Raw genomic sequence first — 72,089 nt, 5'->3', positions numbered from 1 at the left:
AGGCCCTTCCCAGCTGAGATCTAAAATAAGACTGGATATTGACTAGGCAAAGAGAGGAGAAAAGAGCCTTCTAGACAGAAGAAACAGCTCCATCAAAGTCAGAGAGCGATGGGAGGGAGGTGGGTGCAAGATTGGTGAGGTGGCATAGACCTATGCAGAAATGTGTAAGCTACACAGAAGGATTCTGTCTTTATCCTAAGGTAATGGGGAGCCATAAATCCTTTGTAAGAGTTCTATGTAGGAAGTGCTATGGGCACAGGGAGGATGTAATTAATTCTTCCTGGGGATGGGGAAGTCTGAAAAAGCTACTGAGAAGCTGCCACATTTGATGAGTAGGTATTTTTCTAGGTGGTAAAACTGAGCAAAGCCATCCCAGACAATGCCAATGGTATGAGGAAAGAAAAAGGGAAGTGGGTTAGCTGGGTGACTTGGGACAGGATACATGAGACACATGACAAGTGGACACAAGGACACATGACAAGTCGGGCTGGGGCGGGGATGGGTACTGAAGGAAGAGTTAGAAGTGATGCCAAGAAGCCAATCTTGGCAGTTGAGGCACATGCCAGAAATATGGAGAAGAGAAGAGGAACAGGTCTGCAGGGAAAGACCAAGCCAGCGGGCCCAAAGAGACGTTGAACTGGAGTCTTAGTTTTCTTTTTCCTGCCAAGAATTGCCTTGTCTCCACTTCTGGAAAGCTAGGTAGACAAAATTGCCTCCACCATCAGACTTAGTGCTTGCCCTCTGAGAAAGTGTCTCTGGCTCTCGGCAGGGGGTCCTCAGAATGCCGAGTCCCCAGCCAGCTACATCCTCATTTCTGCGCCCCATGGCTCTTTTCTCAGGCCCTTCGCCTGGGCCCCGATGTTCGGCCGCCCAAGTTCTTTATCTGGGGTTCTCTGGATCCTGTCGTGTGCTTCTCCAGCTTACTTTCACTTTCAAGTTTCCTGTTCTGAGTTTTTGATCCTCCAGCTTGACTTCCTAAAATCCTTGCCTGTTACTTTCTCACTGCCAAATCTGACCCCTTTAGACTCTTGGGAGCCATCAGTCCCCTATGGATCCTTTCAACACCCTTTCCTCTACTTCCCTGCCAATTTCCCAGTTTATTTCTTCCTAGTCAACTTTTCTTTTTTTTCCCACAGCCCCTGCCGCGTGGTGCCACGCTAGAACCCACCTAAAATAAGAGCCACTGCTGATTCTTACTACTTTCCAGGACCCCACCCTGTCCTATGTTGACTCAGTCGCCTCTGCATTTTAGACAGCCCAAGGGAATGGAGCTCCCAAAACGTTTCAGACATGAGTTGCCGCCACCCACCAGTCTCCCCAGCACCCAGTTAATGACTTACTCAAACAAACAGAAAGCTGATGCTGACATACACTTCTCCACATCAGCTCTGTGATTCTGGGAAACCAGGTTAAGTTGAATACTTTCTTTTTCAATATAAAATGGAGCCCTGTTAGGCTTTCATGAGATCACACAAGCAGTGTGCTTAGCTCCACGGCTAACACACGGCAAGTGTTCATTGAGAGATGGCTACGATTAGATATTTTGGCAGTGAAAATAGATTTTCACATTACTCTTATTCACATTTTCCTGGAAGTAAATTGTATGGCAACTGGCTAATAAGCCCAACAAGAAGTAAATGACTTAGATCAGAGGTCAGCAAACTTTTCCCATAAAGGTCCAGATAGTATTTCGGGTTTTGCAGGCAACGTGCTCTCTGTCACAACTACTCCACGCTGCCTTTATAAACTCAGCCATAGAAAACAGTAAACAAGTGGGTGTGGCCATATTCCAATAAAACATTATTTACAAAAACAGGTGGCAGGCCAGTGGGCCATAGTGTGCTGACCTCTGATGTACATGGTTGCCTGTGATGGAATAGTGATTGATGAATTCATGAATTTATTAATTTAACAACTGGTCATTGAGAGCTTGGTGCTGGGCATTCAATGGTAAGACGAAGAAATACAGTTCCCGCTCCATGGAGATGACAGCTAAGTGGAGGAGATGGATGTTAATCAAATATGCACACAGATAAATAGAAAGGCCAAATGTGATTAGATAAATAGAAAGGTCAAATGTGATTAGAGCTATGAAGAAAAGATATATGGTGCTATTAGACCATTTGACAAAGAGGCGTTTGTTTGTTTACTTGTCTGTTTGGTGGGGGTGGTTAGAAAAGTTTCTCTAAGGAAGTGTTGCTTGAGCTGAAATCTGAAGGATGAGAATAAATTAACTCGATTGAGGAAGTTGTGGAAGAGTTTCCCAGGCAAAGGACCCAACGTGTGAAAGTCCTGTGATGGGAGGAAGAATGGAGTGTCCAAAGAATTGAGATAAAACTGGTGTGGCCAAGCACAAGTAATGGGAACCTTGATGAGGATTGTGGTCTTCAGCCTGGAAGCAGAGGCAAGCCAATAACCAACTAAAGCATGATCAGATTTGCATATTGAAAAAAATATCGCTTCAGCTAAGGTATTGAAAATGGAGTGGATGGGGACCTACAACATTGCAATGAGAGAAATTTCCAGTTATGGCTAGATCATTCTTTTGAAAGAGGGAGGTTGGGTGGTTTAATGATTTGCAAGTAAAAATTTCTTTTCTGCATCATGGAAAAGTCATTTAACTCCTTCTGGTCTACGGAAAATAAAGTAAAAAATCAAGATTTGTATTTCATCAGTGCCAACCTTTTTATCTTCTCAGTGTTTTTCTTTCAGCAGCAAAATGCAGATGAATTTGCATAAAAGTTTACTCACACACAGTTCTGGCAACCTACTGACTCAACCTGTTTTTCAACTTGACTTATTTTTCACGCATGAAACATTGTGGCTCAGATAGATCGTAATAAAACATCTCTCTTGTTGTTTAAACTAAAATCCCATTAATCAAAGTAAACTTGGAAGTAAGTTAAGTATTTTCAAAGATTAAAAACTGATAAACCTAACTGTTGGTTCAGTTATCCATAAAATGGAGTTTAAAAAAACAAGGAAAAATTTCTTTAGGTTTCTTAAATTATCCACATTCCTTCTAATGGCACGAAAGGTGTACAAGGGCTAGAAAAGTAGTTCTCAACCAGGGGTGGTTTTGCCCCCCAGGGGACATTTGGCAATGTCTAGACACATTTTTGGTCGTCACAGCTAGGAACAGGGGGAGGTTGCTACTAGCATGTAGTGTGGAGAGCCAGGGGTAGTGTTATACACCCTACAATACACACAGCAGACCTCCCACAACAAAGAGTTACACAAGCCAAAATGTTAACGGTGTTAGTAGGGTGGAGAAAGCCTGGTCTAGAATAAGGTTAATCCACCAACTTCCTTCAACTCTGTTTGTTCCACATTATGCTATGAAGTCTTCTTTCTTCCTTCCTTCCTTTCCTTTCTTCCTTCTTTCCCACCTTCCATCCTTTCTTCCTCTCCTCCTCCTCTTCCTTCTCCTTCTTGTTCATCTTCGCCTTTGCTGGCCCACCAATTTTCCATAATCTGAAATGAGATTCCTCCACTTTTGCAGAAGTCATAAAATATCTCATGGACACAGGCCACTTCCATCCCAGTATATCCTGAAATCCATATGTGATTGACTCAGCTCCTATCACAGTGACTTGTGTCCTCAGTATGTCAATCATTATCTCTCACTAGGATTCACTCATCTCCCTGCACCCATTTCTGTCCCCTCTCTACCACCAAGCAGCCTTTTAAACATGCAATTTCTTGTCAAGCTCCTATTTATAAAAAAGCTTCAATGACTTCTCAAGAGGAAGGTCAAATCTTCATTGGCCCAGGAGCCCCTGCACCAGCTCTCTCTGCCGCACGGCCGCCCACTTTTCAGTTTCATCTTGCACCACTCCCTCTTCTCACACCAGCCATGCTGGACCTCTTAGTTTTGAGTATGCCATGTTCTGGTCTGTCTCGCAGGCTCTTCCCTCTGCCTGAAGTGCTGTTCCCTTTATTTACTCACCTGACTCCTACTTACTCTTCAAGTCACAACTTAATCATAATTTCTCAAGGAAAACTTCTCTGACTCCCAGACTAGGCACATAGGTCAGAACACTCGAGAATATTTAATTATTCATGTTTTAGCTTTTGTTTAATGTTAATGTTGGCCTTCTCCCCCAGACTATAAAGCAAACCATGAGTGGGTGTTCAAAAAGAACCTTGCATTTCAGGCTGCTCCAGAGATTTTTGATCTTTTACTTGTAACCATATGTGACGGACCTAATGTTCCCTCTAAGAAAATAGCAGACTTGGGCAAAATTTGCAAATAATCCTGGCATCTCACTGTAGCATTGCACAACAAGCCACATTTATGAATCTTAATACAGAGTCACTCTGCCTCTGATATGAGCCTGGCTGGCTATACAAGACATCTTTTATGCTCCATCTTTTGTTCTTCTGGATCACTCTTTACTCTAGCCACTGTGGCAGCCACCAGTTGATGTAACCTCCCCTTCACTGCCACATATCTCTAGCTTCCAGCCCTGGGACTGATGTGTCATGGGACACCTGAGGACAGCTGCTTGGACTCATGCATGTGCAGCTTAGAAGCGCAAGGGCTTCAGTCCCCTACAGGGCAACTCTTGGACAGTGGTTGATGGAGCTGGTGTTCTCCCACAAGTCCTACCGTCTTGGGCAGACTATTCTGGAATATATTCTGAGTCTTCTTCAGAAGGTCCTGGCTGGACCAAGACCTAGCTGCCTACAGTGATGGTCAAGCCAATAATGCGTCCTTGCATTGGCTTTCCTTCATTCCGTCTTTCCTCAGTCTGTTACTCATGCTCTCTGGGACCACTTCCAAAATAAACTACCTGCACAAAAACCCTTGTCGTGGCCTCTCATTTTGTGGGGAACACAGTCTAAGACAATGACATTGGATGTTGTGTGAGTCATGTGGGAGCAGACATTTAATCACACAACAAGGGAATTCCTCTTAGCTCCAGAAATCCTGGATCCATCTGTAGTAAGCTAAATAATGCCAAATAAAGCCAAATCTATCCATGTTCTAATCTCCAGAATTTGTGAATATGTTACCTTAACATAACAAAAGGGACTTTGCAGATGTGATTAAGATAAGGATCTTGAAGTAGGGAGCCTATTTTAGATTATCCATGTGGTCCCTAAAGGTAATTCCAAGTCCTTATAAGACAGAGGTGGGAGGGTCAGAGTCAGAGAGAAGGTGACATGGTGCTGGAGGCAGAGATTGGAGTGATGCGCTTTGAGATGGAGGAAGGGGCCACAGGCCAAGGAATGCTGGCAGCCACCAGAAGCTGGGAAAGGCAAGGAAATGGATTGTCCTCTGAGACTTGTAAAAGGAAATTTGATTTTAACTTAATAAAACCGGCTTTGAACTTCTGACCTCTATAACTCTAAGAGAGTAAATTTGTATTTTTTCAAGCCCCTAAGTTTGCGGTAATTGTTATAGTTATAATAGGAAACTAACATTCTACCTCTTTGAAAGTGATACGATTGAATGCCTCTGTTAATAAAAGTAATAGTAGCTGCTAATATTTATTAAGCCAAGTGCTCACTGTGAGTCAGATTCTGTGCTAACCACTTATTTGCTATTCTTCCCTTATTTTCCCAACAACCCTATAAGGTCGGTACCTCTACTGTCCATCATGGTGGATACCATCCTACGACACTCCAGGTCCATCTCCCCACTTCTCTGCCCCAGGAGATAGGTCCATATAGATTGCCTCCACTGGCCCCCTTGATCTCTGGCTTCCAGTTGGGTTTGACCAGTTGGAGGCAACAGCAGGAGATGTGGAGGGTGGGTAGGCAGTGTGGCCTCCAGCTCTCTCCCGCCCAGGTTATTACAGGTTGACTGTATCCCCTCCTGAGGTCACAAATCATGCCAGCTAACTTCTACATAAAGCTTGCTTGTAGGGTCCTTGCTCCTGCTGCCTCTGGGAATTTCTCCATCACTTGTTTCTTCTCCTGAATCCTGCTCACACTTCTGTAAATAGCCTTTGATTAAACAGTCCTTAATTCACCCCATTTGTGTGTGCCATCTGATTTCTGCCAGGACATTGCCCAATACTCTCTTTTTTCTAGCTAAGGAAAATAAGGCTCAGAGAGGTTTAGTATCTCAACACATTTCATGCAAGTATAAAATAATGAAAGAATGAGATGAGCAGAAGTTTCCTCTGCTTTCGCTGTGATAGGGAACACTGTTGATGTTCTCCCAAACAAAAGAAACAAATTCGTTGTTGTCGGTGTTGGGTCTATCGATCACATGCACACTGAATCTGCCTGTATTTTTATCGGGCCGTCTCCCTTAAATGTTGCATTCTCATTTATTAGGTGCACCATCGGGTATTTTTTAATAATATATGCAAATTTTTAAAAATATATCATTTTCTATCTTGTTTTGATCATCTTGACACCACACTTTCCTGTTACACAAACACTTGAGAATGTGGTTTGTCCTCAAAGACCATGCCAAATGAGAGGAAATGTTTCTGTGAATTGTCTGAGTTATATGCGGCCATTTTTGATGAAGTCTGCAATTCTAACAGCTGTGTCCTAAATTAAGAGGAAGATGGGCATTTCTCCAGAGATGAACCAATTCATCAAGAACCCATCTTGCACAAAATATAAAACTTTAATAATTCAACCCTACTGGGGGGCTGGCCAGGCGGAAACACGTTGTTTAAAGAAATGTGGTTTGATGGCTTTGAAATACAAACAAGAACTTGAACTAGGTAAATAGAATGGGGCCTAGCACGGCTCTTAGGAAATTTGCTTGAATGAAAAGCTAAGAAAGATTTATAATTGGTATATCAATTATTTCTATGGGAGTGGATGTTTTTATGATGCTTGAGGGTACTTAAAAAGTTTGCTCTCATAAGTAATTTAAACATTCCTCTTGAATTACTGTTTGCACTATTAATTTATTTAACAAATTAATCATGGAACCATATCATTTTAGAGCTGAAAGGGGCCTCAGAGAAAATCCAGTGCAACTCTCTTTTTGCAAACAGTTTCTTGGATCCTTCTTGGCTCCATGCTCGCAGTATAGGGACCAGCCTGAGCACACCTCTTCAGTCCAGCTCCGATCCCTGAGCACTGGCCCACAGCCGGAGGTCCGCATAGCTGGTTCTTTCTTGCCTGCAAAAGGAGATTAGGACATGTCGCAAGTGAGCTTCTGCACTGCTCCTCTCCCTGGTCCCCCAAACAGAGACTTTGTTCTGCTCTACTCTTTCCTGCCTTTTTTGCCAGAACTCAGTGCCCTCACGTCTGGTACCCCTTCCATTCCCAGTCGCTTACACTGAGGAGGCTCAGAGGAAGGCCAACTTCTCAGCGTCTTGCCTTGCCACTCTTCCAATCTGCACGCCCTCTCTGCACCTCTGAAATCACATCCTCCAAAATGGCTTTTGTCAAGGTCTCTCACAACAGAGCTCAAGACTCATACGACTTGACCATTCCTTGGTAGCATTGGGAATGGCTGATGACTCCTTTCTTGAACTCTTTCCTCCCTTGCCTTCTATTACAGAGGATCCCTCCTGCTTCACCTTCACCGCTCTGACCATTCTTTCCCAGTCCCTTTTGCTGGAGTTGTTGTTTGTTGTCATCTTCTCTTCTCATTCTACAGTTCTTCACAGGAAATCTCAGTCATCCTACCACTTTCTCAACCGCCTGCAAGCTGTTTACTATCAAGTTTAAGTCCCTGGCCCAGGTCTTTCTCTTGACCTCCCAGTTGCCTACTGAACACCTTTTGAAGTTCCACAGGGCATAACAAAATCATTCACATAGGTGCCCAAGGCAGAAATATAGGAGTTACTAGATCAGTCCACCAATGGTTCCCCATTGCTCCCAAGATAAAATGCAAACTTCTTAGTATAAGCAAAAAGGAGGCCAGTGAGGTCCGGTTACTCTGACTGAAACAGCTTCATCTCGTACAGCTCCCTGTCAGTCCTCACATCCACCCCAGCTAAACGGTCCTTCCTGTAACCTTCAGACAAACATTGACCCCTATTCCAAGAGTCAGTTCAAGAATTATGTCCTCCATGAATCTTTGTCTCACCAATTTCCCCCTCTCTGGAAGATTCGGTCATTGGGAATAGGAAGAAAGAGAAAGTTCCAAGTAATAAAGAAGTCACAGTGTTGAGGAGATTAAAGTTGTCTCAGTTCAGGTGAACTAAGTAACCAGCTTTAAAAATAGGAGATGTTCAGAACTATTCACTCCCTGATCTTCTCGCCGAGGGATGCTTTCTGGAAAGTGAAATGGCTCTGTCTGTTTACGTAACAACTTCTCTGTGTTTTTTCCCCCTTAGGCTGCTGGATTCTGGAGACAGACATCTTTGCATGCTGCTAATCACGACCCTGTTATTAGGAAGTCAAAAGGGGTAGGATGTAGATAGGGGAAGAGCAAAGATGCTTGTTTTCCTATCTGATGTCCTCCCTCCTGTCTAGCAAGAGATCCAGAAAAAACAAAATCTCCAGAGATTCTGCAAGTCACACGAGTCTTGGCTTGCTTTTTTTCAAATTAGCTCTAAGATCTTAAATGACCCCAGCTACTGAGATCAGTATTCTGGCAGCAATAACAAATAAGCGTTGAGGTGGCAGTCAGTCCCCACACCCAGCCACGTGTACATGTTTATTTTATATTCTATCCTTGTATATTTAAATATGTCAGGTTTTTATCTAACTTGTCTGAACTCCCATGTAAAAATGTGTGAAAGTAGGTCTCTCGCATCTAAAGGTATTTAATACGTGGTTTCTGGGTTAGAAATATAAATTTAAGAAAATTTTGAAGTCTAAACTGGAGAAGCGAAAGTCATAACTATCATGTCTCCGGATGAAGTCTTTTGTAGATTTCTTCCGTTGAGCGACAGGATGAGTGTTCTACAATCAGATCAATGAAAGCTGGTGGCTTCTTCGGGATTTTACTGAGGACAAAGGAGGAGGTTCTGCACATGATTAACTTTGTCTGATTGAATTGAGAGTTTCTGAATGATTAAGAAACTAGAGTTTGACTAAGTCAGAAACCATGCGGTCTATAACAGAAAACTTCTAAAGAAAAACAACATAAATTTCCAGTAGAAGCAAGCAGATGATTTCTGTAACTTCATAACCAGGACAAGAACTCCGTTCACTTCCTGTTCTGGATAAAGTCCCTGAACTGAGGCCACTCCAGCACAAGGGGGTGAAACATCTTTTCAGTGACTTCTCGGAAAAAGAAAAATTCTCTCTTGAAACTGAGGCCTCTGATTTGTTTTAATAATGTCTCCATTTTAGCCAAGTGGATGGAGGGGAGGGGAATGAGTTTTGAATTACCTGCTTTATTAGTATAAATGGTTTTTACTTGTTATATTTTTCTAATGAAAAGGAAAAGAACACAATTCTCACTAGGAGAAAGGGTTCTAGGATTTTATTGAGTTTGCCATGGGCTAGACACTGAGAGAGAGGTTCTTCCATACTCATTCTTATCTTTAGACATGGTACGGATAATGATAGAGCTCCCTTGGTGTGGCCACCACCAACTGAGAACTTCCTGTGTGCCGGTGAGTGTTAAGTGTCTTACACAGATCACTTCATCTTTAAAGTTTTCAAGATTCATCCACGTTAGATCACATACCACTATTTCATTCTTTTTCATATTATCTTAAGATAGTTATAAGATATATATCTTATATATAATATACATACTAAGCTATTTAGAGATTTATATATCTAAATATCTAAGATATCTAAATATAACTGCTGTGGTCATTGAAAATCCTCTTCTATTGCAGTCCTATTAGCTCCTCTGTAGGTAATGCTTTCCACAATCTCTATAGATCAATGTAAAGACAACCAATACTGTAATTTTTAGGAGACATATAGCATTAGTGCATCCTCCATTACCTTCTTTGTGGGCTCTCAGGCCATTTGGCTTGGGAATATAACATTCATTTATAAATCAAAGGGAAAAGGACCCAGAGATCTCAGGCCTGTCCCAACCCACCTGGGATTGGGCCAAATTAGGAGAAATTTCTTTAAAGTCTGCTGGTCTTTGTGTGTTTATCACCATGCTAATTATCTGGTTTTCTGCTTTATAATTTGGGCTTCCCACATAAATCCCTCTTTTGATTCCTTTGCGCCCATTATCTGATCTACAAAAATGGGGGTGGGGTGACCAATTTGGGATTGGTCACAGCACTTCTACCTAGCATTTGGATTTTTTCCCATTCCTTCATTAGATAATATAATGAGAGAGGGACTCACAGTGTTGGAAGCAACTTTGGTGGGCATCCTCTTTCTAAGAGGTCTACCAAGGTCACACAGCAGTTAGTAACAGAGCTGGGGCTAGAGCCTAGGGGAAGGGTCTTTTTCTTCGTGAACAGAAAATAACATGGACGTGCATCAGAATAGAAGGCCCAGCCATGAACTTCCTTTCTGCCACTTCTTAGCTGTGGGAACCCTCAAGCCATTTCCTCCTCAAATGTGACCATGAAATGAGATAACATGAGTAAAGTACCAAGCATTGCCCTTGTGCATGGTCTGTCTTCTTGATACCTGTCAGTTGCCATGCTGTCCAGGTGAGGGCTCTTTGGTTTGGGCTTTGAGAGCTCCCTCCAAGGTAGTTGACCAAAACCCATAGTTCTCCACTGCCCCTCCGCTTCCAGAGCAGGGAGGCTGTTTGGGCATCTGGCTGCCTAGGGGAGTTCCTTTTTGTGAGCTGTAACCTGAGAGGCAGTTATCACAAAGCCAGAACAGAGCAGCGGCCTTTGATGGCCACAGGGCTTCCTTCAGTCCAAGAGAAGCTTCATTGGAGTCCTGAAGCCAGTCGTCATCTCAGTCTCTGTGTGGTTGTCCCACCCTGAGAAGTTCTGGTAGACTCCTGGGAAGTGTTTTTGATAGATAGTAGAAGTTTATTGTTCCCACTTTATGGTTCCCAAGGGTGAGTGTGAACCCAGAACATAGTCTGAACTCCCTCTTCGGCCCTAAACACATTATACCATCAAATAAAATCCGCTACTTGTAATTGAATCATATTACTTGCATCATAGTTTTCCCACTGCAAAATATTGTCTTAATTTTCACTAGCATGCTTACTCCTCAAAATCTGAAAACTCTCCATACCACCCAAGTGTCCCCGCCGAACAAGCATGGAGGCTCTGTCTCGCGCTAATGCTAGTTCCAAATGTCCTCCTTTTTCATAGGCTATTGACCCAGGATATTTTTAAATTTTGGACTGTCCCAGACATGGGTCTAACTGATTCTGAACCCTATTCTCCTCGTGTTACAATCTCTTACCCTTCACTGGTAGGCCTACTGTTCTGAGACTAGCCCCAGCTGAATATCCTCAGGCTGTTCCAGAGCCCAGCCCCAAACTATCACCTTCTCAACACCTTGGCTTCAGCCACCTGGAGGGAAAAAACCAAGACATGTCCCTTGACAATTAATTACTCAACTTTTGCAAGTGCCTATTATATGTAAATCTGAATTAAATTCTGTCACTTTATAGGCTACCTAATGCAAACTAGTTAACATTTCTAAGCTTCAGTTTCCCCATCTGAAGAATGGAGATAGTAATAGCACCCATTACCTGGGGTGGTTCTGAGTAATAAGAGAGAGAATGAATCTAAAGGGCTTGGTGTGGTGTCTAGCACACATAAGTAAACAACTAATGTCAGCTATCATTGCCGTTGTTGCCATTGTTGTCACTGGACAACAGTGAATACAAAGATACATAATACATACTCCCCACCCTCAGGGAGCTTACAAGATACTTGGGATGACAAGTCGTAAGCATATGACAAGAAGATGGCAATAGAGATATCCTAATAAAGTATGTGATGCTGTTATTTGTCAGAGGAGTGAGGCACAGGACACTGGAAGCTAGAATATGACTTGGAAAGGCTTCAGGTTGATGGAGGAATGACAAGCTGGGCCTTGATGGATGAAGTGCGCTTAGACATAGTGAGGGCAGGGAGGAGAAACAGCAAGACGCAGCGAGCAGAGAGAGGAATGCGCAAGGGTTTGGAAGACCATGAGTGACAGGGTAAGTGGAGAATTCATGCCAAGTAGGTGGGAGCCAGATTATGACAAGCATTGAGTGTAAATGTGAACGGGCAGGCATCTGAGATTTCAAGACGCCAAGCTGTGGGAACCTAACACGGTGGTGGTATATGGGGTGGGTTTGGGTGCGAGAGACAACAACGGAATACACTGTTACAATCATCGAAATTTAAGGTGAAGTGCAGAGGCCAGGTGACTGTCTGGAGGTGGAAAGGGCAACCAGAGTTGAAAGACACTTACAGAGAAGAAATGTGTCCGGATTTAAGAGGCGAGGGCAAAATGGAGTGGAGTGTTTGCAAGGAGAAGGGAGGCACAGAGCACCCCAAACTTCCAATCCCAAGAGGCAGGGAGAATGGGGCAGCGTAGTATCATTAATGATATATGACAGTCATTCACTCAGTCTCTTGTTCATAATATTAATTCTGCACTCTCTATGTCAGACCCTGTCCCAGGTCATTCGGTTTCAGACATGAACACAGCAGTTCCTGCCTTCCAGGAATTAACAGTCTAGTCAGAAGGAAAAATTAGATTGGGGAAGAAAGGTTTTTTTATTTACTCATAAAGGTTTATTTATATTTACCCATAAGTTGATAGATCTGAAAAAATTCAAATGTCACCTAGAGGACTCCTTACTGTGCTCCACTGAAAAAAACTGTAAAGATGAGAAGACTGACATCCAAAGAGAGTAAAATTCACACCTCTAGTTACTGTCAGAGCTGGCCCAGGATGACGAGAGCCCGGAATTCTTTTTTTCAGAGGGGAAGTGGTTGGGGAAAGGAAGTGTGAGGGTGGGGCCAGCAGGTGACCTTCATGCTAGTGTGATTGATTCCAAAGGAGAGCTGGGCCTCAATCTGGACTTGAGCTTGACCTGTGGAAGGGTCAGACTTTGAATGAGGGGGTCTCACTGGGATATACTGGGGGTATCCAGGATGCTCTTTTCCAGTTCCATTCTCCCAGAGCCTTCCTTTGAACAAGTTTGGCTCTGGAGAAGGAAGGAGGTTGCCAGAGGAGTATGAGGCTTCCCTAGGGGCCACCTCTAGAATTCTCACCCTGGGAAGCTGAGGGAGCTGGAGGAGGGGTGCAGGGGAGTGTTACACAGGCCATCTGAGGAGTAGACAGCCAATTTAGATGGACCACTGGTGGCAAAGAAGAATCTGTCTGGAAAAGAATGCAAGTGAGTAGATGACTGAGCCCGGAGAAATGAAAGACCCCAACAGATTACCTGCCCCTCTCATTCTGGAGAACCAGGACCGGGTGCCCTTAACCAGCCCTAAGCCCAGAGTGAGACCCACCCAGCAAGGGGCAATGCAGGCCCCTGCAGGCAGCTTTAAGCCTGCTGAGAGCACACTTCAAACGTGAAGTCAGAAAAAGTGGGCTTCTGCCTTGGCCCCATCACCCACCAGCCCCGTGTGTGCAGACCACCAGCCTCACCAACTGGACCTCAGCCCACCCTCTGTAGAATGACATCTCCAATATCTGCCCCTTCTGTTCATTTCCTAACAGTCCTTGGAACCAGAAGGAGGCCCACAGGCCTTTGATTTGACCCCTGCAATAAGTGTCCTGGGGCTTAGGCCTGCAGAAGCAGGAAAGAGAGGCAGGATTTCCTTCTTTTTATGGCTGAATAACATTCCATTGTGAGTGTATATATATGCGCACACATTTTCTATATCCATTCACTTATCACTGATGGACGTTTAGGTTGTCTCTATGTCTCGGCTGTTGTAAATAGTGCTGCAGTGAACGTGGGAGTGCAGAGATCTTTTCAAGTTAGTGTTTTCATTTCCTTTGGATAAATACTCAACATCCAGGAGTGGAATTGCTGGACCATTTGGTAGTTCTATTTTAATTTTTTGAGGAACATTCATACTGTTTACCACAGGGGCTGCACAAGTTAAGTTCCCACCAACAGTGCACAAGGGTTCCCTTTTCTCCACATCCTCTCCAAGACTTGTTATTTGTTGTCTTTTTGATAATAGCCATTCTAAGAGTTGCGCGGTGATATCTCATTGTAGTTTTGATTTGCATTTCTCTGATGATTAGTGAGGTTGAGCACATCTTCATGTTCCTGTTGGCCATCTGTATGTCTTTCTTGGAAAAATGCCTATTCAGATCCTCTGCTCATTTTTTATCAGATTGTTTTTTGGCTATTCAGTTGTTGGAGTTCCTCATATATTTTTGACATTAACCTCTAATCAGACAAATGATTTGTAAACATTTTCTCTCATTCTATAAATTGCCTTTTCATTTGGTTGATGGTTTCCTTTGCTGTGAAGAAGCTTTTTAGTTTGATGTAGTCCCACTTGTTTATTTTTGCTTTTGTTACCTTTGCTTTTGGTATCAATTCCAAAAAAACCGTTCCCAAGGCCAATATCAAGTAGCTTACTTTCTACATTTTTTTCTAGGAGTTTTATGGCTTCAGGTCTTACATTCAAGTCTTTAATCAATTTTGAGTTAATTTTTGTGGCATTGGTTGTAACACCTCCTCTTTCATTTCTGATTTTGTTTATTTGACTCCTCTCTTGTTTTCTTAGTGAGTCTAGCTGGAAGTTTGTCTATTTTATTTATCTTTTCAAAAATCCAGCTCTTTGTTTCATTGATCTTTTCTTTTGTCTTTTGAGTCTCTATTTCATTTATTTTCACTCTGATCTTTGTTATTTCCTTCCTTCTACCAACTTTAGGCTTAGTTCGTTCTTCTTTTTCTAGTCCTTTGCGGTGTAAAGTTAGGCAGTTTATTCAAGATCTTTCCAGTTTTTTAATGTAGGCATTTATCACTATGAACTTCCCTCTTAGAACTACTTTTGCTGCATCCTGTAAGTGTTGTATGTTGTACTTCCATTTGTGTTTTCTCAAGATATTTTTTTATTTCTATTTTGATTTCTTCTTTGCTCCATTGGTTGTTCAGTAGCATGTTGTTTAATCTCTACATATTTGTGGATTTTCCAGTTTTCTTCTTGTAATTGATTTCTAATTTTATACCGTTGTAGTCAAAAGAGGTGCTTAATAAAATTTCAAACTTCTTAAATTTATTAATACTTGTTTAGTGGACTAATGTATGGTCTATCCTGGAGAAAGTTTCATGTGCACTTGAGAAGAATGTGTATGCTGCTGCTTTTGGATGGAATGCTCTGTAAACAGCTATTAAGTCCATCTGGTCGAATGTGTCATACAAGTCCAGTGATCCTTTATTGATTTTCTGTTTGGATAATCTATCCACTGATGAAAGGGGGATATTGAGGTCCCCTACTATTATGGTATTGCTATCTTTCTCCTTTTAGGTCTGTTAGTATTTGCTTTATATATTTAGGTGTTCTTATATTGGGAGCATAAATATTTACAAATGTTACATCTCATTGTTGGATAGCCCAGAATTTTTCATGTCATACCATGACACCCTCTCTCCACACATAGCCCTCACTGTTGGGACCACATGATTGACACTCGATCATGCATTGCCTTGTGATGTTATTCACAGGGTATCAAGCAAGGGAATGGAAACCCATGGCAAACTGCAAACTGTGAGGGAGGGTAAACTAACACAGTTCTCATGTGCTGGTGACTTTTTGCTTCCAAAAGATTCTAAGTTACTTTCAAGGACCATGTATTTAATGTCTATGGGCATGAGGACAGCATCCACCATCCAGATGAAAGCCTGCCTCTTCCCTCTCTGCCACTGGCTGTACCCAAACATCCTTGAAGCCCTGTCGCTCTGATTCTTCAGTACTGCTCAAATTGGTCATTTCATTTATACCACTACCACTATGGTCTTAGTCCAGGCCCTTACTGCAGTTACCTTGTAATTTTTTGCTTCCCTGACTCCAACCCATCTTTTTCACTCTGCCATCCCAGAGCCAAACATGTCACTCCTCTCTGTAAAAACCACCAATGTTTCTTCAGTAACTAAAGAAAAGGTCCCATCTCCTTAGTATGACCAGGAGTTCTTTTCCTTCCAAAAGTTCTTTTCCACTCTTTCCAGGTACTCCATGCCCCCACAAAAACCACCGACCGTTACCTGAACACCTCAACATTTTTATCTCCCCATGATTTTGCATATACTTTATATTTTGCCTCTTTTTCTCCTTCTTACTACCTTAACTCTGTCTTTCAAGGCCCACCTCAAAAACCACCTTCCCTGAATATAGACTTCTATTAATTTTATTTATTTACAACACAAACCATGACAAAAAATGAGAGGATACAATGTCACATAGAGACATGCATACTATATAGCAAAGTGAAATACATTCCAAAATTTAGCAAATGATAGGAAAGTAAGATAAAGACAGGAGTGATGTTAGGCCATGAAATGCTTCTCAAACATTCCTACACATTCGCTAGCCCTTCACAGCTGTTCACTTCTATCTCTGAGGCCCGTTTGTGTGTCTTACCCCTCCCCTTGAGAACAACAAATTCATCTCAATCACTTCTTTATTTCTGGAATCCCAAACAATGTCTACACGTGTTGAGCACTCGATGAATGGTTAATGGATAAATGAGTAAATGAAGGTTTAAATGGATATTATACTCATCTATATACTCCCCTCCCAGTACTGAATAATTTATATGTAATGGGTGAAGTGATGGAGAGAAATTCAGAGAGAAATATCCAAGTACCTGGAAATATGGTCATTCTCTTCAGGGAAAATAGATTAATCTTTGGGAATACATTGGCTATCAAGAAAGAAAACTTGGAAAGAAAAGAACTGGAAAAAAGAACCAGTGAAAGAGAAAAAAGGGGTATGACATAGGAAGGAGCAGCAAGGAGGTGGGTAGAGAAGAAGAGTGATGAGTCAGTGCTGTGAATGCTCCAGAGACGCCGCTCTTCTTGAGTATGATATGTTTTGCATTTCCTGCCTCCTTCATAATACCTGCTAAATAAATGTTGTCAAGTCAGAAGTCGGACACACATACTGTAAAGTCCCAAGTCAGGAACACAGCAGAGCAAGTGACTTCCTTGTCCTGAGATTTAGTTTGTGCCTCCATGTGAACACATCTTCATATCGTTTGCTATTTTGATGCTTACATCAGCTTTAACCCATTTCTGGCTTCCTGTTCCTCTGGACCCCAGAGCTCTCAGAAGAAACCCCTTTATCTACATTTACCCACACTGTTTGGTAACTCTTTGGGGAATAGACATTCCTTCCAGATCCTGTAGGATTTCTGCTTCTGCCTAGGCCTTCCTGACTTTCTCATGCCCTAGGGTGTAGTTTCTGGGTCCACCTGCATTGTCCTGGGTGCCTCGCCTTACCCTCAGACAAGCTATGCCAACTGTGCACCTACGAGCTCGCGGCTCCCCTTTCCTTCCCACTCCCAGCCCAAGCACTCTTGCCTCCGACAACTCAGAGATTAAAATGCTCTGTCTCCTAGACGAAGTTTTTTAATTTCCTCAAAAGGGAGACTATGTTGCTTTGTTTTTTTTCCAACGTAGCTTAACGTAAAATCACTATAAATTCTTAAAAGACAGACAGCTGGTGACAAAAGACAGTAATTACACTGAAATACTCTATAAAATCTCTACCATGTTTTGCAAGGAATTTCATCCAAATGTTTCTGATTTTGGAATTGCTCACTTGTAATTGCTATTTAAGTCCAGGAAGCGTTTCGACTGCCATCCATAACATTTTAAAAGGGTTTTTTTTTCTTTTGAAATCACATAAAAGAAGCTTGTGTCACATATATTCTTATTCTGTAAACCTAAAAGTTAGATGTGGCCAATTCAAGCACACTGGTCCTGTTGGGGTGCCACAGATAAGACCATGTGTTTTTGTTTGCAAAGTCATTCCTTTCTGCCCATTCTCTCAGGGGCAAGCCCCTTCTCTCCAACTTACTTTCATGGGACAAAAAAGGAAAAGCCATAATATAAAAATACTGAAAAATGGGACAATTGGAATTCCCAAATTGAAGTAAAATCTAAATGGATCACCTCTTTCCTGAGCAAGTTGTTGAAGGGTAGAAAATGGAAAATGGAAAATGGAAAATGGGGGCAGGAACTACTGTGTGGCTAGGTGACTCCCACAGTGACCTTAGGAGTTTTAGAAGCTCCCCAGAAATTAGAGAGTAAATTGTGAAATGCCTGACTGTATAAGTACGTGACCTTATCAAAAAATTTTTAAAAAAATACGAGTTCATCTTGCGAATGTAATTTATGGTACTTTGCACGCAAGGACCATCCTCTCATCCACCTGAGCAAAATAAAGAGCTGAGCACAAGCTCTCAGCAGCCAACTAAACAACACAGACTCCGAAAACCTCCGAAATTATCACCAGGAAAGAGTTAAAGAAATGCTAAAATTCAAGAATTGGGGATGGAGTTAAAGATCTGAACATGCTCGAATAATAAAACTGTAGAGATAGAAGAGACTTCAGAAACTATTTTCTAAATGAGGAAAATGAGCCCCGGCGTGTGTGTGACTGGCAGTGAGGGCACTGAGTGTGTGAAGAGAAGTGCACAGACGAAGGCAGTGAAATGGGACTGGGCATCACGGGGGGCTGGAGGATGTCACGGCCTCCACTGCGAGAGCCCAGCTCCGGTCCAGGCTCCCCCGAGCGCTCTCCTCGCTCCCTCTCCCCGAAGGCAAAGAAGTTGCAGACTACGTAGGTGGTGATACAAAGAAACTGAAAAATTCAAAGCTAGTGATAACTGTGGGAAAATGAAGAGGTGTGAAGCGCGAAAGCTGAAAAGCTCACGATAATTTTGAGAACAGAAAATTGACTAATTTTAGACAAATTATTAGTGAAAATTGTATAACCACTTTATAAACTTTCTTTCAAGCATGCAAGTAAAAAACATGCCCCAACCTATTTTCTTTTTTTTAAAGAAAGTGTCTTTTTTGAATTCAGGTTTGTCTTTTTTCAAAGATTCATATGTTAATTTGATCTACAGCAACACTAAATACCACTCTTCAGAAAAGCAAATTATACTATGGAAAAAAAGAGCTTGGCAAGAGCCTCTGCTCTGCTCTTTGTGGAGGCGGTAGAGTTTCTAGATTATAGACATCACGCCACAGTGTCAGCCTCTCTCTCAGCACTGCGTCCTGCCTTTGCTATGCCTGTAAGTAAAAATGGCTCCCAGATGGCCCCCACAGCCAGTGTGGTTCAAGGTGTTCTTCACGAGCAAAGCAGGAGAGTTTGAGTTGGGTGGGATGCTTGAAATTGTCATGTTTAGTGACACCAGGCACCAGAGTTTGCTGTTGATAATGAAGATAATCAAAGGAGGGGAAAACCCAAAGGACTTCAAATAAGCCCAAACTTCAAAAGTTTCAAAAACTCAAAGGCTGGCGATTTGAGTTAAAGATCTTTTGTGGGCTGAACTTGACTTAATTAATGCCCCACCCCTGCCTTTACCAATAATGCCTTCAAAAAAGAGCAATTGAAACTGTCTTTCGGAAATCAGATAAAGGAAAAAATTAGGTCCATTTGGCCTGAAGAAGAGAAGGTGAAGAGGTTCACGAACCAACCATCTTCAAGGATAAAACACAACATCAGGAGAGGGTTGGTGGACTTGTCCCAGCAGCATTCAGTGGCAAGTGGTGTGAGCTACTTCATTAACAGCAGGAAGATATCGGTGTAAATTTCAACACGTAAGAAACACATTCTAGTGAGAATTGCTGAAAAATAACTATATAGGAAATGTCCATCTCTGAATACTTTAAGAATGAAGTGGAAGGCGGGAGAATAGATTAGACTTCTTCTCCAGGTCATATCACATTGGGGCACATCAAAGTTCATCTCATACACAATTGCTCTCGTGTCATCTCTAGGATTATTTGGAAGGGAATTATTGTATTTGTCTATGTGTTCTCAAATTCCCACTAATATTATTTTAGGCAAGGAAGAGGGAAAAGCCTTCTGTGGCTACAAACTTCTCTTGCTTAACCTTGGAGCAGCCGAGGAAGGAGGAGGTGGAATGAGAAGCCTAGGAGAATGGAGGAAAAGAGAGATGAGAGTGTTCAGAATCAAAGAAACACCTGGCCACTGAGTCAAGTGGGTGTCAGGGACTCATCTTCCACCATAGCCCAGGCTGCTTCATCAGAGGAATAAGGACTTCTGGGAACACCAATTACAAGGTGCAGATAGCAGCTATCGACCGTGACTGTCCTATTCCATGTCATCTGTGCCCAAGCTGGTAGAACTCCTGCCATCCCTGTACCCCAAGGAGATCACTCTTCCTTGCAAAATCCCGAGTCAAGACAGAAATGTGGTTTCTAGAGTTGATTCCTCATGACATTGACCAAAATATATTTTCCAAACTTTCCCTCTTTCCCTGAAGCTAGCAGGCTTTCTAAACCTGGGAAGAATCATGATATCTGATGGAAATTCTCAACTATTGATTCTCTAGAAGACCACCAGAAAAACCTGTGAATCAAGTAAAACTAAGTTTATTAAACTTATTAAAGTAAGGGAGGACACCACCTTGACAGCATGAAAGTAGAAAATTGAGCCGGGTTATCCACAGAGTTTTAGGGGGTCTAAGCTGGATGACTTTAAGGCAGGGCTTGAAGGCAGGAGCTGGTTGGGATTGGGCTGAGTTTATGACAAAATAAACTGATTTGGAGGGTACATTGAGGCATAGATGTTAAAGTGAGTCTTGATGGGCAAGCTGTTAGAAGTAAGCTGTTGAGCTGGCATCACAGGTTGTGCTGTCCGTGAAGCAGACTCTGGAGCAAGTTTAGAATTCAGGATGATTGTTAGGGAGTACCCTTGAGATCATCACCTGTGTGATGAAGGGGGAGGAAGCCGGATTGGCCAAGGAGAGAGGTCAAGCTGGGATGTCAATCCCCATAGGGAGCTCTATGTCTTTAAAATGACTCATCTGAAATGTCCCACATTGGTCCACATCATACAGCATGGGCTAGCCCTGGAAGGAAGTAACTGGCAAGGCAGCTTTCTGCATTTGACGCAATCTCTGAAGGGAATGACAGCTAAAGGCTTTCTTCCAACAGCATTCCCCAGCAGCTAGAGTGGAAGTTTTTCCTTGAAGAGGGGTCTAGACAGAGTGGTCCACAGTCTCATCATCCATGAGCATGTACTCCCTGAATAGCAGCCGTTGTTATTATTGCTTGGTTTCAGCACTGTTTAGCATAGACATGGGAAAATACATCTGGTCCCATCATTGTTTAACTCAGGAACAAGGAATTAGGATGGTTTCAGTTTTCAAAACAAATCCAGCTTCTCTCCTCCTCACATGAAATTTACCTGGATCGCAGATAAAGAGGTGCCCTTCCTTTACATCAGTGGGGTTCTCTAGCCCACCCACCCTCACCCACCTTTCTCCATCCCTGGATTACGAGTGTCATTCCCTTATCCTCTGTGTGTTCCATTGTCCCTCACCAAGGATAACTTCTCTACATAAAAACTTCCTCAAGGTTTCCTTAGTAACATAAATAAATACATAAAAATTGATTTATTTAGACTTGTAGATCTCCGTATAATTTTCATCTTCCTTTCACCATCAAATGTCTTCACTTAAAAAAAAAGAAAAGACAGTTTTTACTGGCCTCGTTTCTCTTACCAAATCTTCCAATTCTAATTTTGTTGTTCTATTAAAACTACCCTTTGGGAAGTCACCAGTAATCTCCCTTGATATTTATAGGATTCGCCCACTCTGACCTCCTTCTTCTTAAAACTCATTCTTTTCTTTGCTTCTTATAATCTGCAGGTTTTCCTTCTGCCCCTAAAAAAATTATTTCTTTGTCATGTTCATTGTCTTTCCTTTTTCCTCATCATTTCTCTCAAAATTGAAGGTGTTTCCCATTTCTACTTTCCATTCTAGCTAGACTTTCCTAGTTGTTGATCTCTACTCATATAAAGAGCACCTTTATGTAAGTGATACATCGCTGACTTTTTCTAATATTCAATTGCCAGCTAGAAATCTAGAAGTGATTAATTTTTCAGGACTTCAAACTCACCGTTTCTAAAAGTAGACTCACCACGTATCCCTCTAAGACTGTACTTGTTGTATTTCCTGTCTATATCCCTACATAGACCCCTATTCTATGCAGAATATAGTTCTGTATTCATCAGAGTTCAGTTAGAGAAACAGAAACCACACCAGTCATTCTAATAGAATTTAACACAGGAAATAGGTTAAATAGGCATCAGAGAGTTGAAAAGACACAGCAAAAGGGAATTCTAAGGTAACACAAAGACAGTTACTGCGGGAGGCTGCTACCGCTCATAGGGCTGTTGGAACAGCAGGAAGAATTTAGGATTATTAAGACTTGGAATCCTGCATCTGGGGAGAGGGCTCTATTTGAGCTACTTCTGGGCAAATGGGAAGAAACTGGAAATCAGAACCGACTGCAGCTTCCAGGTGAAGAACCATTGTTGTGATGATCCTGACAGGAATAGCAAGCCATTCAGGAAGGCTGCGTCCCTCCTCCCTGCTCCAGACCTCACAGGGAGCAGCAGGCAAAACAGAAATGTGGTTTGCAGAGTCCCAACCCCAGCATCTCAGGGAATGGAACGAAAGGGTGTGCTTAGAGCTCAGAGATGACAGTTGAATACCAGCGCTGGTGTCATAGCCCTCTAAACCAGGGATCAGCAAACCATGGTCTGTCGGATGGAGCTTTTAGTAAATAAAGTTTTATTGGAACACAGCCTTGTTCGTTCATTCATGTATTGTCAATGGATGTTTTCATGCTACAATAGCAGAGTTGAATAGTTACCATGGAGACTGGATGGCCCACAAAGCCTATTACATACTGCCACTAGATTAGTTTTTGGAAAACTCCCATCTCTGGAAATATGTCTGCCCTGCTCAAATACTTCCCTCATTTGCTAAAAAAATTAAATCTAAAGCCATTAACTACGTTTGGCCCCAAACTACATTTCCTGGCTTATTTCCCACCACTTTCACGCATACTCAGATCACTGGCTTGTCTCCAACACAGCCTACTCTCCATACTCTTTGCGATTTTGTCTTGATGCCTCTGGTTTGAGAGAGTTAAAAAAAAAAAAAAAAACCCGCACCTCTACTCCCCATCCAAGTTAAAAACTGATTGGGAAATAGACTCTCGATTGGAGTCAGGAAAATGGAGATCAAAATGATCAAAATGTTAGATTTCTTACTATGAAGGCAAAGGTGGAGCATGTGGTTAACTTATGCAATAAGTTAACTGTTAATTACTGTTAACTAACCACTGTCTACCATACTACCTGCATTCATAGTCTGGTTAGACCTTAGGAAATCCCACTCAAGGGAAAAACTTGGATCTGAAAATAAAACACTATCCAGAATCTTTGCCTCACACTGACCCAGGATGGAGAGAAAATAATACAAATTAGCATCCTAGTGCTTGGAACTTTGTAATAGATCAGCTCCACCAAATGGATCAACATGGACCAATGCAATCTCCTATCATCAGAAGGGGTGGAGTAAGAAGGAAGATGGATAAAAGACAAGGATGTTATTTAAGGACCCTCATATTTAAAAAAACGAGATTGAGGAATGAGGGGTTCCCTCAATCATTTCCTGTGTTTTTTCTCTTATCCTTTGGGATTCACCATGAATTATATCAACCGAGGGAGTGATACTCCTCTGAATGGGAGGATGTCACTTGTTCATCCGGGCAGTCTAGTTCCACCTTCATGGGCTGTTTCCTCAGTACCACTGACTGCTCCTGTGGCAGCCTCCTGTGGAAGCATAAAAATGCCCTCAGACAGCGCACTCGTTAGATTAACTCCAAATCTACATAGCGTCCAGGACTGAGAATTTGCTCCCTCTTCTATGTCTCATCCCAAATTATGCCCAACTACACTGCCTGATATAGCTCACCAGAGGTTAGGCAAGATGATTAAGTGACAACGCTAACATATTCCACTAATAAATTTCCAACAACATAAAAGTGCCCGAAATTTGCATATAAACTCCCTCCTGTTGTGAAATTCCCAGAAGAAATTGAAGTCCAAAGATTAAATTCTCTTACAAGTTAATGTCCAAATAATTTAATGTGCCAAAGAATTAACGACCTTAATTCTCCCTCCCCGAGTTCCGTCCTACTCAGCTCAGCTGAAGGATAAAGGCTCAGACACCTGGTGGAGTCTGGGTTCTTTCAACGAGCGCTGCCCGAGATTTTCGTCACTGAAATGAGCATAATTTCTTGTGGTCTCCAACATTTAAAGAATCCAGAGAGACATCCAGGTTAACACAGCAGCAGCACTACACTCACAAAACTCCAAACAAACAAAACCACGCCCCTAGAAAGCTCATCTCAGGCAAAACTATTTCCTGAACATGATAGTTAGTCTAGAGCCACATTAATGTGGCCAAAGACCATGGCAGGGAGTCAGTGGTCCTGAGGGAGGAAGGTGAGCAGAGAAGAGAAGCTCTGAATTCTAGTCTTGCCAGGATGCCAATCAGCTGATGGTCCATTATCTAAAGTCCGTGGCTATGAGCTTAAAGCCAATTGGGAGAAAATTTCTCCTAAAGGTTAATTTCTCCTAAGAGGTTACTATCACCTCTGTGGGAAAATCCAAGAGCTCACTATCTCTCTCCCCTGAGACAGGTGTTAAAGACACCGCAGCCTTCTCAGAAAGAGTAGATCTTTGTAGAACGTGGTTACTGTACCAGTCACAAGATCTTATTTTCATTTCCCTTCAAGTCTGTATTTCAGGTGCTCTGATGCCATACCTAGTGTGGTATCTATTTAGACCATCATTTCCATGCCAATTTCCTGGCAAGCATTTCAGTCCTATGACACAGTGGCTGCTCCCTTGGCCTCTTGAAGTAGAATTGCTTGGGCCTATGGAGCCAGTTTCCTAGAAAAGATATTACCTGACTCCCCACATTTTTTTCTGCTAGAGTCTCGCCCTCAGTAGCTCTCTAAACTGAAGCTCCTACGAGTGTTGCAGGATGTTTTCTTCCTGGGGGTCCTAGTGAAAGCTGATTTCTCTGCCCGGGATCCTCAAACCTCTGCTGTTTTCCCTTAGCTTTTGGATGTTCCAGGATTTGAGTAGAATTTCATTCTGCTCCATCTTTTTCTTCAATCATAGAATCTGTGTCTGGGGGTTCGTTTTTCTCTTTTGTCGTCTGTAAATTCTTTCTGAAAGGCTCAGCTGAGATTCTAACAATTAAACTTAGTGCTTAAATGAGTTATTTCTGTATTTATCACAAGGCAGGCCAGCATGATTTTTGGACCTGAGTATCATCAGTTAATGGACATTTTGGTTGTTTTTGGTTTTCCATTATTATGAATAATGTTGCCATGAATATTTGCATACAGGTTTTTGTGAAGACATGTATTTTCATTTTGTTGGGAAGATTCCTACTGGTAGAATTGCTAGGTCATATGGTAAGGGGGTGTTTAACTTTATAAGAAATTGCCAATCTGTTTTCTAAAGTGGCTTCACCATTTGGCACTCCCACTAAAAATGAATGAAAGTTCCAGTTGCTCCATATCTGGCCATGCTTTAATCTTAGCCTTACCAGTGGGGAGTGAGTGCTGTCTTGTTGTGGTTTTAATTGCATTGCCCTGATAAATAGTGATGCCAGAGGTCTTTTTCATTGTGCTTATTATATATATTAAATATATCCAAACCAGTGACAAAGCCTAAAGATAAGCCATCTTATGGACTGGTAGTTAGGTAAGCGGATTACACCGGCTGAAGTTGTGGTACTAGATGAAAAGATAGATTCTGATAAGATTGTCGCAGGGCTCTGACGCTTTAGTGACTGACAAGAACAATTCTCTTACTCAGAGTGCTTCCCAGAAGAAACCTAGACACAAAAGTGTACTGGTAAGCTTTTTCTTGCTGGAGTAATGATGAGGTAATGGCATAAATCTCAGGTTTTAGAGAAGGTGATTAGGAGAGCTGCAAATAAACTGGAAGGAGTTAGTGGGAGTGGAAGGATAGAGTCTGAGTCCCAGAACTCAGGAATCTAGCTCTCATTTCCTCCGACCCCTTCATTCAAAAACAGTTTTGAGTAGAGCTTCTCATGTGTGCTTAGAACTTGGATGGGGAAGGGTTGTTGGGACAACCTTGGCCCTGAGGGCAGGCAGGGCTTGGGGTGGCGACAAGGCTTGGTGAAGAGAGAGGCTCCTTCTCCCACGGTTGGCTCACCTCCACTTGCTGCCTGCTCCCTCCTCCTTCTTTAGCCTCTTCAGTCTCCCTCTGTGGGTGGAAGAAGGTGGGAGATAAGAGGGGAGAATGACTGTTTAGGGAGAGGCTATAGGGTATGTCAAGTTGGGTTGGGTAAAATAAAGCAAGTGGAAAAAGAGATAAGCCATGATGTCAGAAATAAGAGGTACAGTTTCCCCTCTGCTTCTGATACCAGGAATGTAACCACGGGAAGTCGTTTTACTTCTCTGCACCAACTGAAAGTTGGACTGTGGATCCTTGGAGATGCTGTGGTTGTTCTGCTGAGCTTTATGAACACTTATCCTTGGGATCAGATTTGATAGCTCAGGACTTGCCTTCACTGATCTCATAAAACTGATCATTCTAGACATTTGAAAATCTGGACAGCTGAATTTCTGTAATATTTTGCTTGAAATCCAGAGCTCAACATAAAGTAATTGTTCCTTTACGGTGGGAGAGTGGAACTAGGCAGGGATGGGAAGGATGGAGAGGCATTTCAATTGTTTTAAATCACTCCTTTGCTCCTCGCATACCAATAGGACTTACTCTCAAAGCCCTGTTTGGGAAATGCTAGGCTGGATCCAAGCTTCAACTGGAAGACAGTCAATGGTTCCCATATTTCTCGTGTTCATTCACTTGAGTTTCTTTTTGTTAAAAGAGAAGTGCTTCCGAGAAATAGCTATTTTTCTCGACTGTTGCTAGGAAATAAATTCAGACCCCGCAGCATTTACTATATACTGTGGATGAAGGAAAACAGAAGATCCCCACCCTGATTTCCATTAGAGGGAAACTCTGACCCAAAATAATGGAATTAAGTCTTGCCCACTTCCCACATTTATGAAGTGAAGAGCCAGTAAAAGCTAATGTCAGCTTCTTTTAGGATTCTGGCAGGCCCTGTCAGATGAAGCAAGAGGAAAACTTTATTTCACAGTGATGGGCACCCAATGACACAAAGGACAGGGCAGGTTCCTGGCTAAGTGAGGCAACTCAGTCTTTTCTTAACATGAGTTCAAACTGTACTGACTCCCAAGTGTAGTTTGTTCTTCAGGAATGTGCCTCCTATAATGGACCAACTAGCAAACAACTCAATGGGTCTGCAGCTCCCTTTGGTGGATATAATGAAAAGGAGACTGGACGTTGAGTTCACCATTGCCCATGGGACTGAAGCCCTTATTGACCCACCCTCCCTCCACTCCAGCGCCTGCTCTGCTAAGAGTCATGAGTGTCAGCCATCCAGTGGGCCGAAGTCTAAGACTAATCATGACTGTAGGACTCAGACTTGGAACCTGGCCCACTGGATAGGGAAAGAGTCTAAAGAATCTATAACTGCAGCTTTGTCCAGGAAGGGTGCGGAGTTTCAGAAAGAGAGAATTACGGAAGGAGGTGGGGAGTCCTAAGCATAGGGACCCAGGTTGGGAGTGGGGAAAGGTTTGTAGGGGATTTGCCACTCCAAAAACCCCGGGTGGTTAGCAGAGTGTGGTAGGCTGAATAACGGTCATGAAAGATCTCCCCGTCCTAACCCCTGGGACCTGCGGGTCACCTTATGCGGCAAAAGGGGCTTTGCAGATGGGATTAGTTAAGGATCTTGAGATGGGGAATAAACCCAGATTATCCAGATGGGCCCCAAATGTAATCATAAGTGTCCTTTTAAGAGAAAGGCAGAGGGAGATTCCACAACAGAAATGGAGAAGGCAGTGTAACTACAGAAGCAGAGGCTAGAGTGATGACAAGCCTAAGAAGGCTGGCAGACACCAGAAACTTTGGAAAAGCGAGAAAATGGATTCCTGCTGGAGCCTCCAGAGGGACCAGCCCTGCCCACGCCTTGACTTTAGCCCCTTGAAATTTATTTCAGACTTCCGGCCTCCAGGACGGTAAGAGAATAAATTTGCATTTTTTTAAGCCACCAAGTTTGTGATGATTTGTTAAAACAGCCATAGGAAACCAATACAGGGACAATGTGAATTAGCAAGAAAGAGAAAACTATTTTATCAAGTGCTTTGAATGCAAAAATATGGGGAAGAGATGGAAGAGATGTGCGGCCTGCTTAGGGAAGGCTCTAGCAGAAGAAAAAGAGGGCGGAGCTGCTTCAAGAGCTGCCTCTAAGCATGAAAGAGGCAGTGATGATGAGGAAAAGGGTTTTTTTAGTGAAGTTTTACTGCGCTTTGTGAATTACACCCATACCCATTTTGGCATGCTCTCAAAAGACTGGGAAAAGGTAGCTTTTCAGTTAAAATGTATTTCTGAGGGAATGGCATTTCTTTTGATGTTAATGAGTCGGTTCAGAGGTATCTGGATTTTATCCTGGGGACTTTAGAGGAACTTTTGGATAAGGTATTTGGCTGCGTTTGGAATTCAAATCATCTTCCTAGCCTAGCTCAAGAGAGCATTTCACCACGACTTCCAAATTATTGGAATAATGACAGAAAAGAGTGCCACATCCATTAGACAGGCTGCAGTCATTTGGGGCTGTCTCCTTAAAGCCAAGAGGATGGAGTGGAGGGGACCACACCAAGGAGAAGTCACCTATGGGATTCAGTATTTTTGTCAAAGAACCATACATCTTACTCTTCATTTACATGAAGACTAGAAACTCTCCCATAAGAAACAAGAGATTGGTTTTTAACCTGCCTCAGTGGAGACTCTTCCTAAAGAGAGGTCAGGGGTAGGTGTCCGCAGTCTAGTTGGAGGCATCTGACCAGTTCTACCTGCAGAGACCAGCTTCCCGGTGAATCTGCCTAACCATTGCTATTTGCTTCCTGAAAATGAAAAAAATTGTAGGACGCGCTATGCTAAGGAGACGAAGGGAGAAAGGATGATTTTTAGTCATGGTTAGAGTGTGTCCCTGAAATGACAAGAGGATGAATAGACTTGGAAGATTGAGAAGTGAGAGTCCACAACGGCTGGTATTAGAGGTTATTTCTAGATTTGATGACAGACAGTCTCACTGCCTTAGGCGGACAATACGGCAAGGTGGAGGATAGCTCAGATTCATAACTTGAGTTCCCAAACACTAACCAACAAGACAGACAGAAGTAAAAGGCAGCCTAGAGTGAAAGCCGAAGGTCAGCTCGGCTTTAGGTAGGAAAGACTCAGTGAATTCACCACCTTCCTCTTGACACTGAGAACACAGACCTGGGGGGTGGGGGGTTAAAAGTTGATACTGATGCGTTTACCCACCTGGAAAATTTCAAATTCCCTAGCTCCTCATTTTCATAGACCAAAGCTTGGCTAGCATGTAGGCTGAACATAGCCTGTCTTCCATGGCAGCAAGAGAAATCTTATCTACTTAGTGCAAAGGAAAAACAAAAAGTGGAAGGAGTTACGTGTGGGAAGAGGACTTGGGTCCCACAGAGAAAAAGTGATCTCCTCTTGTGAAGAGTGTGAATTTAACAAAGAAAAACGTATAACAAGGTAGAGAATTCTATCCATCAGAATTCAAGCTAATACTCCTAATCGAAGAGATCAGACCCCAGGAGGACTCTGCGTCCCAGGGCACTGGACACAGAAGGGGATGGAGTAGAAGGAGCAAGCCACTTTGAGGTGTGATTCAGTCAGAGTGTCTGAAGAAATAGGTGACAGATAGGTGACAGTCTAAGGGTTAAGTGGAGAGGGTAATGAAGGGGTTGTTTGCAAAGGCGTAGCTGGAGTCCAGAAACAAGGGAGGACGAAGCATCAGCAGCCAGCAGCAGTGGAAAACCACCGTTTCACCTTGGCCTGGAGGGGCAATGGGGGTCTGAACTGGAGTTTCCCCAGAAGCAGAGGATGCTACAGGATTCCCGCGTAAGCAGTTAATGTGAGAAGTGACGGAAACACCAGAGGGAAGTGAGGACGTGAGACCGGGAAGGAAGGAACGACTGTCGATAAAAGGCAGCAAACTGGAACCACTGGTGGCAACTAGAAATGAACGTGATGGACAGACTCTGGGTGGCGGGGTCAGAGAGACGCGAGGTTAGCCACCTCATGGTGCAGGCCAGCGGAGCCACTGCAGCCCCAACTGCGGATGGAGGATCCACCCAGCCTGGGGAGTTAGAGCCCAAACAGGGTAGAAGGACATCCATGGGGTGGGAGAGGTCAGCCGGAGGCACCAGAGCCCAAGCTGGCCAATTCCAGGCCTGGGCAGCCGGGAACGAGGAGTCAGAGCCCAGGCTGGGAGAGGAACCACCACGTGGGGAGGGCACGCAACCAAGATGGGAGAGGGTTCACACCGGGGGATCCATCAAATAAGTAAACATAGTCAGGATAAGAAGTCGAGTTTCTCACTGTCATAAGAGGAACAAATAGTAGAAAGGAAAAAATCTAGAATGAACCGTGTGGTGTTGTATTTGAATTAAAGGCACAAGTGTAAACTCGTGGATTTCAACATATATATGTAGGTGCAGAAATAAAATAGATGTAAATATGTGTATGTATGCACATATATGTATATATGTTCATGCATATATATATACACATTTCCATCTATAATTATACATATAGGTATGCATACATATATGCACACATTTACATCTATATTTAAATATACAACATATTATTTATGTATATATATTTGTATACACACATATATGCACACACATTTACATCTGTATCCCAGTGCTGCCCCCTGAGGGGCCTAGGAATAGGGAAATCCCAATAGAAATGAGCATTTACTAATGCCTGCATCTTGGCTTCTAAAAACCATTGCCCACTCAAAGAAACCAGGGCTCCGTGGAGAAATGACTGATTCCAGCACAGGGCAGGGAAAACAGGAGTTGAGCCTGGAATATCTTGTTCTGCCAGAAAGCGGGGACATGCTGAAAGAATGCTGGGGATGAAGTGGAAGGACATCAGAGCCAGTTTGAATAGGCTCCCGCTGGCCAAGGATGGGACAATTTAAACATCAAAATACAGCAATGATAGCAACAAGCGTTTACCCATTGAACAAAATAGGAAACCATAGAAATATAAATGAACAAAAGAATAAATTGAAATTTTCATAAGGAACAGAAGGTGTCCAAAATTTCAAATTTCCTCCACAGAAACTATTTATTAACCATAACGAGGAAAGAGTATTTCACAGTTGGGAAGTTTGACAGACACTGCCTTAGTTAAGTGATCAAAATGAACATTATCAGCAATGTAACAAACCGAGATTATGAGTCACTTGATTAGATGCAATTAAAAGAATGAAGCAGGGCCAGCCCGGTGGGCAGCGGTTAAGTGCACATGTTCCACTTTGGTAGCACCGGGTTCAGCGGTTCAGATTCCGGGTGAGGACATGGCGCCACTTGGCAAGCCATGCTGTGGTAGGCGTCCCATATATAAAGTAGAGGAAGATGGGCACGGATGTGAGCTCAGGGCCAGTCTTCCCCAGCAAAAAGAGGAGGATTGGTGGCAGATGTTAGTTCAGGGCTAATCTTCCTCAAAGAAAAAAAATAGAATGTCGCATGACTTCTGTGCTATTTTTGCTGAAGATCAATAGCCTGATTTTAATTATGAAGACACATCAGACTTGACTCAAACCGAAAGACATTCTACAAAATAACTGCTTATAATCTTCAGAAGAGCCAAGGCCGTAAAAGTCTGGCCTGAGGAACTGTCCAGACTGAAGTACACAACAAAGATGTGACAACGAAACGCAAAGGGAGATTCTGGATAGATTCTTTGCTATAAAATACATTATGAGGACACCTTGCAAAACTGGAATGCGGTCTGAGGATTAGTCAGCAGCAACATATTGACATTAATTTTGTGATGTTGATGGTTTATTGTGGCTGTGGAGGAGAGTTCTCTTGTGAATAGGAAATACATACTATTCAGAGGTGACAGAGCATTAGGTCAGAAACTTACTCAGGAAAAGAACAGTCCTTTTGCCGTACTTCCAACTTTTTTATAAGTTTGCGGTTGTTTCAAAATATTTTTAAAAAATGAAAAGACCAACTGTGCCAAGCAACCCAACCACGTTCAAGAACAAGGTCAAATTTACAAGTGCTGCTACAGTAATCTTTTCCCTCCCCCAAGAAAACAGTCAGGTGTATTTCAGTTGCCAAATATCAAATGTTTATTCTTTAGTTTCCTACTATTGCTAAAATCTATTTCATAATTAGCTCCTCTTAAGACCAGTTTTCATTTAACAGAAATTGTACCCTTTAATAATTCTCTGTGAAATATCCAGTACTGAGGGTGAGGATTCTTTAGGGCACAACTCTGACAACCAGGCCACCCGGCCACAAGGAGGGTCTCCTGCCCACCCGCCCCCACCCTCCCCAGAAAACTGCAAACGACTCAGGAACACCTCCGCAAAGCCAGCTGGGCATCCACATGAGCTGGAAACAGAGAACACCATACTTGATTCAAATTACAGTTTCAGTACTGTACTGTACACATCCAGCACTACACACGCTTAAAACAATATAAGCGTGCGTAATGACACGTTAGGTCTCACTTTTAAAGTAAAGTATAAGCAGGCCACTACAAATTTTAAAACTAGTAAATCATCTCATTTTACCTAAAGTTAAAAATATTGTTGCATACACACTGGCTGCTTCAGAAGCCTTGGTTGGTCATGCAGACACAAAGTGGAGAAAATATTTCAGCTAAGAATAACCACATTACATGTGTTTAAGAATCTTTCCAATCAAATCATATTCAAAGGAAGACTATCTCGAAGGGCCAGGGCCAGTTTCCAGGCTGAATGGTTTCTAGGAGAATGGATCATGCTGAGGTCCCCTGGCACATCTATGCTTCTTTGTAGATCCTGGAGGTACAAGTGCAGGCAGACCCACTGTGGTCCCCAGGGTGACTTCAGCCTCTGGGGGCAAGAGCACCTGGTTGTCCCTGGCTCAAGAGAGTCTCTCAGGCCTTGGAATGCCACCCAGGTCTGGACGGCTGCTCCGGGCCCATGGGGGCCATTCCAGCCTGTCAAGCCCAGAGGCAGCGCGGCTGCAGTTTGCCGGTAGCCCAGGGAGCTGCTGCTCTCGGCTGAACGGATCATTGGCTCTCACCCCAGGACAGTGCTGGACTGTGGAAGGTGGATCTGTCGGTTTGTTTGCGATTTTAATATGATCTACAAAAAAGGCCTAACTTGCAATTAATAGCACCATGAAAAAATATATAATGGTAGAAAACAGTATCATAAAATGAAGTCGCTTTTGATTCTGGGCAATGTTTCCTACCACTAATGTCAACAAGTCAACAAAGTAAACCATTTTAACTAAATTTGGGAAAAGAAGATAAATAAGATGTCTTTCCGGAGCAAAAATATGCTTTTAGGGAAAATATAGGCAAGATGTGTTCATTAGGCTGCAACTGTATATCTATGTAATTGAGCAGCAGAGGGAAAAATGTAGACATAGCTCCCTACTCAGAGTGTCTGTCAAGTAGGCATGTAGAAGCATTTTTAAAAAAGAAAACTGAGGGCAGAAGAGGCATCTAAACTCTTGGTGGAGTGGTCACTGGGGGTTCGGAAGATGCAGAAGAGCGCTGTGCACTAACGCATCAGCATGCTGCAGTTACACATCTACGCTTGAGAAATCAAATAACTACTGTCTGATTGAAAAAGGAATGCCCATCTCTACAGGAAGAAGAGGTAGTCTGTTAGTGAAACATGGACAGATGCTGGCCCTGGGCTGCCCTTTTGCTTTGCACATTCTTTAAAAAATTTTTGTAGATGTGTCTGTTTTACTAGCTGGCGCATTGCTAGAAGCAGATGTGCAGACAGGCATTCGCCCCAGTGAGGTCTATTTGTTGAGCACACATGAGCCGGGCTTTCTATAAAGCTAGTTGCGAGAGGGTGTTTGTCTTGAGAGAACTCAACAGGACTGAGGCAGTCTGTTAAGACCCCTATTGACTGATAGAGTCACTGGGCCAGATTGAACCAAACATGAGCAGAAGATGTATGTAGTCAAATCAAGTCAGATTCTCTGTGGTCCAGGAAATGAGGGAATCTTGCACTTCAAGTTGGAGGGAGCTGGCCAACGGGTTTCACGCCTGGGTGCCAGAGAGTTCCAAATGACGGCTCACATCTGTAACAGAAATTTAATAAGAATAGCAAGCTCTCCATGTGCCAATAGCCTTCAACAAACTTTCTCCTTTCCTCTGCCTCTTGTGAACACACACACACACACACACACACGTATGCACATACACACGCACACCCCATCCAAACTCTTCTTTATGCTTCAAGACCCAGGAGCAGTTCCACATTTTCCATGAAGTTTTACCCCAGCCCCCTCTCGACTCCTATAACACACATCATGTGAACTCTACACTTTGCAATTGAGTACTTCTGACACTATCACGTGACTCCACCTTCCATGCAAACACACCACCTCTCCCAATGGCATTACAAACTGAAGACAAGGACTGTCTTGGGTCTCCTCTTCCTCTGCCCAACACACGTTACTCAGCACAGCGCTATTCATGGAATAATCATACAATAAATATTTGACTTAGATGAAATATTCATTTATTTATTTAATAAACAACTCTTGAGCACCTGTTGTGTGCTAAGCCTGTAGAGTCAACTCTCTGGGGACCCATCCTCCAGAAATTGCATGAAGCCTATTTTGCGGAAGTGCTGAGTCGTGCTCTGCTTGGAATTGTGTGTGCATAATGCTTCCAGAATACAGATGGAAGACCCTGCCTATCCTCGAGAAGTTTGTGCTCTGGCCATTTTCACAGCTATTGTTTGTTCACCTCTCATTGCAAGGCATGTGCTAGGCTTGGTAGGTGGCTATGAAACTGCCGAACTTTGATTCCAGCTGCAGCTGGGGCGGACACTTCTGCACTCGCTGACCGTTCTAGCAAAACAGCCCTCCCATGCGTTTCTCTGCTTTTCTGCCTTAGGGCTTTCTCTGAAGACTTGAAAGCAGACTCATCCGGAGAACCTGGTGCAGCTCAAGGACGAGGGGGAATTAATGCCCCCTGCAGGCAATCCCAAGCCGGTGGGGATGGGAGCCGCTGGATAAATGCCCCACTTCCTATTCTTCTGAAGAACACTTCTGGGAGACCTCTGCACACGTCTCAGAGCTCCTGCGGCCTCTGCGAGACGTTGGTACTGCAACCTTCATTGCTTTCCCTCCCTGTCTGGCTCCCTCTCCCTGCTCCCTCACCGCTTCTTCCTGGGGTCACCATCCAAGTAAACTACTTGCACCCAGATCTCTGTCTCAGGGTCTGCCTCCAGGGGCCCAAACTAGGACAGAATACATTATTGTGAGCACGGAGATTGAGAGAAAAGATTTTTTTTCGATAGCAAAGTAATGAAACACAAGTTCTTCTCTAGGGTCAAAGCCACCGTCTTCACTCTCTGGGTCACCAAAGGAGTCACTGAACACCCTGGAGAGTCAGTTTCTCTCATCTGAAAGATAAGGAGGTGGACTACAGGAACACTTAGCTCCCTTCCCGTGCTACAATTTCATGACAACTGGATGCTGTGGGCATCTCTTTTGTACAGTCCTTCACCACTGAGTGCTGACAGAAGGGCAGTGGTGTCTGTCTCACTATCTGCCTCACGTCATTGCAACCTCAAAGGCAGAAGGCATACAAATTTTCCACAATCGATGCTTCAGACTTTCTGGATGTTCCTCAACATGACAGCACTCAAGTTGACAAAACTCACTCTCAATGGAAAATGTCCAAGTCCCACCTAACTGGCCTTCTGCGGCCACTCAGGCCCCCTAAACCTGCACATTCCTTACATCGAAATAACTGCATATCTTCACCGATTTCTCCTTCTTGCCTTTGGTGGCACCAGCCCAGATCTCTCTTCCACATCTCAGTCTAAAATCGGCATATGTCTGTGGAGCCTCACAGTGCCTCACTCAGTAATTTGCTTTTTTTTTTTTTTTTTGAGGAAGATTAGCCCTGAGCTAACATCTGCCGCCAATCCTCCTCTTTTTGCTGAGGAAGACTGGCCCTGAGCCAACATCCATGCCCATCTTCCTCTACTTTATATGTGGGACGCCTACCACAGCATGGCTTGCCAAGTGGTGCCATGTCCACACCCAGGATCCAAACCAGTGAACCCCGGGCCACCAAAGCAGAACGTGCGAACTTAACCACTGCACCACCAGGCCGGCCCCAGTAATTTGCATTTTTGACAAGGAAGACTTAGAATCATCCCAATTTTTGAAATATTAATTGGAAAACTGCCTTGATACAATAGTGGCTTATGAACTTTTGTCTGTTTATTTTTATTAGTGCTTTTACAAACTTACTGTTTGTTTGCTTTCAATGTACTTCAGAAAGCATAAATTCAGCGAAAGTGAAAATTCAGATTTTCACAAAAAAATACTAAAATTAGGCTTGAGAGACAGTTTCCCTTTCTTTAAAATTAAAATTCCAGGCTTAATGTGAAGCGCCCTTCCCTTCCCCAAAGCCCCAGTGGAGCTGTACCTGCGAGTCTAGGCTTCTTAGCCGTGTTCACCGCAGCCATGAACATGTATTCACTATTAGGGTCGTGCACACTGGGGCGAGGCTTCTGGAAGAAAAAGGCAGAAACATGGTTTGTCCGCTGCTCTTCCCCATCTCCAGCCCTGGTTTGCTGTTGCTGCTGCTGTTTGTTTTGGCTGTTCTCTGTTCTCTGATGAAGTCGTATGTAACAGCAGTGCTATAATGTGACCTAGGCTCCTGACTTCAGGCTAAGTAGGAAAAGGGCTTTAAATAAAAAGAGCTTTCTGCTGAACTTCCTTCCTCAATTTTGCCTTTATTTTTCCTTCCTCCCTAGACTGAGATCGTGGGCCCTACCCCACTCTCTTCCTTCTTGGTCTCTCTCGTCAAGTCCCATTCTGCACAGACAGCACCCCCTCCTCAGTGATGACCCTGTGGACATGCTGGAGCATCAGCAGACTTGCAGAATATGCACAAAGGTCTAAGTGTTTTCACTAAGAACCCACATCGTGAAAGACTAACCAGCATGCCCCCCAGCACAGAGAGATTTTTGTTGTCGTGACGGTTGGTGTTGTTTTATCTTTCTGCTTACTTTTCAGTGGTTTTCTTTAAAAGCAGGAAGTCCTAATAACTTACCAGGAAAAGTAGCTGGCCATTTCCTTCTTAGCTGCTCCTGGCACCTTATAGGACTTTCTCACTCATTGTTTTTCAATTGACCAGTTGAGTGAAACTTATAACTAATTCTTTCCTCTTTGCCCTGACCTCTTAGGAAGCTTAGAATCAAATTTGCAGCCCACGTTTAATAATTTTTAGAAGCCAGAAGCATCTATTTTTATGTTTTAACCTTCCCCCTGACTTCTTGTCTTCCTTGGACCCAATTTCCTTATCTCTTTTGAAGAATAATAATAATACATCTCTCTGTAAGCCATTGAATCTTTTTTGGAATAAAGTGGCTATAAAACAAATAAACCTTTGTTCCAAGTTAGTAATATAATTAGTAGATATATCTTGAGGAAAAGAAATGGTCTACCTATTGATCAAATTAATCTGGCAAGAGCAACACGTACTTTGATGAGTAAATAACCACTGGTATTCCTCAGTAAAACAGATGCAAGAAAAGGTAGAAATTGCTCACCTTTTTTACAAGGCAACATATAAGGACACAGGCAAAAATGTAGACCACCAGAAAAGCCGCACATCCTATGGGCAACCAGAGCTTCAGCTGGCAACAGAGCTGTGATTCTGGGTCGGGAAAAAGACACGTTAAGGAAAAACTCTGAGAATCAAATCTCCTCTTTCCGTGCTGAATCTCAAGTTCTTTTACCAAACTTAAAAGAGCTGTTTAATCAAATGACGCTTTTCTTCATCACAATCATGAAATCCACTAAATGGTAAATAACATCATTTTGGTATTACAGCAAGGATCCAAAACTAAAACCTAAAAGACTCTGTGTACATATATGTTTACAAATGTGGGTAACAAAGGGCTTATCTGTCTCTATTTTGCAAAAGTGTAAGTAGGGAAAGTAAAACTATTATATTCTAAGCAAGCCTTGTTGGGTTTTTTTGGTGTGGAAGATTGACCCTGAGCTAACATCTGTTGCCAATCTTTCTCTCGTTCTTTTTTCTCCCCAAAGCCTCAGGACATAGTTGTATATTCTAGTTGTAGGTCCTTCTAGTTCTTCTATGTGGGATGCTGCCACAGCATGGCTTGATCAGCGGTGCATAGGTTCCTGCCCAGGATCTGAACTTGTGAACCTGGGCTGCTGAAGTGGAGCACGTGAACTTAACCACTCAGCCATGGGGCTGGCCCCCTACAACTGTTATTTTCAATCATCTCTCACTTCAAATCCAGCACAAAACCCAAACCTTAAACATTAGGTAAATAGAGGTAATAGCCATTAAGACATGGGTTTGAGTATTTGTCTTAAATTCTTTTCCCTGATTTTAATGGCATATGTGTTTTAAAGACAACATGACCTATTTCTAACTCAGCAGTCTACGTGATTAAATTGCTTATTACTGATTAATGCTAATTATATTATTATTAATAAATCATCTCTAGCATATTTTCATCATAAATGATTGCCATCAAAGCACCTAAATGAACTCCAACACAAAATATATTTATTTGTTTCATTATTTTCATTGGTGAGGAAATTGTCAAAATGCGTATGTACTGTTAAGTCTGGCAAATGCAAACAACATCTTACCATAAATATGCAAATATTCTGTGCTAACAATCTCTTGAAAAGGAGGAGGATCAAAAATGAGGAGTTTGCAGGAGTAGTAGCTGGCATGAGAACGGTCCAGGTTATACAGGAAGAAAGAGACGCTGCTGTTGGACAGCTGAGACTGGCAGAGCTGCAGGTTCTTGACGGACACCGTGTTTCCACTCTCCTCCATCCTCGTGAGGTTGCAAAGTGGTTGCATCCCCTTCAGCAACTGCATTTTAAACTGCCGGACGGTCTCAGGATATTTGCATAAAATTTGGACACCCCCGTCATGAGCTATAAACATGTCCGACTTGGCAGAATCACCAATTTTCCCTGGATAAAAAGAAAGAAAACCGAGGAAACATAACGCTCTGTGAATATGTTGTGCTCATCATCATATTTGAACACAGAAGTCATCTCTTCATAAAGTCCCCTCTCGTGCCCCAAAATGAAAGAACTTCACAGCCAAAGGGAAAACTGTGCCCCAGAGAAACCTAACCAGATCTGTGCATGTCATATGTGAGCATATAATCTATAACACATTGAATGATACACAGGCACGGTAGGAATCACACAGATTGGTTCCTGCCCTCCGGCAGCTTTGATTATTGGAGACAGATGGTAAGCAAATAAATAGGCAGTAACGCCCCATCGCTCGTGCAAGGAGTGGAGTGCTACTGGAATAAAGCTGCTGGCTTGGGGTCTAATTTTGAGCGGAGAATCAGAAGATGCCACTTTAGCAGTGACTTTTAAAATTGAAATTGAGAAGGATTAACACTTAAACAAGGAAAGGTTTGAGGAAAGATGTGGTTTAGGACAAAAACTCTGAAAAGTACGAAACAGCTTAAGCTAAAAATGAATGACGGTATACATTTAGACTGTACCCTCCCACTAGAGAGCGAAAGAACGGATGAAGCATTTTCAAATGACAGAAATGTGTCTTCTCTGAACCTCGTCCATCAAAACTGAATCGAGGTCCGATAACAAAGGGAAACCCCAGGGGGCTGTTTAGTTTTTCATTTCTAAAATAAATTTTGAGCTTTTAGGAAGCCAAGGTTGTTTTTGTGAGCTGCGGAGGGATCACAGAGGGGAGACCAGAAATGGTTTTGGCCTGGTTGCAGATTCCGAGTTATTGGGTTTTAAGTGCAAAGTGTTCTTTGCCTTCCTTTTTCCTTTTTCTCTCCTCTTTTTCTTTTTTTAATATGAGAAAGTTTCATGCAGAAATTGGGAAAAATTATTAGCACAACAGTACTTTACTTAAGTTTGGAAATCTCTGTCTTTCTTCTTGAGAAAAGTATGCAACAAGTCTAAACAACATTTTTTAAGTCTTTGGTATTTCTTTTCCCTGGCAATGTAGTCATTTTTGTTGTTGTTTTTATTGTTGTTGTTGTTTTTGCAGGGGAAGATTCGCCCTGAGCCAATCTGTTGCCAATCTTCCTCCTTTTTCCCCCCCTCAAAGCCCCAGTACATAGGTGTATATAGCTGTAAGCCCTTCTGGTTCTTCTATGTGAGCTGCCAACACAGCATGGCTCCTGACAGACGAGTGGTGTGGTTCCATGCCTGGAAGTGAACCCAGGCTGCCAAAGCGGAGCATGCCAAACTCTAACCGTTAGGCCATCAAGGGAGGCTCATAAAGAATTTTTAAGAAAAAACAATTACCTAGTCCTCCAGTGAAATAGAAATATCATTTGTGTATTTTTGCTCTTTATACTTGTTTTATGTAATGGACATACTATTTTGTGTTCCGCTATTGTCAGTGAATGTTATATCATAAATATTCCATTTTTTACATAGTCATCATAATTACTCTTCTTAGTGACTATATAACAGGCCATGATGCTAATCTATCATAATTTATTAAAGCATTCCACTAATGGTGGATATCGGGGTTATTTTTAGCATTTTGGTTTTATGTAAATATTATGACATTTGGTCAAAATGTTTAAACATCATTATAACACTACGTATTGCCATACTGCTGTCCAGAAGAACTGCTCCAATTTATAAGAGAACTAGCCTTACGCCACAAGTCTGCTCGCACTGGCTGCCGTAAGCTTATTGAAGATTCACCACCGTTACTCATTTTCCCTAACACCTCTAGGCTTTCATTGATATCTCTCATATTACTAGGGAAGAGATTTTTGACTCAGGGAATTTGATTGTGAAAATACATGTGTCCTACTTTTCAGTTATGTCCAGATTATTCAACTGATTCCCACATCAAAACAACCAAAAATGCTGAAAAAAGTGTCTAAAAATATTATTAAAAGGATTAAAGAAATGACAAAAGGAAGAAAAATTACTAGGTTAAATTTGAAGAACCAGAGCCCAGAGAGATGAACAGAGCTGGAAAGCTGCTTTTACTCTAGGAGCATTTGCTGTTTCCCAGATTCAGACTTTTGTTTTTCTCTCTCAGCTCCCAGAGTCTACACAGTGAGAAATCCAGTAGAAGACCCTCCCTTTAACAATCTGGGATTCCGAAGAGTTTCATCCTTGGAGTACAGGTAAGCCAGAAGAAAACCAGCACTCATGCGGACTGAAGCCCAGCTTCAAATCACTTCAATGGTCCAGAAAACTTCAATCCTTGAACTTTGTTTAAGATGATTTTGGACTATTATTACCCCTAGGTTTTTGAAAGTAAAAATGCAAACTATTTCAGAGAGAAAAAATTTACATCCTAGGCCTCAAGTCCTTTCTACAAATAATATTTAAATACAATAAGTACACCATAAAAATAATCAGACATGCAAGGAAACACGATAACAAAAGCAGCAGACTACAGAAACAAACCCACAAGTAATTGCATATTTGAATTATCAGATCTCCAAAATAGAAGTAAAAGATAAAGGTGTAATAATATCTGCACAGCATAGGAAATTTCAAAAAAAAAGTCAACTAATTTGAAGAAGAATCGATTAGACAGGCAAAAAAACCCCCACACTAACTGAGATTAAAACTCAATGGATAGGTTAAGATCATATAGACAAGCTAAAGGGAGAGCTGATGAACTGGAAAATAGGTTAGAAAAATTATTCAGAATTAGCCGTAATTCACAGATTCAAGAATCCCAACAAATCACAAGCAGATTTTTTTTTCCTTTTTCTTTTTTTTTGAGGAAGATTAGCCCTGAGCTAACATCTGCTGCCAATCCTCCTCTTTTTTTTTTTGCTGAGGAAGACTGGCCCTGAGCTAACATCTGTGTCCATCTTCTTCCACTTTATATGTGGGACGCCTACACTGGATGGCTTGCCAAGCTGTGCCATGTCCACACGTGGGATCCAAAGTGGCAAACCCCGGGCCACCAAAGCGGAATGTGCACACTTAACCACTGCACCACTGGGCCAGCCCCACAAGTAGATTTTTTTTAACATGCACGTCTAGATATACCATAGTGAAAATCCTAAAAGCAGCCAGAGAAAAGAGATTGAGTACCTTCAAAGAAGCAGCTATTCGACTGACAGGTGATGTCTCAACATCAACAATAAAAGCCATGATACAGTAGAATTGGGTCTTATATCTTCAATGTGCTGAAAGAAATGACCTGTCAACCCAGAATATACTGTCGAGGAGAATAGTGAAGGTATTTGTAACTTGAAAATTTGATAAGCAAAGCACACATATTGCGATTTCTTGCTTAATGACTGAAAGAATAGGAACAGAAGATATAATCTAAGTGAATATCACACAATTCCATCTCATAGTGTGTATAAAGGAGGAGAAGAGCTGGGATCAGGAAGGAAAGCGCAAGAGTGGAAAGGCTTCTGTGTGCTGACAATGTTTCATCTCTTGACCTGTAGTGACTGTGGGAGTGCGGTGGTGCGCTTTATAATTATTCATTAAATTGTACATTGACATTTGTTCACTTTTCTGTATAGTGGTTTTGTCCTAGAATTAAAATCTTTAAAAGTATATAGAAGGAAAATAATGCTTGTTTCATTTTAAAAACAGAAGGAACAAGGTAAGCAAAAGCCAAAGGGGAAGGAAGCAACGCCCTGAGAAGAGGAGCAGTCCCCAGGCCATGAGAACGAAAGGGGTGTTGCCTGCGGACATGCTTGTCTGAAAGTAGATTCTGTTGCACTACTGTTGTTTTGACACTTATGTCTCTACCATCTGCTGCAGACATTAAAATCAGGGGGCTGGTTCTCAGTTCCTTTAGAAACGTTCAGAGCAAATTTCCCAAGGACTTGAGAATGGCAGCCAGTAAACCACAAAGAGATCTTGGAGCAAAAGTGTCTGCGGCCGCCGTGTGCACACACAGTGGTAGACGCAGTGTCTTCTGTTTCTCAAGATGGTTTGTCAGCAGCTTTTTCCCCTCTTGTGCCCATGCTGTGACTTATAACCAAACGCCAAGATAAAATGTAATCGTCGGTGGAAGTCCAATGCAGCGGTTCCCAAGGAAACCAGAGGCAAATTCTGGCTTTGCCATTAGCAAGCCTCTGTGACTAGGGAACCCCTCTGGACTTCAGTCTCTTCATCTGTGAAAAAGGAAATGAGACCAAAATCTCTTAAAGTTCTTTCCAACACTTATTCCCTCTGGATCCAGGATCAGAACATATTCAGATGAGATCACAAACAACTGAGAGAGCCATTGCTTTGCTGTTGGGTCCTCCAGAGGAGAAGTCATGTTCCCATAATCCTGTCTCTGCCCCAGCATAATACTGGGCTGTTCCAGGGAGCCAGGAGAAATGAAAACTAATGAGACTACCTTCCTTGCCCATAAAAGTATTCAGCTGTGGCTAGGAAGACTCCCACAGTTTTGCCCCAGTGGCAGCGCCAAGGGTGCATGCCACTGACGTCAGAGAAGTCACTGGGGGTTCCAAAGTGTCATTTCTACTGGACAGGCTGAATTTTTCATTTTCTCATTTTTAGTCTAAAAACTGCCTGAGTCGCCTTTTTATTATTCACTGTGTTGATAGGAAGTTTTTGTATCCCTAGTGCTTACTCCTTTTAGCTGGAAAGCCATTTGGCAACTCGAAATCTGCGGTTTAACTGTTTTCAATCAAAGGAACCAGATACGGCATCTGACCAATTGCTCCCTAGTTACCTTGGCACCTATAGAACAGGTGTGCTCCAACGCCTGATCACAAATTCCCCTTAGCCTTGGTGACATTTGAAGAGCAGTGTCAAAGCAGATCACTACTACAACCATGACTAAAACATTTCATGAATAGACAGACAAGTTAAGGAAAATCTGAACACACAAGTTTCTTATAACTGAAGAAGCAGCTAGAATCTTTTCTCCACCTTCCCTGGGGTTCTCATCTCCAAGTCTAATATTCAACCAGGAGTACTAGTATGATAGCACCAGTTTTTATAGCCAGTGTCTGTTTTGATTGGTTGGGTATCAAATTTGGTCAGTCGCTCTACTGTAGCAGTAGTTAAAAATTGCGTTTCCCCCCTCACCAATCTCTTCCTTCCTTTGTCTCACGCTTAAATTTTCTTCATCTACCATCTCTTAATATAAAATAATCCTCCAAAATATCCTCTCTCACACTATCTTTGACACGTTCCTCACTCTCCCTAACATCCCATCTCCATCTCCAACATCCATAAATCCTCATATACCCTGTCTGCCCATGTTTCAGACACCCTGTAAACACCCTCACCTTCACACCCGTGCTCCTGTAATATGGTTCAACCTCTGCCCAGCATCACACACGCTCAGACCTGGTAAACTTAGAAATCATCCAGCAAGCCTGATTCTTCCATGTACAGTCAACCAACGGCCCAGACAGGTTAGATTATCTGTCTGAGGTCACACCACTTTTTGGATGCATGAAGATTTGGGGTTCAATCTAAGGTTGAAGTGACACTAGCAACAGTCAAGAGAAGTGTAACGAAAGCAGCAGCCATGTAAAGCTGGCCCCTGGTCACTCCAGACTAAGTCCTACAGGATCGCTGTCCAGATCTGCCTACAGGAAGAAGGTCTAACTTCCTGTGCCTCTGTTTCATGTCTGGTAGAATCTATCTACTTCTCCTCCATCTAAACTGCAACTCACGCAAACCAGCCTCATCTCTATCTGGGACTCCAGAACTGCCTAACTTTCTGCTCTCACTCTTGCACCATCTATTCTCCTCAGGGCAGCCAGAACATTCTTTGAACATACATAATCAGATAACATCATTGCCCTGCTTATCAACATCCAGGGCCTTCCCATCTCACTTAGAATAAAGTCCAACTCCTGCCCTGGTTTCCACAACCTGCATGACCAACCCTAGCTGTCCAACACCATTTTATACCCACCATTCACTACACTGCAGTCACACTACTCTTCTTTCTATTCCCCAGACAGACACAGCTGGTTCCCAGGGCTTTGAATTTGTTGTTTCCTTGCCTGGAATGTTCTTTCTGATCTTCCTATAGCTGCCTCTTACTCCTCCAGCAACCATTGGTCAATCCAAAGTGCATCCCTATCACTTTATAGAATATTACCTGAGATAAAGTATTTATCATTGCCTGAAAATGTCTGATTTATTTCTTCACTTGTTTGTTGTCTGGCCACCCCACTCTAATTCAAGTTGGAAAGTCAGGGACCTTGTTGATTTTTTTCACCAATCCATCCCGGGTATCTACAATAGCACCTGGTATGCAGTTAGTCACAATAAATATTGATTGGATGGATGTATGGATGGATGTATGGATGGATGGATGAACAAATGAATATGTAGATTTCATTGATGTTATAAATCTGGGGAGATGAAGTCTTGAATATAGAATGTAAGAATTAGAAGGGCTCTTAGAAATGGCCCAATTCAGCCTTTCGTTTTACATTTTACATTTACATTTATCAAGCTAATCTGGGGCCAGAAAAGTGAGTATCCTGCCCAGGATTACACAGCTTATAGCTGGGACATGATCCCAGGGTTAGCTACACCATGTTGCCTTTCTTCTGGAAACAAGTGCACACAAATATACAATCAAGCATAAAAGACACCTCCTCAAGTAGGATGTCAGATTCTAATGCAAATTATATGTCTGAGCTTTAAAGAAACAGGTTCTTTACCTATAAATGTCCACTAGGTTCATAAAACTTGTTAAGATGGTTGATGATTCTCTGGAGAGGGGAGGACAGGTTTAAACCTGATTGATTATCTGGATCCTCCAGAGTGAGCAGTCGCTAAGATTGCCCAACAGAGGGCCAGGACAGGGGCCGCTGGGCCAACAATTGTTCTAACACACCGAGACGTCTCATAACCACAGCATGTTAGAGATTTGTGATATAAACACCATGCTATATCCTCTAGCATTTAATGCACTCCTAAAAACACAAATAAGAAAATGTTCTCTTGACTCCTGGGGTGATTAGTTTTAAAATCTGATTATTAAGTCTTAGTTTTTGTCTTGCTGCCGTATCCATTTACTCCTTGCTGGTACTCCTAGATTCCGAGTCCTCGAGAGAACAGGTGCTGGATCCTCTTCGTCGCACGACTACCGTGTCTACAGGCTGCAGTCTTCCCAACAAAGGCTCAAACCTGTGAACTGCTGCTATGATTTTTATAACATAACTGTTGGTATCAATAGGCTAATGTTTTCAAGAGTAAAACCAGAGTCTTAGTGCTGGGTGACTTTTTCAGGTTTTCACATTTTTTAAATGATAAGAGCATTTGCATCTTCTTCTTAAAAGGCTGTTAAGAAAATCTCTGAAGAAAAGGTCATTCACCTGAGAATTACGCTATGGTTCAGAACTTTATTTGCAAGTTGATTCTTTGAATATCTAAACTATTTCATTTCTTCAGTATGAGATGGTCTTGCTGGAACCATCCTGCCAGGACTCTTTGTATGCAGTTGTATTCTCCCAGTTGAAAAGCTTTTGGCAAAAACCCACACCACGCGGCAGGGTGCAAGACAAATCAGCAATTCAACTTGACTCTCCTTAATTCAGACTGCTAACCACAAACCTCCACAAAGGCCTCAGAGTCACAGAGAGATAAGATCTCCTGAGTTCGCAATTACTGATAGTGCTTATTAAACACGTTTTCTGTAATCCAACAATGATAAGCTTTAGCTTAGCACAGCACATGAATGTAGCATAAGAGGAGAAATTTTAAAAATTGCAATATTTATATTAGGTTCTTGTTACATTTGATCTTTTACGAAGAAATTGTGGCATTTAAAAAATGTGCTTTCTACCACTTTTTTCACCTTTCATAAAAGCAATGTCATTTCTTTTGAGTCTACTAGCTAAAATTTTTAGAGTCCTGATTAGTAGACTTTTATATATGCATCATTTTTATATTCACATTGTTTTTCAAAGCCATCCATACTATAAAGAAGTGATGGAAATTTGCAGGAAGGGTAGGCAAAATAAACCCAACCCAAATTCTTAACACTTGAAGAAAAGAAAGCCAAAAAATGTGAAGAAAAGTAAGGAGAAAGTCAAAAAGCCAAGAGTATATACACACGCATATACATTAAAGGAGTAAATTGTTTTGACTCTCCAGGAAGCTCTGTAGGGAAGATAAAACAACCGTTGGTCCTCTAAGTGTATATAATAAGAAAAATGGAAAATTGATTTTCTTCTAGTAAAAACTGATTTTCTTCATGAAAATGGAAAAATCTCAGAGGTGTTATAAAACTTTGTAGCACTATTCCCGAAGTAATTAATTTTCAAACAAGTTACTTTGCCAGTTATTTCATTGCCATTAATTTGAAACTGTCCTGCTAGGGAAATCACAGGAGACGAAATAAACCCAACTCTCTTCCACAGAGGGGGAGGGGTGGGCATTCTATCAGCACCCACGAATATCCATGTTACTTCCCGTCCTTCAGCTGCTGTGCACAGCCCTTTGGGCACACAGACAGGGTGTTCACTGGCTGAACCTGTTTACTTTGAGGCTTCAGCTCTCATCTGTACTCCAGCAACCTACATCTTTCTCTCAAGCCCACCTCTCCCCTTGTCTCTAGGGGATATTTCCAACGTCCCGTCAACATCTCTATCAGGATATTCCCTGACGCACGAAGAGAAACATTTCCAAACTGAATTCAATATTCCCTCGCAAACCCACAGCTCTTCCTCTAAAGGGGTCACTAGTCTGACCCTTGGAACCTCAGAGTCTTCCTCATTTCTCCCCGTCTCTGACTCTCCTGACCCAGTTGGTCACCAAGTCCTGTTGACTCTTGCTCAAGGATATGTCTTCAATTCAATTGCTTTTCTCCACTCCCATTGCCAGTCTAGGACCTTTTCATGTCTTCCGTCAACTGTGGAAGCATCTTCTTGACTGGCCTTCTCAACAGCAGTCTTTCCCCTCCAAGTCCACCCTCAATGCTGCTCCCAAAAAAGGTGTTTCTAAAAAGCATTTCGCACTCCAGCCTAAAAGTCTCCATTAAATTGTTTATGATTTGAAAAATCAATTTTCTTGGCATGACACAAAATCTTTTCTCAATCTCATGGACCATGGTTCAAGCCATACTGAAGTTTTTGGCCATTCTTTTCACATTCTTACTCCTGTTTCCTTAGACTAGGATATCCAATTACTCCTTTATCTGCCTAGAAACCCCCATTCATTCTTTAAGAATCATTTTAAATTAGTCCCTGAGGCCCCTAGACAAAGACTCCTATCTCTATGTTCTCAATAATACTTTGCTTACATCAGTATATTTATAATGCATTATGAAAGCTTAGATCACTATTATTTTTGTCTATCTTTCTCACTTAACTGTGAACTTCACAAGGATAAGGACTACATGGTCACCTAAATAATCCCAGGACCTAGAACATGTTAGAAGCTCAATAATATTAAATAAATGAATGTGTAGAAGAATTTGGGGGCTGAGCATGGTTGGTCCATGTCCTGCAATGCACTGAGGAAAGGAGCAAGAAAAGCAGAGCAAGAGAGCCTGCTTACTGAATGTTGGAGAACACTTGCTTCGCAGTCCGAAGGCAAATTCTCAAACTGAGTGACGTTCAGCCAATTCTCTGAAGCCCCATAGCTCTGGAAGCTATGTAAACATCTAAGCTTTCAAAAGCTTCCAAAAAAGTAATAATAACAACCACAAGCATTGTAATTACAAGCATTGAGTGTTTCTTATGTTTTGAGTGCTGTGTTAAATGCATTACATGCAATATCTCATTTGATGTCTATAACTGCCTTTTAAGCCACATTTCTTATTTTTAGCCCTGTTTTACAGGTGAGGAAACTGAGACTTGAATAACTGGCCCAAGGTTATACAGCCAATATGTGGTGGAGCCATAATTTGAACTTAGACAACCTGAGACCAGAGTCCACACTGTTTAAAAGCCTCTTAGTACGTTAAGCTGGATTTGGAAGTTATTTGTGGATATTTCTTTTCCTTCAAGATGTACTGGGTATATAATTATCCCAAATACTTAAAGTAGTACTCACATTCATGCCATATATGTATTCTGTGATTGAAAGAGTTATCATACATCAAAAAATATATCAAATAATTTCTTAGATATGACAATACATTGTGCTTAACACACCGATTTCCCTCAACATCCTCGTCCATCAACCACTGTGTGTTGAGCTGCCCTGTGTATCAGCACCTGCAACACAGTGGGGTCCTTGCTCCAACAAGGTCTAAATTCTTAATGATTATTCTGTAACTTACCTGCCTTTAGAAATGTAAAAATATGGATTCACATACACATGAAACTTTCATCATACATAAATAAGTACAAACAGGAGCTGGATGAGGTTTTTGCTTTGGATCTAGACAGGACGAAATGAACAGAACTCTAACTGTGAGCGCAGGAGAGGTTGTATTTGTTGTTGCTGTCGTTCGTGAATGGATTTTTTTGATGCTGGGCTGGAGGAGGATATAAACGATGTCTACAAAAAGTTCGATTTCTCAAACTCAAAAAGTTACATTTAAATGATCTTTAATTGCTTGTTGAAAGTGCCACATCTATGTCAACATGACTCAGACAAACAGAAGATTCTCTCGGAACCAGTGGTTGACTGAATCAAAACTCTCTGAGTCTGTCACCCTCCTTAAGGACAACCTGTTTCTTCTTAGCTTTTCCTCAAGACAAGCAGACACAGGCCTGAGTATGCTGTGCACGACCCAGGGGAGGTTCACCCCCTCAATTTCTGACTCTCTTTAATCTTACAAATCTTGGTCTGTTCTGATCAATCTTCCAGGCCAAACCAGTGAAAAAAAAATTTTTAACTAATAGCTTTCATTTGTATTCCATATTCTCTACATACTTCAGTTCCACTTTCCAAAATATAATTTTGAATTTTTATAAAAAGGTTTCAAATGCCGAAATTCTTCTTTTACTTACAATGACCAAAAATAACTATTTGATAGACCCAATTTATTATAACAGCAGTGGCACAGAGATGCCATTTATGGAGCAAAGGTAGTCTTTGGTGGGGGGGGGTATTCAAGGCTACAAATGGTTTTTTAAATATTTTTTTAAATTCACAAAGTCCAATAAATCTTTTTCCATACAAATTCATATACTTGGGATAAGGAGGTTGCATAAATTGGGGGTTTTGCTCAGTTTACAACTGTGACTACTGAGGCCAATTTTTTTAGGTCAAATAAGTCCATGGATCTTACAGTGAGCAAAGTTAGGATGAGAATTAAGGGCCTCCCTATGCACCTACATTCTGTTTCTACCAAGAAATGGGAAATGCTGTTAGTAATTTACAAACTATGATATTCCATTTCATCTGAGGGAGTTGTTGATAGCAGTGGCAAGTTATGAAAGCCATTTTGTTCACTAATGATGAAAGAACAAGTGATTTAAGATTTTACATAGGAATAATAGACATTTCTAGAAAAAAGGAAAAAAGACAAAGAAAAAGATATAATTAATTAAACTACTGGGAGAAAACTATCCCTGATATTTAAAAAACAACAACAAAACCCCACTTAGGGCAGCAGATTGGAAGGTCTTACTCAGCCCCAAGCAATGCCCGTGGAAACACTCACAGAACCAGGCCAACCCTGTTGGAATTCCTGAATCCCCAGATTGAAATGAATAGCCTACAAGATTCTAGAGAATTTAAGTTACTTACAAAGGAATGAGAATCAGACTAGCACAGAGCTCATCCTCTGTAATCCTAGAGGCAAGCAGACGATGAGTGAAGACCCACAGACTATTCAGAGAACAGCCAACACTCCAGGATCCTATCCCCAGAAAAGGTATCAGTCTCCCATCAGTGAAAGCAAGACGTCTTTACTCATGCTGGGATTCAGAGAGTTTGGGGTCTCTGAAGAAAATAATGGAAATCTGATCATTGGATCAGAACAGAGATCACAAGACAGGAACAGATGGCAAGAAGCATGCTGAAAACAGGTGAAGTAAATGTGAAGAATCCTTGAAACAGGAGAGAAATACTGTAAAAGGAAATCTAGCAATGACTAAAGGTTTTCAGTTATTTTAACAAAACCCTCGTGTGGGGCAGGGATGTGCTAACGGGCCAGCACGGGAGAAGGAAGGAAAGAACATTCCTACGTCCTCATGTCAAAGGGAGGGGCGTAGGCATCAGGCAAGGGCATTGTCATTATTCATTTTAATACAATAATAAATAAATAGACATTCTGTTAAGATGCTCTGAACGTGATAATGACTTAGTCAATTAAGAAGTGTGGTCAACCTTCTAAATTACGGAGGGAAAGAGGGGAGTTAACAGAAACTTCATCATACCAACAAACATAAAAGAGAAAAAAGAGGATACTACAACAGAGGAAAATAAATAGAAGTAAACATCATATTGAAGGGATAAAATCAATAAGGCTTACCATGCTGAGTGAGAATGACCTAAATTCCTCTACCAAAAGAAAAGATTGACAATTTGGATTTGTTTAAATCCAGTTGAATACTAGAAGGGGGTACTGGGAGGGGTCAAAGGTCAGCAAGCCCCACAGACTCCTCTCTGAGCTCTGGGGAGGGACCAGTACTGGAGACACCAAAGGCTGTTTTTCCTGAGGTGGCGGAATTCAGGAATCCCTGCTTTGGTGCCTTGGTGACAAAAGCATGGCTCAAAATGAGCCTGAAGGTTGTCCTCCCAGCTTCCTCCCAGAACACATCAGGAGACATGCACATTTATTAAGCACCATCTGACGTCCATCATTCCCACTCCACTGCTTTCAAAGCGGTCATTCTAAAACAAGAATTTATCAGGTCACCGCATGGTCCCCATGGACCATAAGGTCGAGAAAGAGCTTCTTCTAAATGCAATGAGAGGTTCACATTTTCCCCAGGTTCTTTCACAATGAGGAGCCTCCTATTGTTCCAGAGTCATTAAAAGAAGGCAGCTTTGTTAAACTTTACATTGAGATCAAGAGAAGACTGAGGATCACCATGATTTCCAACCTCAACTCACCAGCCAAGTAACAAAACTGGTCAGAATTTCTGTCTTTTGAGATTTACGTTTCATCTGTGCCACGCCACCACGGTGTAGAAAGAAGGTAGATATTGGAGTCAGGCACATTTGAGTTCTAATCCTGGTTCTGCCATGAATTATGCAACAAATCACTTAGCCTTCCCTGGTCTGAGATCCTTCAAACATTAACTGAAGGTGACAATGCCTGCCTTTCTGTGGGATGAGAAAGGCTACACAGTCGGCAGGATTAGAAATAAGCAAGTGCTCAGTTTACCTTGTGTTTAGAGCTTTTAAAAACGGTAGTTGCTGGATAAATGCCTGGCAAAGATATTTTTCATTTGAAGATTGTTAGTGTATTTACCGTCAATGTTTAGCCATTCGTGCCTCAACTATGCCACCTGTCAACTGGAAAACAGCCTGTCACGGTTTTCCGTGTGATGAGAGTGAACACTGGTTTTATTCCATTAGAATCTAAGACGAATATCATTCCAGAAGCACAATTTATTCATCAGCTTAGTCTGGTGACTTGAAATGATTCAACCTAGGCTGGATCCATCCTTCCTCGGAAATAACAGCTGTGCTAATTCAGATCTCCCGGGCGCAATATCGCCGCCACCAGCGTTCTCATGGCTTTGGCACGTCAGGATGACTTTTAGCAGTACAGACAAATCCTTCAATGGCTTGTACCAATGTGTTTGGAAGAAAATCCAAAGCCTTCACACAGCCCACACAGTCTGATTGCTCTGGCCTCTGCATTTCTTTCCAACCTCATCTTGCGCCATCCCCAACCCCTCCCTCTCTGTGCTCAGGCACATCCTCTTTCTCGAAGTTCCCTGACCTTCCTTCATTCCCTCCTGCCACAGGCGCTTACTCTTCTCGTGGTATGGAATGTTCTTCCCTCCCTCACGCCCTTCTCCCCATCCACTCCTACTTGTTCTTCAAATCTCAGCTCAAGTACCGCTTTGACAGGAAAGACTTCAATGAGCCCTGCTCCCCAACCCCACCTCCACACCCACCAGTCTAACAGGCTTCTTTGTGGCATCCTCTCAAAGAACTGAGTTCTGCCCGTAATTACTATTAATTCATGGGATTGGTTGATTAATCATTCTGTTAGCTTCGTGAGAGCAGGGACTGGCCTGATTTTGCTCATCAGTGTACCTGCAGCGGCTACCTCAGTGCCTCCTGCCCGGCGAGTGCTTGGTGCTGCATGAAGGAACGGAGAAGTGAATGAATGAATGAATACGAATTCTGACACTAGTCATTTGTTGTTCATGCTGCTAAAGGCCTTCACTGGGTTGTAGAAAAGGCCCAGTTAAACAATGAAGTAGCCCGGAACTGCCCTTGGGCCTTATTAAAAGCAGACACTTACTCCTCATTCGTCTTTACTTAAGAGCATCTGAGCCACCTGGAGCCACCACAAGATCAAACATCTGAGCAATCTGCTTTTGTTTTTTATTTCTTTGGAGAGAAAAATAAAGTCTATTTCTTTGTACCACTGCAAAATTTATCTCAAGATAAGATCATTCACTTTTAGTGTTAAAAGAACTTACCAATTAAATATAATTTAAATTCATTTTTCTCAGCCTCAAGAACATGGCTCAGAGTAAAAGATAAAATGAAAGTAATACGAAAATGTACCAAGTAAGAAGCAACAGAAGCATGTATATTAATTTGGTTGTAGGTGGCCTTATGGAAATTGTTCAAATAGAGCCCGATCTATACCATCTGAGAGACAATCCAGGACTTCAGAATATTTTTTTTAACATCCGTAGGGGCCTAGGGAGTATTTTAACATCACCCACTGGTGTTGAAAAAACTCTGTGGCAGCCCAGGCACTTCTGACAACAGACCACCCAGAGAAGATTAAAATCAAAATCTGTCTTTTCAAAGCCCTTCTGTTTTATTTTCTCCTTCGGAAAGAATTCCCAGCCCAAATGCCAGGACTATTTAATTTTCATTCTGTTGACACGAGTCCTCTTTCTCCGCGAACAGCAAGCCACGCTTCTACTTCATCCACTAAAGGTGACTCCCAGCTGGTAATTTAAAATTTTAATGGTTTGATGAAACATTTTCTTCTTCTTAAAACACAGAATCAAAGGCAGCAACGCAAACTCGATGCCATCAACAGTGACATGGGCGACAAACGCCCTTAGCCATGCTGCTTGGGCTCTTCTGTAATTGTTCCTACTTCCAACAAAGAAAAAATTCTATTTGATGCCTAATTTTTCTACTTTTGATTTTTCCTAATGTTCCCTTGAATTAGAACTTAATAAGAGATATTGAATAGGCCACTTACCTGTGAGAGCTTCAACTTGGAAGCAGAAGAGAAAGAAATAGCAGAGGTTTGACTTCATGTTTACCAGAAACAAACACAGCCCTCTCCTCCAGTGCTCAAAGCTGACAGCAGATTCATGCTCTCGGTTGTTTTCTATTTGCCAGAAAGGAAGTGGGTTTGTGGGGGTTGACGTAGTGTCACACTTACCATCAAGTCAAGGAGACGTCTCCTAATTGATGTTGCCCGCTCTCTGGAGGCATTATTGCTCATGGGAGTTAAGCTTAATCCATGGATTGCTGACGATTTTGAAAACGGAGAAAAACTTTACCCTCATTCTGGTTCCAACAAAACAAGTGAGAGGGACAATGCCTCTTCTTTTCAGAACCACCCTCCTTCTCTGACTCAACAGTTATTGGAGATCGCAGCACCTAAAAATAGCCACAGCATGAATAACACCTATTTGACACATTTTTATCTTATGCTGTTTGCTCCAGAGATAGAAAGGCTTTGAAATATGATAAGAAATAAATGAAATTATTACAGAAATTGAAATGAAGATATCTGAAAGAGGAGGGCCACAGGAATCTGAGAAATAGTATTTACGTGGCCTTCATTGCAGATTACAACTTTCCAAATGATGGAGTCAGTTTTAATCTAACCTAGACCCTGCTCTGCACATTACAGCAGGGTCTGTAGAAACCAGAGATTCTGCACCTACAGCCTCAGATAAAAGCAAGAAAGTCGAAAGGCCTGCCCAAGTTCGCTGATTCCCTGCGGGAGAGAGAGCAGACAATCACAACAGTAATCATAATATAAATAATTACCTTTATATGTACACAAATGTTTTATATGAAATAATACATGTTAATTTATGTATAAAATTGTGTAAAATGATATATAATTTATTTAACATGTACAAAATATAATATAAATGTAACTAATACTAATTACATTTATATTGTTTCACATGTATTTAAGTGGGTTATTTGTGTATATAGATTTATACTATGCTTTATACGTGTATTAATTCATTTAATCCTCTTGACCACCCTATGAGATGAGGACTACTAATCTCCCCATTTTACAGATGAGGAAAACTGAGGCACAGAGTGGAAAGTACCTGGCCCAAGTCATTTCATTAGTAAGTGGCGGCACCAAGATTTGGAGAGCCCTACTCCACGGTCCTCACTCTTAACCAAGCAAGTGGAACCATTTATGCCAAGGCCTCCTGAGCCTTCCATCCGGAGGTCTGACCCAGCTTCCAGGATGCTGGATCCAGGCTGGGTTCCTGGGGAATGACAGGGCAGGACCAACTCTCAGCCCATAGAGGTGACATCCAGGTGAAAAGCTGAAATTGGCTGGGCAGGACCACCAAGGTGTCGGTCTAAAATGTCCAGGCTCTGAGCAGCATCCAGGTTTGGGGCTACAGAACAGCAATCAGGACTTCAGGGTCAGAGCCACAGGGTCCAAAGGCAGGTCGGTGGCTGGTCCTGCACAGCTCCCCCAGCAGCTGAGGCTTCCCCAGTTTCCTGTCAGGGCGCCTGGGCCTCAGGAGTGGGTGGGAAAGAGGCTATCAGAGGTATGGAGCTAGCTTGAGCAGTACAGACCGGGCTGTCAGGATCCCTGGGAAGCTGCAACCCCAGTTTCCTCACTCTCCCTTCCACTGGGCCCCCTGATGCTTCCGGAGGAGACGCCTCTAGACCTACTGACGTCGTCCTGGAGTCCTCTTCCATCGAAGAGACAGGCAGGCAGTGGAGGATAACTGCCTTTCTCGGATCTGGTTGTGACCTAGCTCGGGAACTCAGCATGGAGAGCTTTCACCTCCTTGATAAAAGTTGCCACGAGTCGTAGAGGTGGCCGCAGTTCTGCAAAGGAAAAGAGGGCAGGACCCTGATAATGAGCATTTACTGAGTACATGCTCTGTGCCAGACCCTGGGCTTCACAAGGGTGATCTGACTCAGCTGTCACAGCTACTCTAGGAGGTAGATCCCATTATTATTCCCGTTCCACAGATGAGGAAACCGAGAGTCAGAGAGACGAAGTAAGGAGCCCAGGATCACACCGCTGCAAAGTGATGGAGGCAGGTCAGACCCAGATGACGAGACTCTGAATTCCACACTCTCAATGACCACACTTTCTAGTCTTCATTTATCTGTCCAGAAATTACTGGTAACACAATTTTTTTGGCCTCATATTTTGGTGAAAGAAGCTGACTTAGGTCCTAGATGAAGTTCCAAAATATCTGAATGCAAAAGAGATTTCCTAACAAAATTTGGTGCCCCGTTTCTACCCCAAGGGAAGAAAAGTTACACAAGCTATGGTTGGGTTGTGTGTTGTTATTTGATATGAATCCGTCTGCTTTTCCCCAAGCCCCACACTTCTCTGTTTGAACGACGTTCGGTGGTAACTGATCTTCAAGCTGAGCAGGCCTCGCTCCCATGCAAATCGTGCCTCGTGTGAAAGACCCTGAATGAGCTCCTTCCCTGCCTCCTCTTCTCACAATCTCAGCTAAGAGTACCATTACTTGTGGTTTTAAATATTCAGAACAGCTTTTCACGGGCCTGGAAAATAAACTGGGCAAAAATTTCCATTGCCCCCCACAGGAAGTACTTTTTGCTTTTATTTTTTTCATTTTTTCATTCCATGACTTAAGAGGCTTTTGATTTGTGTGCGCAGATGCCTGGTGTGGGGGAGGGGAATGGAAAGTCTGTTACATGAAAAGTGGGATGTTTATGATCACTAGCCTTGCGGGCGCCCAGGTTCATGATGCTGCGCACGTTGCTGCCTTTTCTCAGCTCCCACAGGTGAATATCTTCCTTTTGCTTTGCTTGAAACTTACTGAAAGCACCGTTTACGTGTGTAGGGGCCATTGAGTCCAAATGATGGGCTTAAGAACACCCCCAAAGCATCTGTGCTTCCCCTGAACTTGGCTTGCCAATCTGAAACAGAAAGGCGCTGACGGAGGCGGCTTCTTCCCGATCAGAATTGTTTCTCCTGGGACCTGCCCCATGCTGCTGGGTGGCACCACCATCCAGTCACTTCACCAGCCGGGAACCTGCATGTCGGCCCTCTCCACTCACCACTAATTCACCAATTTTGTCCCACCTCCTAGCTGACACCGTGTCTTTTTTCTCCCCCTCTTGCCAGGGTCACTGCCTTCCATCAGGCCTCCAGCATCTCTCTCCTGGTCTTTCTGTCCCTTCTCTTGTCCCATTTCCATCTGTCTCCACACTACAACCTGAGTAAGTCGTCTTTGTAAAATGTAAATCGTGTTGCTCTCTGCTCCCCTGCCTGACACCCTCCGTGTCTTCCTGCGGGTCTAAGACAAGGCCCAAACCCCGCACCGCACAAGACCCTTTAGAGCGGGGCTCCACTCAGCCTCGTCTCTGGCCACGTTTGTTCTCCTTCCTCCTGCGCTAAGTGTTTCAGCCATACTGAATGACGTGGCGTTCCCTAAATTCCCCATCTAACTCCTCCTCGAACCAAGCGCCAAGAGCCTCTGCTTGTCCCCCCTTCCCTTCCTCACCACCCCAGCCTCCCGTCTTCTGCAGAAATCCTTCCATTATTCACACCTGTGCTGACCCCCCATCAGTTCATCAAAGAACCCCTCCTGCTGTGTTCACTCACTGCCAAGTGCATCCAGGGTCCACTGGGTGGCTCTTCTGCCACCTCCTAAAGCCCTGGGTTCCCCCATCCAGGATGGCCTGTTGGCTTTCTTGTGGCCCCTATGGACTGTGAGCACACCAGAACAAGGACTGAAGGCTTCTTCCCACAGCCGTGTCTGCAATGCCCAACGCCGTGCCCGGGGCACAGCAGATGCTCCCTGCTTGTTGAATGGATGAGTGTTTGAAGAACCCTTGACTTTCGAAGGAACCCTATTACCTCAAGAACAATCACCAAGTAACACTTTGCTCTTTGAACCAAAATGGGAGGGCAGAAAACTATCGAGATACATCCGTATTTCATATTGAAATTAATTCAATAAATATAAGAATTCATCATCCTGATTTCTCTCTTATCTGATAGTTTGTCTATCCCTAATGGTCAAACAAAAGAACATTCCATTTTAACAGCCAAATAATATTTTCTCATTTAAAAGTTATTAATCCATTTCTAAAGCCCATAAACTAATTGCACATTTCCATGAATGGTCAAAAAAATCACCGTGAAAATGTGCCTATAAAGTGATACGATTGATATTTTTAACAAAAGTACACCAACTTAGTCACTTTGGCTGCAAGGCCTTCATTCTGATGACAGTGCCATTGCTGAAAACATCAGAAAGCACGTCCCTGATGCATTTCCTCCAGCTTCTGCAGTGTCTGGATCCCTCAGTCCTCTCCTTCTTGTAGCTCTTTCCCCTCCGTTTATAAACATGCTAGAATCTCTCCAGTTTACTTATTCATTTTTTGGTGAGGAAGATTGGCCCTGAGCTAACATCTATGCCAGTCCTCCTCTATTTTGCAGGTGGGACGCCACCACAGCATGGCTTGATGAGCAGTGTGTAGGTACGTGCCCAGGATCCGAGCCCACTGAAGCTGAGCATGCGAACTTAACCACTACGCTACAAGGCTGGCTCCTAGAATCTCTCCAATCAACACATAGAAACACATTTCCTCAGACCTTGCCAGCCCGCCATCTACTTTTCTCTCTTCTCTCTCAGCCTCTGCCCTTCACTGCTTCCTAGTTGTTCCTTAGCGCACTGCAGACTGGTTTCTGTCTCTGTCATTCCAGGGAAGCTGTGTTCCCTAAGCCCGCCCGAGTCCACACTGCCATCTCCAGCCAAGGCTCACTACCCCTCCCTCCCTCAGCCTCTCTGAATCATCCGATGCTATACTTACTTTATGTTGATGTTATACTTACCTTTTCTCGAAACAGTATCATCCGTTCCTGACAGAGTTACCAGAAGGAAGAGCCATTCTGCTTGCTTTAGCTTACTTCGTATGCCTCTTCTCTGATCTGTTCTGAGTTGAATTTAAAATCTAACTCTCATGAGGAAAGCGTTGTCCTCCTAATTTCTAACAACACTTCATTGAGGCCCCTGTGTGGTCTTCACGTGTCAGAATCATAGCTCTCTGCTGTTTAACTCCCATCTTTCCGACCCCTTCCAGCTTGGCCTTCTCTGCCAGTTCTAATTCCTCTCTCCTCCTAAATGTTGAAGCTGTTGTTCTCAGAACTTAAGCTTCAATCCTCTGCTTTCCTTGTTCTATATACTCTTCCTGAGTGATCAAGTAGAAAATGCCATTTGTTAATCAAAAAATTAAATGGGCTAAAACACCAAAGCTATTTTTTTTGTATGACTCTTAACCTGATCCTGAAAGCTATTCCAAAAATGTCTTGACCCATAATGGCATTGTTGAAATGAATACACAATCTTTCCCAAAAGATTAAAGCTCAAAAAAGACTCACAAGCTTATATGCATACAGAGGTCAGGCAGATAGAACAAATGAATGAAGTGGACCTGGTATAAGGCAATAGGGAGTAGTGGGGACTGGGTCAAAGTGGAGAGCCCATGGGAGAAGCAGACAATCAGATCCAGCTGTACATTGCCAAAGGGGAATATGAGTCTAATATAGCTATATCTTCTGATTTTTTCCAAATAAATATGAAATTCTAGTCTTTGTGGGAAATATTCTGATATTTAAATTTTGCAACATATTCAAAAAATTTAAAATACAGTGTGACCCAACACTATGAGAGGCAAAGAAAACGTATCTGAAGATCCATTTTGGCCCAGAGCGTCCCTATACATATGCATATAAAGGCAGAAGATCCTTGTTCTAGACCTGGCTCCAGCTGTGTGGCCCTGAGCAAGATGCTTAACCTCTCTGAACAGAAATGTACTCATCTGTAACCTCAGAGGATTCTTGTGGGGACCAAAGGCAATGGATATGAAAGCTCCTAAGAAGGTTTACATGACACCAAAAACTCTAGTTATTATAAGCAAATTTCATTGTCTTAAAATTTCATGACTTTTTAATAATTTCTTGATGTTTCAAAAATATCTCATTACGTTTTGACTCATCTTGAATTTTTAAACATGGAATTAAGATTGGTAATCCTCTTTCAGAAAAACGTGACAATAACTTCATTGGCCTTCTTTGGGTGGCTATTCAGATTTTAATAACTTTGGCCCAGTAATTGATGTATTTTTAGGATATAAGAAGAGAAATGCAAACCTATGAAATTCACTCCATTTGAAAACCTCTCTCTCTCTTCTTTTCTTTCTTTGCAAGCACCCTAAGGGCAAAGCAGCATCTTCACCAATTTCTATTTAAAATCAAAATGCCCTCCACCCAAGTGTCTCAGACAGGCTAGAATACAACGCCGGAATTTGGTAGCTATTACAAGGTTCTCAAACGACATTGGGTTTCTTTCTTGGATGTGCTTTGTGTGAATGGATGACACCTACTGGTATAAATCGAAAATCTGCTCTTTCGTTTTAAGAAGAAAAATAAATGTTCTTCTTTTAACTCCCCTGCCCCCCAAAAAAGAAAACCACATCACTGTCAAAAGTCAAGGATTTCACGAAATCTTGAGAAAATGTTCATGATACAGTAAGTGGAAAACGCAAGTTCTATGCATCACATATACATGAGCTTCATGTTTAAATTTTTGTATAAAAATTTATAGACAAAATGATATATCCATTTCATACATAGAAACCATACATAGAAACAATTGAAAGGATAGGTGCCGGAATATTAATTTGCTAATTAATTTGCTAGTACTACAAATAACTATTTTTCCCTTGTTTTTCTGCACTTTTGAAATTTTCTCCTGTGATCGTGCATCATTCTCATAACAGGAGTAAACAAACATGGTGGTGGGGGGTGTGTGTGTGTAACAGGTTTTTTCTTTCCCAAAAGTTTTATGAGATTACCTTTGCGTGAGGAATGAGATCACCTTTGTGTGAGGAACGAGATCACCTTTGCGTGAGGAACGAGATCACCTTTGCGTGAGGAACGAGATCACCTTTGCGTGAGGAACGAGATCACCTTTGCGTGAGGAATGAGATTACCTTTGCGTGAGGAATGATTACCTTTGCGTGAGGAATGAGCTTACCTTTGCGTGAGGAATGAGATTACCTTTGCGTGAGGGATGAGATTACCTTTGCGTGAGGAATGAGCTTACCTTTGCGTGAGGAACGAGCTTACCTTTGCGTGAGGAATGAGATTACCTTTGCGTGAGGAATGAGATTACCTTTGCGTGAGGAACGAGATTACCTTTGCGTGAGGGATGAGATTACCTTTGCGTGAGGAATGAGCTTACCTTTGCGTGAGGAATGAGCTTACCTTTGCGTGAGGAACGAGATTACCTTTGCATGAGGAAGCAGAATATCTAAAGCACAAAGGACAAAAGGGATTTACCAGCTTGACAAGGAGCTTCACATTTTTGATCAGCTAAGGCCTCTGATTTGAGATAGCTGGAAAGTTTGATGGAGAAGAGACAGCAGAATGTCTTTATGATTAAAGTAGGTAAAAAAGATGATAAAAGACAGGAAACATATTAACTCACATCGGATGGCATGACGCCTACCCATACATTATATGTTAAAACCGATGACTTGCACAGAAGGGGTATTATCGTTCCTATGCTGGAGGAACGAAGACCTGTCTCAGGGAAGTTAAATGTTTTGCCCAAATGAGCTAGTCCAGAATCAGAACCAGAGCTCATATATACTTGTTCCTAGATTACTGTTCTTATAAGTATCTAGAATGAAAGAGAGAAACAAAGATGCTGGGCTTATAGAAGCTTATCCTGGGGTCTTAGTTCCATTTCAATCTCTCAGAGTTTACATTTTCCTATACCTAAAGAATGCAATTATAAGTAATCTCGGACCCAGCCTGTCCAGATTGTGGGTGCACTAAAGTGTCCAAACTTCTTTGACGTTAGCTTTTCATAAGTCATCTGATAGAAAAATATAAACAAAGGTTTGGCAGGTGCACTTATAAAGTCCTGAAAATTAATGTCTCATTTTATTATCAAAACCCCCATCTTAAACTCTTAGAATTATTTTGCGACAGTTATATGAGGTTTATTATCAAGATGCTGTGAGCCCAGCCTGGACCCCCAGCCCAGAGGTGAGCAGTTTCCTCAAATGGCATAGTGGGTCAAAATCCCCAAGGACCAGGGCTGAGGTAGGGCGAGGACTATGAGGAAATTGTCAGAGTGATACTGACGTTCATCCAGAAGAAGAAATTTTTTTATACTTGGCCTGCCATATATTAAAATATACAAAGTTATAATAATTAGATCATTTATACTGGCACAAAGATAGACAATTCGATGGAAAAGAATAGATATCTAGAACCAGGTACTTGTGTAGGCAAGAATTTAATGTTTGATATAAAATCAAAGCACTGGATAGGAAACCATTTTCTCCAGTTTAACCAGAAGAGGATTTGTCACCAGATATTACAAGATCTTTGGAAGGGTTGGAGAAGCAGAGTCTGCGCTTAGCTTCCAGAAATAACTCCCAGCCCCTAGACTCGCACGGTCTCTATCATCATCATAAAAGCTGCCACAGCCACTGTTGGAGGCTCCCACCTTGGGAATCCACTGATTATAAGGCTCTCCTGCCTCTGCTAGAATTTACGCCAGCAAATAGATGTCTTCCATTCCTCTTTCAATAATGCATTCTAAAAATGAGTGTTGTATTGGCAAAAATAAGTGTTGATCAGTGGAACCAAAGTTACATCTGAATTGTGGCTGCAAGAGTCCAAAAAGGTAGTTTGCAGATTTCCAGCCTCTGCAATGTAAAAAGTCCCACTTGGAGGCTGGAACAGAATTTGAGCAAGACAAATTCTCAATATCCACCATAAAGAGCCTATCACATCAGCTAGAAAGGAGGCGTTATTTAACAAATGATGCCAGGACGTTTGGGTAACTAGTTGGAAAAACATTCATTTAGGTCTATAGCTTACACCATGCATCAAAATAAACTGCATATACATTAAAAAGTGAATTATAAAATTCATAATAAAAATAAAAGAATATGGAGAAGTATATTCTAAGTATAAAAGCAATAAAAGAAATCTCATAGAGAAACATTATTGGATCCAAAAAGAATTCTGCACATAAAAAAATAAAGATTATAATTCAAACAGATTAAAGACAATGTTTACAAGAAAGAGGCAAAGGATTAATACTTTTCCTATGTAAAATGCTCATGCAAATTGACAGGAAAACATTAAGACCCCATAGATAGATGACAAAGCACTTGAATATAAAATTGACAAAAGAGGGAAAATATAAAAGATAAGTATAAGTATGACAAACAGTGACAAAAAGAAAGGGTCAAAATATTAATATGAAAGAAAAACACAAGACAAAAAACGTTTTTTTATGTTGATAAAAAATACAATTCACAATGAAGCTTCAGTAACCATAAATCTTTATATTTGTTTAATATTTCACTAGAAAATATAAAAACAGCCAGAAATATATGGAAAATTGACAGAAACACAATAGTTATGAGAGATTATTCTTAGTCTTTGTAAGTTAAAATAAGCAAAAAGTTTGAAGATAGAATCTGAGTAACAAAATTATAAAGGTTGATTTATTAGACACATATTAAACTTTTATTCTATTAGAGGCTATATCTGCTTTTCCAACACGTCTGGAACATTTATGAAAAATGACTGTATATTAGGACTCAAAGAAACCCTCAAGATAATCCAAAAGCAGAAGATGGACACTTGGATCGCTACGCAATAAAACTAAAAATTAGTGAGAAAAATTTAGGTGTTAAAATATAGCTACTTGAAAATTTCAAGAATCACTCTCTAAAATAACTCTTTGGTCAAAGAGCAAATAGTAAACTGCAATTATAGACAACTTGAGGAAAGAAACAATAAGTACAACTTACAAAACACATTAGATGTGGCCAAAGCTATAACTGGAAAAAAATGCATTTGTATAATTTTAGCCTTTTTGTTATTAGACAAGAATGAAATAATACTAATGAGCTAATCATTTAGATCAAGAAATACAAAAAGAAAAACTAAATGCCTTTAAAAAGCAGAAACATAGAATTAATATATATTTTAAAACAGAGAAAATGCTGAATTAGGAAACAGAAACAAACTATAATTAATAAATTAAAAGTTCTGTTTTTATTTAAAATGTCATTCACTTGCACATGCTCCATTATGAAAAACTAAAGGAATCAGCTAAGATTAGAGGAAAGCACTGCCCTGCTGGTTTTCAATATTCAGAAAGATATTTAAAAGAAATAAATGCTATACATTTTTAAAAAGAAGAGAAATAATTGTCAGATATTGGTTCCGATGTGACTGATTACCGAGAAAATCCAAGAGAATGAACTAAAAAGGTATTATGATTATTAAATAAGTTCAGAAAGACAACCAAGAGCAAAATGAAAATAAGAAAAACCAACAGCTTTCTTTATGTCAGGGAAAAAGGAATGGTTAGAAAACTATACGGGGAAAATAACAGTAAGCAGATACAATCTATTTTAAGAAAGCTATGAAACTTCCTAGGGTCATAACAAGATTTGAATAGATGGAAAGCCACATAGCCTCTGGAAGGAAAGACTCAATGTTATAAAAACATCAGTTCTCTCCAAATTAATTTATAAATGTAATGTTTTTCATCTGGATTTTTCATGTTTGAGAATCTGACCAAGTGATCCAAGAGTTCTTTTGGAAGAACAAGGTTGAGAATAATCAAGACAATTAACGGACTGGAATGTGAAATGACAAGGGGCTGAGTCCTAAGAATGGTGTAAGAATTACCTAAACTGAATACAAAATCCAGAAGTAAAACCACATAGCAAAAATTTAGTAAAATGATAGATACTGAGAATTTCAAGTCAGTGGGGGAAATACGTATTTTTCAGTAAATAAAGAGTTAGGAATAATTAGTCAACTATTCAAAAAAATTGTTAGAATGCTATCTTACAAAATATGGCAAGATAAATTCCTAATTCAAAATTAAATGTAAGGAAAACGAAATCATAAAAGAATTTGAAGAAAATTTAGATTAGAAACGTATATCCTAACTGTTCGGAAGAATGAATTCCTTCACAGTTAGTCCTCAGCATTCTCCTCATTTGTACTATCTTTCTTTATTCAATGATCATGCATTAGAAAAAGTAATAAAGATTTTTTTTGGAAAAATATATAGATAACTATTTGCTTGATCTCGAAGTGTAGAAAGTATTTTAAATCCCAAAACAAAGGGAAAAACCTTGATAAATTTAATTCATAAGAACTCACAACTTTCAAGCACCAAAAATCTAAAATCAAAAATTAAACGACGGGCCAGCCGGGTGGCGTAGGGGTTGAGTTCACACACTCCACTTTGGCAGATCTGGGTTTGTGGGTTCAGATCCCAGGCATGGACCCACACACCACTCATCAAGCCATGCTGTGGAGATGTCTCACATACAAAATAGAGGAAGACTGGCACAGATGTTAGCTCAGCGACAATCTTCTTCAAGCAAAAAGAGGAAGATTGGCACAGATGTCAGCTCAGGGCCAACCTTCCTCACCAAAAAAAAAAAGAAAAGAAAAGAAAAAAGTCAAACAGTGAAGGCAGAAAAAATGTCTGCAATATGTATGACAGCAAAAAGGCAGTGTGAGTAATATAAAGCTTCTTACACATCATTCATAAGAAGATAAACACTTGAACTTTGAAAAGTAGATAAAAGCCCTATGTAAGCAATTCGAAAAGGCAGAAGTCCAAAATTCACATTAAGAAAATGAAGTTCAAGCTCACTAGCTAGCAAAGAGAAATGAGAGACATGAAACCACTAGATACATTTTTGTCCTACCAGGTTGGCAAAGATATTTAAGAGATATTAAGTGATAACTAAAAGATATTAAATGGTATCTGAAAGATATTAAACAAAACCTAACGCTTAGCTTTGGTAAGGGAGCAAGTAACGGGCACTTTGATCCACAGCTGGTGAAGGGAACCTTGATACAACTTCTGGAAGGCAATTCCATAATGTCGACGCAAACTCCAAACGTCCAGATGTTGCTGTATCTTCTCCATAGCAATTTGGAGTCATTAAAGACTGAAGGAATTTTAACTGTTTACTGTTGGATGGACAAAGTCTGAATAGTAATGTGGCAGAATACGTACCTATTCCAGCTTTGAAAAGTTGCCCCGGAAATGGCCTTAGAAACATATTTACAGCCTGAAAGAGAATGATAAAAAACAAATGGAAAATGTATTAGGAACTATTCTGCTTATCCTTCGCAGACCAAGGGAAGGAGGCCTCAGAATAAAGTTGCATTACATAATGTAACTTAAAGATATATAAGAAACAAGAGCAACTTCTAAACGTACTATATTTTTCTTTGCTCCTGTAGCCTTGTTGCTATTACATTAAAAAACTAAAACTAATGCTACATATTCCTGTGGATGGCCCATGTCTTCATTTTGCATTATTTTACCAAATAAGTGATATTCTTTATAAGGGATAGGTGGCTTCTATTCCTAAGAAAACAGGCCAGCTGGCAGCCTATATAGAATTTTGGTTTTCTGCTAACAAATCATCTTCAGCAATGCTAAAGAACCTATCCCAGCAATGCAACAAAGAACAGAACTGAACCCAGGCCATTTGATGATGAACAAAACAAATAGAACGCAACATAAAGCAGTACTGATTTTAAGATCACAGGGAACATATTAGTCAGGAATCTCCACTATAAGTGACAGAAATCCAGATTGGCTTAAGAAAAGAAAAGGAATGTGGCTCATGAAACTGAAAGTAAGTTCAAGAGAACTTCAGGTACGGCTAGATCCAGGAATCTGTCTTTATTAGTATCTCCTTTCTGCTGTTTTCTGTGTTGGCTTCATTCTGAAGCAGGTTATTCCAAGGAACACCAGGCTTAAAACCTCCCAGCTTCAAAAATATGACAGCCTTAAAGAGTATATAACACTAGCAGAAGCCCTAGGTGCACTAGGCTGATAGGGGACACGTGCCTTTTTGTTTTTTTAAATAATCCCCATGGCTAAGAAGATGCAGAGTCCTGATTGGCTGGGCCTGGTCACCTGCTTATCCTTGGAGCCCAGAGTGAGGTCAGCCCTCCAACCACATGCACTGGGAGTTGGGGAAAAGTGCCCCAAAGGAACCACATGGTGCTATTAGCAGAAGAAAGGAAAAGGGATCTCGGGCAGACAAAAACAGAAGTCTGCACAGGTGGACAACGCTTCCTTCATCCTGACACTGGGGATAAAATAAACGCTCTAGACACAGTGTGAAAACTGACTGTGGTAGGATGTGTAACAAGTCTTTTTAGACTAAATACTTGACAGTGGTTAAGAGAAGCTTTTTCTTAGTCATTTCATCATTCAAAATAGAAGAGGAGAACATGGGAGCCTGGAATGAGCACTCATCGTTGGACCATTCCATGGCCTGGAAAGTTACCTCATCTGTAACAAGGGATGAAACGCACGGGGCGAGGAGGACCCTCCCACCTGCACTGGGCTTTGGGAGGCTGACCCCTCAGACCGCACCAGCTCCCTCAACCTCTGGCTTCCACTTGCTTTCAGTTGAGAGAGCTTTGACGGGAGGTGGCAGGGCGGGAGGAAAGAGAAGTTGAGTATTTATTCCCTAGGCCACCTCCCTTCAAAACCACGCTTCTGTCCGGGAGCCGTGGCTCACAGCTACAGCACCTTCTAAATCTATTCATCAATATAGGCCCTCATTCTGGACAACAAAATTGTCAGTGCATTTATTTTCTAGCCATTTTTTGGAATTAACCTCTAGTTGGACTGCTGCCCATTCTACAAAATATTGGGACAAAGCTCCATTTCTAAGCAAGGACTTGGCATCTTAGGACTTCGCGTGTTACCTGTTCTCTTGCAATCATACTGTACAAGGATTACTGGAGCAAGAAGTATGGAAATTCAACTGATGTGAAGAGCAAGGAATAAAATAATAAACTAAGGTGAGATAAGACCCCTGGATCGCACAGGTCGGCCCCCTCCACAACTCCGGGGTGCAGCTCCGCCAGCAGAGGTTACTTACGGCGTCTTCCCTGCGGCTGCCACCTCCCTGAGCCACGCCTTCGCCTAACCAAGCCCTTGGGCTGCAGCGTTTGTGCCAAGGATCTGGAGTCTGTTCACTTGGGGGTCGGCCACTGCCCTACATGAACCCGGGAACCCTCAACAGCAACGGAGAGCAAGGCAAAGAGCGAGCCCCAGCAATCACATTTACTTTTTCTCTCTATGGGAATAAATACCTCCCGCTCTTATTGCAGTTATTAAAAAGTAATAGAACTCTCTTTCGAAATTTGTGCCTGGGAACCCATTGCCTTAGAAATAAATGTAAAAGGACCAAATAGGTTTGGGACTGATTAAAAACAAACTCAAAGAAAATCGAAACCAAATTGCTCAAGTTTCAGAGATCTCAGCCCCAAACATGGAATATCACATGTGACAGAAACCCCATTAACAGAGGCATTTGTTTCATACTGGCTCATTTTAGTTTCAGGTTCCAGAGCTGTTCATTTTATTTGATTTAGTGAGGCTCCACGTTCTTAACAATAGTTTATACGAATGAGCTTTTCCTTCTAATATATAAATATATATATAATATATAAAATTAGCAGTTTTGCCGCATTCTTAAATGTGATGTTTATTCCACCCAGCGCCCAGGAATTTTTCCAGCGGCATACAACTGGATTTCAAAACAGAAAAACCGGATTCCCTGGATGCCCCTCACAGACTCTCCTTGGCTCCCAACTCCGCGGAGTGACAGTGCTTCCCCCCTCCCCGGCCACCAGGGTGGAGAAGCAGACACCTGCTGCCCCAGAGCCAGGCCTGCAGGGTTGGACTCCCCGCTTCTCTCTTCCCAGCTGCAGCCCCGGGGCCAGGAGACTGCGCTTCTGAACTCAGTTTTCTCGTCTGTAAAATGAAGATAATGACAGCCCCTGCCTCCTTAGTTTGTTGTGAGAATTAAAGTTAACACAAGCAAAGTACTTCAACTAGTATCTAATATGTCTTATTTGCTCAACAAGCACGAGCGGCAGTTGGTGGTAAGAAAACCAGGGAAGCAGACAGAGCTTCTCCCCCAACAGCCGCAGGCCCCGCCCTGCCGCCTCCGTCCCTCGAAGAGCCGAGGAAGGGCCCGGCCGTGTGAACCCAACGGCGGCCGCGTGGTTAGCTGGTAAACACCTCAGGCTGCCTCCAGCGGCCTGAGCTGGGCCTGTGGTGGTGGTGAGGTTTTGTGGCACCAGCGCTCTTGGTGGATTTTGTTTTGAAGATGCAGAGGTTGTTTACCTTAAAAAAAAAAAAAGAAAGAAAGAAAGAAAGAAATCACTTCGAGCTTTCTCTTGCTCCACCTGTAAGATTTAGTGAAAAGTTAAAGCTATTCCTTATCTGCGCTCCAAAAGCTGAATTTAGAAAGAAGAGACTAATGTGAAAAGTGAGGAAGGAGCCGGGGTGGGAAAGAAGCCCAATGCAGATGCTGACGTGATCTTCGGGGCTGAGTGGAAAGTTTTCCTACGTGATCTTATAGCCGAAAAACCTCCCTTGACGCTTTCCTCCCTATCAACTCCATCCATAACAACGGGGAAAAGAGGGAGATAGTAATTGCTTTCCCCAAATCGTTTCCGAATTGACTGCTTTGTTGGATATATTTAGTTTCACATTGGCAGTGTTTTCCTTAAATGCCCCCAGAATTGAATGCAATAATATTAATGTTTCAAGACATCAATTATCCAAGCCAGATTTTAGAAGTCTCATTTTGCTATCCTGTCAGTGCATGAAAGAGAGAAAACAGTGTGCACCCCACCTGGAAAACCCACCTGTCCGGTTCAAGGAAGCCACGGGCAATGTTCCCCTCTATGGACAATAGTACGCTCCAGTTGCCCAGAATTTGAACCAGAAATTGTTTAAAAACAAACAAACAAACAAACAAAAAACCTTAAAGGGATTTTAAAATATCAAGAAATGTCCTGCATACGCAGGACACACCTATGTGTTCCTGAGCGCTCTTCTGAAGACGCCAGACACGCGGAAAACCCCAGGTGTCAGAGGCTGCACCGTGATTGGTCAGATGGCGGAACCGCAGTCAGGAGTGCAGTGATTGGCGGGTGAGGGGACCCGAACTCCGGCCTAGAGGAGAAGGTGAGGCAGGAGAGGACTCAGGGTGAGAAATCAAGGAGAAGGGGCGGAGAGAGACGACAGGCAGAGGAAGAGCGGCCTGGGAGAGAAAAGCAACGTTTCTGGGGAAAGACTTGTCGAGAGAATCGATGTGTTGAGAAAACTCCTTTCCCCTCCCCAGGCTTGTCGTCTCCGAGGTTCTCTAAGGGGGCACCTTGAAACTGAGAATTGATCTTCAGGCTCCTCAATCGCAAACATTTGTGGTCTCTAGATGGCTTTGTTTGGTTTCGGTTTTTTGTTTTTGTTTTCTTTTTGCTATTTCCCAGTACCACGTGGGCAATGATTATCTTAATATTTATATTTTAATTTAAAGCTTAAATTTCATATCAGTAATTAAATGGGAAGCCAGTATTATTCGCCATGAAAAAAAGATGATGACCAAAAAAAAAATACTATAGAAGCAAACAATGCATTAAATTCTGGCCAGAGAGAGAGTGTTTGAGATTAGCAAACATTTGGGAGGTGCCAAAGATACAGGGCACTAAATGAGACTTGCTCCTTGATGTAATGAAAAAGAATGAAAGAGAATTGAAATGGGAAAAAGTATTCTCACTTTGTGAGTCAATGTTATGTAATGCCATGACCAAGTATCACCTGGAGTCATTTTTCCTATACCTCCTGAAGCTCCTGACCTCCAGCCCACACTTTGCAAAGCCCTGGGGCTGTCAGCATCTCATTGCCTGGAAAGGATTGTGCTCCACACAAATTAAAACATTTCTCTAGACCAGCTACCAGTGTTAGCAGACTTTAGTTAAGCTGAGCCCCACTCCCAGGAGCTAATCACTTCTGGGGGTTCTAAAGGGTTTACAGGGGAAGGTCCAGGACCACAGCTGGGAGAGGTGCCACCCCAGAGAAACACAGCCAAGGAGTCGCTGGGTCCCTCTGACATCCCATCCATTGCATCTACCCCTGAGCTGTCTAGTATGGCAGCCTCTGGACACACAGGGCTGCGGAATACTTGAAAATGGCTAGTCCAAATTGAGATGCCTTCTCAGTGTAGAATACATGCCAGATTTTTTAAGACAGTACAAAAAGATGCAAAATCTCTTGTTAATAATTCATGCTGATTACATGTTGAAATGATAATACTTTGGATGTGTTGGGCTAAGTAAAATATATTATTAAAGCTAAATTCACTCATTTCTTTTTGATTTTTAAGCTATTTTAGTGTAAACCAATTTTAGACTTACAGAAACATCACTCGATTGTATAGAGTTCCCATACACTCTTCCCCTAGCTTCATCTCCAGCTAATATCTTACGTAATCATCAAAACCAAGAAATTAACAGTGATACAATACTATTAACTAAATTACAAACTGCACTCAACTTTCACCTCTTTTTTCCACTGACATCCCTTTTTTGTTGTTGCTCCAGGGTCCAATCCAAGATGCCACATCAAATTTAGTTGTCATGGTCCCTTAGTCTCCTACAGTCTCCGGGAGCTCCTCAGGCTTTCCTTGTCGCTCGCAACTGTGCTGCTTCTGAAGGGTACTTATCTCTTATTTTGTAGACTCTCCTTCAACTTAGGTTCATCTGATGTTTTCTCATGATTCGAATGAGGTTATGACTTTTGGGCGACAAAAATCACAAACAAGAAATGTCCTTCTTGGTGCTTCCTATCAAGGAGTTCATGCTGTCACTATGTCTTGTCACTGCTGATTTTTACTTTTATTTAATGTGACTATTATAAAATTTTAATTACATATGTGACTC

The 72,089-nt window shown here is 42.0% G+C and overlaps 1 protein-coding gene across 2 annotated transcripts; it reads right to left on the bottom strand.

The window, feature by feature from the left end:
- Nucleotides 1-32,082: 32,082 nt before the first annotated feature.
- Nucleotides 32,083-54,365, bottom strand: ICOS (inducible T cell costimulator). Of its 2 annotated transcripts, XM_005601696.4 has the most exons (6): nucleotides 54,249-54,353; nucleotides 53,111-53,155; nucleotides 38,648-38,983; nucleotides 37,570-37,676; nucleotides 36,441-36,525; nucleotides 32,083-34,069 (listed from the first exon to the last, which is right to left on the bottom strand). In XM_005601696.4, the coding sequence occupies exons 1-6, from the start codon at nucleotides 54,304-54,306 to the stop codon at nucleotides 34,029-34,031; spliced, it is 672 nt and encodes a 223-aa protein (XP_005601753.1). In that variant the 5' UTR covers nucleotides 54,307-54,353; the 3' UTR covers nucleotides 32,083-34,028. The 2 variants fall into 2 exon arrangements, with proteins under 2 accessions (XP_005601753.1, XP_001497918.3); XM_001497868.7 differs by lacking the exon at nucleotides 53,111-53,155 and having other exon boundaries at nucleotides 54,249-54,365.
- Between the last annotated feature and the right edge of the window lie 17,724 nt (nucleotides 54,366-72,089).

This window comes from Equus caballus, chromosome 18, assembly GCF_041296265.1.
Source record: "Equus caballus isolate H_3958 breed thoroughbred chromosome 18, TB-T2T, whole genome shotgun sequence".
In the NCBI taxonomy this organism is placed as follows: Eukaryota; Metazoa; Chordata; class Mammalia; order Perissodactyla; family Equidae; genus Equus; species Equus caballus.
This window is presented reverse-complemented; position numbering and strand designations above follow the sequence as displayed.

Coding starts and splice junctions, on each gene's coding strand:
- ICOS (XM_005601696.4), bottom strand. CDS start 54,306: ATGAAGTCAAACCTCTGCTATTTCTTTCTCTTCTGCTTCCAAGTTGAA. Junction 53,156..54,248: donor CCAAGTTGAAGCTCTCACAG/GTAAGTGGCCTA, acceptor TCCTTCATGCAG/CACCAAGCACTCGCCGGGCA. Junction 37,677..38,647: donor AGAATATTTGCATATTTATG/GTAAGATGTTGT, acceptor TTCCCGACCCAG/AATCACAGCTCTGTTGCCAG.